The following is a 65,970-nucleotide window of genomic DNA, read 5'->3' as shown; positions in this document are numbered from 1 at the left end:
GAGATTAATGCCATCAGCTCACTCTTCAGCATTTACCACTGACTAACATAAAAATACAAATCAATTCACACTGTCACTCAGTGCATTCACAAACAGTAACAACAGTGCGTATTATAATATCCTAGAGGGGGGGGGTGGGGGGGGGGGGGGGGAGAGAGAGAGAAAGAAAGAGGAGGGAGAGAGGGAAAAAGAAAGAGAGAAACAAAAAAGTTAGAGAATGAGAGAGAGGAGAAGGAGGGGTAAAAGGGGGCGGGGTTTAATAGGGTAATGAAGTAGACAGAGGGGGTTTTGATTGACAGGTGGGGAGGTGAGGTCACTGAAAACTGTGTATAAAAGGTAATGTCAGAGTGGGTGACTTTGTAGAGTCGCTTGGAGAATCTTGCACTCACACTCTCACCAGAGAAACTCCTGAGGTAAAGTATCAGAGAGTGCATGTGTGTGTGTGCGTGTGTGTGTGTGAGATGCTATTGTTCTGACGTGGCTTGATTTCTTCTTTGAACCCAAATACAATGGAGCTGAGTTACACCTGACGATGCTATTAAACAGGTAAAATAATTAAATAGTAATAACATGTTAATAAATTACTTAAAATAAGTTATTACCTGTTTTTTTAACCCTTATTACTGCACCAGCCATCAGAGCTGTCTGCAAATTTTGTCTCCAGGAGCTTAGTGTGTGTGCGTGCGTGGTGTGTGTGTGTGCATGTGTGTGTGTGTGTTATACCTAAGTTTGCATGCTCCAGTGAAGTCCGGTGCGTACTCCTCTGGACCCTCAAGGTCGTTCACTTTCCTAGAAATCAGCTGCAGATCAGGTCACATGAAAATAGCCTGAAGCGCTCCTAAAGGTCTGTAGACCTTTTCCAGACATCGTCTCATGACTGTAGTGTGACTGTGAGACACAGTGCATTCACTGTACACAGCTTATATTACCCCTTGAAGGGGAGCTCCACCCAAATCTCCAAATCTCTGCAGTGGTCACTGGTCATTCCTTTTAAGTGCTTTGAAAAACAGACTCTTAGAAACTACTTAACTTTTTTTTTTTACATCAAAGTGATGCATGAAGTTAAATCTCCCTCATCCAGGTGTAAATCTTCTCAGTTCGAAAGTCATATCTGGATGTAGATGCTCCAACCTTTGATGTAAAACAATTAAGTAAATGACAGAGTCTTTTTTCCTGTGTGGTGAAGGGCTCTGTTCCAGAGCGACTCAGCAGACTCCGGTTTCTCTGCGGTGCTGATGATGGGAACCAGATGTCGGATTAACGGCAGGCGTTTTAACATCGTGTTTTATATGGAACGAATGTAAAGGAGAAATAGTGGCACATGTGGAAAATGTGGGCTTTCTCAGGGGACTCATTATTTCCTCTGCACGCCCTGCACGTACCTCTCCGCAGGTTAAAGGAGACATTTAAGACCACGGACGTCTGGTTCCATTCAGCACCATTCACTGAGAACCTTTCCAAACTTTCTGTTCATGGTTTTATTCGGATTATTTATTAAGTATTTAATCTTTATTTAATTGAGTCTTTTGACGGGTTTTTGTTGTGTTTATTAAACTGTTATTACACACTGGGATCTAGTTGATGCCCAGGTAAACATCAGCTGACTCACAGTGCATTAATATTAATGTAGCGTTGAAAGACAAGGCAGATCTCAAAGTGATATCCACACAAAAGTGTGTGTGTGTGTGTTTATCTATGTCGGCGCCACAGCTTGCAGATTTTGACCTGACCCGACCTGCATCTCCTTCCTGTGGAGTCATTTGTATCTGTGTACGTGTACATCCACACACAAACACACACACACACACACACACACACACACACTTATCCGTATCACATACAGTAAATATCTGGGGTAAACATAAAAGAGCACTGTACCATAGCTCTGTAGATTCTGTGGAGGAAGGGCACCGGAATTCCACCCGGACCCCTGCAGGAATCCCATACTGAGGTCAGGCAACTGTCGTAGGTCAGCGCTGCCCACTCCGCTTCACGTCCACGCCCCTCCTCAGGAGCACATTCCTTTGCTTTAGTAGGCGCTGATGGACAGGTGTCAACACACGGAGCTCCTGAGCTCAATGCCAGGCTTCGGCTGGAGCAGCGCGAGGCTCACAGCCCAACCATGCCTTCACTGGGGCGATGGAGCACCATCCCTCATCCCTTAACGTTCACGACCGGATAGAGTTGGTCACTGATCCAGAACCGATCACCTACCATCAGCCCGGCCGAGCGCCATCAAACTCTCACGGCAGTGTGCTTTTTAGGAGAATCTGGTTGGGGTTGATTGCTGTTGGTTTGTGTTAGTAACGTGTTCTCTCTCTCTCTCTCTTTCACTGTGTGTGTGTGTGTGTGCAGAAAATGTCTGACTTCGACCTGATTCTGAAGGTGTGGGGGAAAGTGGAGGCTGATTACACTGGATATGGATCAGCAGTCCTGGGAGGGTCAGTATACAAAATGTTGTAGCTAGAACATATTTCTACACGGCACTGGAACACATTACAGCACTGATACATATTTAAATATATATATAGTATAATATACTGTAGCTGTAACTGGTTTATATACGGCATATATCACATTTACTACACATGATATTACTAATCACACTCTATATTACAGTAGAGCACAGGCTTTATAATACTCTACCTCTCTCTTTCTTTCTCTCATTCTCTACCTGTCCCTCTGTCTCTCTCCCTCTCTCTCTCTCTGTCCTTCATTCTCTACCTGTCTCTCTCCATCTCTCCTCTCCCTCTCTCTCTCTCTCTCTCTCTCTCTCTATCTCTCTCTTTCTCTCTCCCTCACTCACTCATTCTCTACCCAACCCCCCAACCCCACCCACACACACACCCTCGTTGTAACAGGATGCTGATGCAGGTTTAGCTCATTGCTGGGACAATAGTTTCTTTCATTTTCCTTTTCTCTCTTGGTACTCTCTCTCTCTCTCTCTTTCTCTCTCTCTCTCTCTCGCTCTCTCTCCCGTGCTCTCTGAGGAGCTGTGACTGCTAGAAGGGCTTAGATGACAGTCTCGATAACAGGGCTTTTACGGCTGTAACTCACACTCTCTCTCTCTCTCTCCATTCAGCTCCCTGTATTCAGCTCAGAATAAAGACGGCCCTTTGTTCATTTACTGCCTCGTCTCTGATTTAACGTCGCAGCGATTTCATATCCTCGCAAATCCATCCTTCACATTTCATCTTCAACTCCGAGAGTGACGGATCAGTTCAGACGCTCTCGGGCCGATTAAAGCTGTTTTGACTAGGCGTACCCATATTTCTTCACTGTGAACTGTTGATGCATGAAATCTTATATATATATATATGTGTGTGTGTGTGTGTGTGTGTGTGCAGTCTCTTCCAGCAGCAGCCTGAGACAATGAAGTACTTCCCGAAGTTCTCTGGGATCCCAGCAAGTGAGGTGTGCTCCAACGCCGCCATTGCTGCCCACGGAGCCACTGTCCTGAGAAAGCTGGCAGAGCTGGTCAAGGCTAAGGGCAACCACGCAGGCATCCTCAAACCGCTGGCCACCACTCACGCCAACCAGCACAAGATCCCAATCAACAACTTCAAGGTACCCCTTTCTCTCTCTTTCTCTTTGTCATTTAGACTGAATCCACACGTACTGATCAGTAGAGTGTAGTTTGGGATATGTCCACTGGTGGCGCTGTTCCATTGGATCCACTCAGACTCTCTATCATTAACCAGAAGAAGAGCTGCAGAAACAGTACGGTTTACTGTTAGTGATAGATGTACACAAACAAAACACAGCTGTTTCTAATCTTTTGGAGCTTAGAGTGTGTCTTTCAGTTTTTGGTTGGTTTTAGTTGTTAGATTTGTTTTTTAAACCCGAGCTTGTTGTGGGACACACTATACAGAATGTACGGTATACACTGTGAGTTCAGACACTGCCACTAAACAGTGCACGATGCAGTGAATGGGACACAGCTACACAAAAAATACACAACTGTCACAGCGCCACCTACGGGACACCTACGGGACTGCTTCACGTGCTCTGGCTTAAATTCAGTGCAGTGCACAATGTAATCCTTTAGAGGTTCACACTGTAGGTAAAGATTTGACGTTAAAATTACAGCTTCGGTATCTCTGTGATGATTCACTGAGCTTTAAGAAGAAGAACAGAGCCTCTGTCATTACTACTCTGGGCTCAGCAGTGCAGAAACTGCACTATGGAAATTTTAGAGGAGGGTAGGGACCCCAAACCCCTCCCCTCCTTCAGTACAATTACACTCTGCAACTGTAGGAGGAGCCCAGGAGCAATAAATAAATAAAATAAAATAAATAATTAAAAACGAACCTAGTGTTGCTTTAGCCACTGATAAATAATTCTCTCTCTCTCTCTCTCTCTCTCTCTCTCTCTCTCTCTCTCTCTCTGCAGCTGATCAGCGAGGTCCTGGTGAAGGTTCTGCATGAGAAGGCTGGGCTCGATGCCAGCGGTCAGGAGGCACTGAGGAGAGTGCTGAACATCGTCATCGCCGACATCGACGGCTACTACAAGGAGCTGGGCTTCGCCGGTTAAACGACACCTCCGGCCCCCTCCAGGCCCCTTAAACCCACCGGGGCCGACGAGCGAGCATTTATATAGACAGTGGGAACACTCTATAATCTAAGTACTAACTTTATCACTGTTACTGTCCTTCGTCAGCGAGTGTCCCCGCTTAAGGTGGACTTGGCTGCGCTAGAGGTTTAACTGTGGATAAGCTATGCAGAATCTCCTTCCGCCTTAAAAAACGATCACAGCAGCAGTGACGATGCCGAAAGCTCACAGCAGTCAGGAGAGCCACTGTCCAGGCCTCAAGTGTGACCCGAGGTTTCATTTTCCCTCTTGTAATTTGTGTAAATGTGTTTTTTGTTTAATGAAGTCAAAGCACTGATCCTGTTAGGGTCTCAGGTTGGCCAAAATAACAGAAAAACACACTCTCACACAGTCGCACACAAACTCAGGCCACCTTCCCCAAGATTGAAAGGCTGAAATGAAGAGAATTGCCAGTGCCTTGCTCCACAGCAGCCTCCTGTAAAAACTGCTGTTCATCCTGATGACAATAAAAGATTTAAAAAGAAGAGAGATGTGGCGGTTTGTCTTTGAAGCTGAGTCCTGCTGATTCGCATGCAGCTCTGTCCATTTGATTAATTCATGGCCTTTAACCTGCTTTAGAGCGCTGATTGCTTTCTTTGATTGTCTCTGTCAAATAATCACAGATCTTTAATAAAAGGTTCTCTCTCCACTCAGACCTCCCGCCTCCCGTGTGTTCTTTATCAGCGCTCGTGATAAGACCGGATAAGAGAGTCATTTATTAACCTCTCACGGAGGAAAGCTGTAGTGATGCCGCGGAAGACAGGGGACTGTTACAGTAGCTTCCGAAGGGTTACGTATACACAAGAATAAAGAGGTTTTCATTGAAACACCATTGAAATAAAATGACATACACACGGGGCTTTCAGTGTGTTCGGGGTGAGGATGTAATCTCTTTATCCTGCTGGTTATTTCATAACATTTCTAGCAGTGTCACTTTCTGAGGGCTATATACAGAACCTCACCACGAAAACTAAACCCTTCTGAGCACGAGCAGTGTGTTGAGGAAACCTGGGCACAGTGCTGTGTGAGACTATGGATTTCAGGACTTCATTCCTCCACCCTTCAGCCCAGACTCAGCCCCGAGGGACTTTTACCTCAGAAATGTTCTGAAGTCACAGATAAATTATCGTTTTTTTCCTGTAAAAACACATTTTCTTTCAGAGAATTCAGTATTTAAATCAATCGTCTAAAAACCTTCTTAACTTTTAATGGACATTTTATTCAGAGTCATTTTGCAGCATTTCTATTGGTCCATTCATCATTAACCTCAAACACTGTGGAGGACAGCTGCAGTGTTCAAAAACGGAGATGCATGTTTTTCTTTGAACAGCGATGATACGTGTCTCTGTGTTTTACTTCGTACCTACACTGAGCCCACACTGTACCCAAACTGAACACCCCGTGTATATTAGTACGGATAAAAACAGGCAGAGGTAATGAGCTGTAGTAATGGCACACTTGACGGAAAGTCTGAGACTTTCAGTGCGTTAATCTGGCCTCACTGTCAGGATTCTGCCAGCTGCGTTCTGATTGGCTCTCTGCCTTCTTCATCACCTCATGTCAAAATAGCAGACTTCTGACCGGTCATTCTGTGTGTCAGTGTTTCATCTCCAGCAGCAGTATGGGGTTCTCGGACGTACCAGACTCTCCCTAAAGAGTCTCTCAATGCGAGATTTATTGCACAATAACAAGCTCCTTCTGTAAACCCAGTGTGTTAATGAATCACTTCTTCACTTTCCATAGTTTAGAAGAGAATTTAATTTAATTAAGTCAGTTTTGTCTTGATGAAATCGGTAAAGATTTAAGGAAAAACAAATCAATATTTATATATTAGGGAGAGAGAGAAACAACATATATATGTGTGTGTGTGCGTGTGTGTGTGTGTGTGTGTGTGTTTCAGATTTAATGTCCCTACTGAAAAAAAAGGTGGGGTTAAATCAAATATGTACAAATATTGACAAACCAATCCAAGACCAAATACTCTCTTGATCCAGTACACTGTCTGCCTGCTTATGAGAACATTTTAAAAGCTTCAAGGGATTACTCATTGTTACATAATACTTCATATACACCTGGTATATAGCCAGGTATTTACACGTGCTACTTTCATTAATAGTGGATCCATTTTTCCCAGTATTTTATGCTGAAGCATCTTTCCAAAATCAAGACTCATCCATGAATATACCAGCTTAATTCAATAGGTACTTTAACACATATAATGTTAATGTCCAAATGTTAAAGTCCAAAAGGTGCAGAGCAGTGAAGCCACTGTGAAAAGTGTTGGTGTCATTTCAATATTCATTCATTCATGAGTGAGTGAGTGAGTGAGTGAGTGAGTGAGTGAGCGTGTAAGTCTGCAGTTCCAGAAATGTCAGGACAGGGTGTTAATGAAAATAAAACAGAATGCCCTGATGTGTAAATAATTTAAACCCTGTATTTAATGACTCAGAAAACCACAGTCTGTGAACACTTCATTGCTGCAATCACAAATGCAAGTAAAGACAAAAAAAAACCCCTCAATAATGTGAATAAGGATCTAGCTATAAAGAGGATTCAGCAGTGACCTGAGGCCGTTAGACCCACCCAAGGTTGAGGCTCCTGCACTTACCCCCACTTAGCTATTCATAAATCTTTAGTGAGATCTTTGCAATACAGAAATGTTGGCATCTTCTCTGGCCCTGAGCTTGACAGAGGTCAAGAAAACTGTCCTATGGTCCCACAAATCAAAACTAAAAGTGTGTGGTGCATGCTCCAGGCTCAAGAGGAAAGTGACTATTCACACACAGGTCAAAAACAGCATCAATGGAGGTTTGAGGTGGCATTAGTGTACATGGCATGGGTGACTGTCACATCTATAAAAGTAATGTTAATGCTGAATGATATGTACAGGTTTTGGAGTAACATGCTGCCATCTAGACAATGTCTTTTTTAGTAAAAGCCTTGTTTAATTCAGTAAGACAAGGACAGTCCACATTCTGCATGGATTACAAACAGCTCCATAGTGAATCAGTTCATGTTCTACTCCAGTTCAATCCTGTCACCGACTGAAAATATTTGGTGCATTCTTAAATAAAAGGGCTATAATGGACACCCGAATTTCTGAGCAGCTGAAATCCTAAATCAAGCAAGAATCACAAAACATTTCAGTCTCCAAATTACAGCGACTGGTCTCCTCAGTTCCTACACGCCGTCGTTAAAAGATGAGGTGATGAAAAAAGTGGAACGCGAGCCAGTATCCAACAAACTAAAAATGGGCAAATACTTTTTTTTTTTAAAAACTTTGACCTCTCACAGTTTCAACATTTAAAAAATTGTATTTGTACAATTTTCAATTAAAAATAAGCTTTAAATGATTTCCACCTTGTTGCATTTTTAAAACATATTTTTTATGGTTTTAAAGCGTTCTGCACAGCCTCTTTTCTGTAAACTGGATTAGTAGCTGTATAGACTGCATGTAGGTTTTGTACAAGTGTGAATATAAGAAAGAATCATGTTCCTAAATCCTGTTTGCTGCTTTATTCTCTTGTGGAAAAACACCCTACTGCTTCTTTAATTACGTAATTACACAGGACACGTAGATTCTATTGAGAGCTGCACATTCTGAGAGATTAACGGTGTTGACCCATTTTTGCCTTTTATGATCACTGTGCTTTCACAGGCTGAGGAGGGCATTAATAATACGTGCGTGGACATGCGTTCCTGGAGGTTTACTAAGAAAATAAGAACCTTGACCTCTAAACAGTCCTGTTAAACAGAGTGATTTTTATCTTAGCGCTAATTGTTGAAGATCTTGTTGCGGGATTGATCTGGCTCCAGGACCGTTATAAATGTGAGCAGCACAATCACTAAAGACGTTCTGGGCTTTGACGGTATCTGCCGGGGAAAGGTGTTTAGAATTATGTTTATGCCACTCTCTGGTGCCACAGTAACGAGATAATCTGTTGAATAGTGTCCCAATAATTCATCACATTCACAAACATGCTCCCTATAATAGTGCACTATATAGTGGGCCCGAATTTGTAGGAAATAGTAAATAAGGCCCTCTTTGGGATGCATACAGACCCATGCAGACACAGAGAGAACACACCACAATCCTCACAGACAGTAAACAGTGGCGGGAGCTGACCCTTGGACCCCTGGAGATGTGTGGCATTGCCAATGTGGTGACCCAAATATTGCGTGTTCATCATCAAACTTTTGAATCATTTTGAAAAGACTTGAAAATGGATCCATTTCAATCATAATTCATTTTTCACAACACTCATTTTTCCAAACTCTCTTCATGCCTTAAAAGAACACTAAGTAACAGAGTTGTAGAGTGTAATTCTTTTTTACCAAAGTGTCCTGAAGTGTGAGGGAGAGGGTTTCATATTGTACCCTCCTGCAAAGGTTACATAGTGGAGTTTCTGCAGTACTGGGCCCAGAGTGGCAACAACAGAGGCTGTAGGTAAATGAGGTCTGTTCTGATTGGCCGTGCTGCAGTGTGTCTCTATGAAAAGGGTGAGGCTGAAGCGCTGCAGGCTGAAAGGGTGGAGATGTGTGAACGAACATGTTCTCAGGATATTGCAGAAGCCACAAACCTCAAAACAAAGTGTGTTTACAGCTTATTTTCCCCAATATGGACTTGAGAGTCATTAAGACTTTCAACAACATTGACAGACCACATCAAACTCAATTCTAGACCACAGTGAGGACGAGTGCCGTTAAAGTTAACCTGTGTCTTTCCGAAGTTTCCCAATTCTCAGCTGTTTGTCAAAAGCAAGAACCAAATCCTTTTTTGGATGTTCTTGAGAATTTCTTGAGTCACTTGGTGAGAGGTGAGTCAGGACGCAGGGTCTTTTAAGTTCTTGTTGTTGGCAAATCACCAACCGATACAGCCACATTATCTGGGGCGAATCAACAATAACATGCAGGTACTTCAACCTAGAGCTGGGCGATGTGACGAGCAGATCAATATCACGATGAACTGAAAATTTTACCTCGATTACGATTATTATTTTTTTTTTTTTTCTCAAAGTTCACTGACGAGGCATGTACTGTAAATACACTCCAGTGTTAAAGCTGGGATATTTGTTTCTAACGTTGCAGGAAGCTTGTAGGTTTCTTGTTTGAGACGTGCACTCTTCAAATTCAGTGTGTGATTATGTTTGGAGTAGGGCTGGACAATAATTCTGTAGCATTATTTATTGCAATAAAAATTTTTCAATAGTGACATGATTTTTAAACACATTTTCAATATTTCAATATATATTATTTACACCATCTGTCACTGACCAACGTTAATTTCAGGGCCCTGTTCTCAGTTCACTGCACTCAATTTAAAATTTTGTTTAAAAATATTAATATTGACAAAGCCAGTAGGGTTTTGTTTGATGGTGATGTCATGTTTCTTGTTTGTTCTTGGAAGTTTTTCAGTGGATTTTATATTGTTCATATCGATATTAGGATTATATTGCATCGACCAAAATTAAGAAATATATAGAGACATGAATTTTGGTCGATGCAATATAATCCTAATATCGATATGAACAGTATAAAATCCACTGAAAAACTTCCAAGAACAAACAAGAAACATGACATCACCATCAAACAAAGATTAATTTGATCAAATTGTATTTTCTCAGTGTTTATATTTGAATGTCTTCATGTTCAGTGTTGTCTTCACTAAAGTCCAAACACACCCAGCCCAGAGTTTTTCTTTCATACTAGCTGCAGGAGTCGCTCGGTCGGCCTCTGCGTTTAGGTTCTCCTCCATGTTGCTTCCATGTGGCAGACTAGAAAGGAAAGAATCATGTGACTACAGTGTGGTAGTGTGGTTATAAAGGAACAGTCCATGAACACACAGTGGGTACATTAACAAACTATAACCATATAATCAATACAAGCAAGAAGTCCTGAATGTTGAATTTGATTCATTTTTTATTAATTTGCTCGGCCTTACTTCAACAGTCCTCTGTGTTTGTGATCTCAATACTGGAATGTGGAAGAAACACAAAAATACCTCAGGTGTGATTTATAAACATTGCTCAACACCGGACCTCTGCATTTAACTCAAGGCGAACACGCATACTGGAGCCCCGGGGGGCAATTGGGGTTTATGTCCCTTGCCCAGGGCACTTCAGCTGTGGAACTGATGGATGATAGATGTCTGTTATTTCTCTCTCACTGCCCTAATTGTCCTTGCCACTCAAGGGGGTCGAACCCGTGACCTATCAGTCCCAAGAGCGCTTCTCGTACTGTTGGATGATGACGTCAAACAAGAAGAGGAGGAAGACGGTGCAGAGCACCGCGGCACTTGTCTCCTCTTCAGTCCAGCTGCACCCCCCACGCCCCACGCCCCTGTGATTGTGTTCATCTGTGTTTAGTTTGTAACACTTCCCGTTAATTATTGCCCCCTGAGTCTGGCTTCCCTTCCATATATTTACACTCTGAGTTAGGCGTTTGTTCTCAGTGGAGCATAGTTGTTGGTGGTCTGTGTTTATTTAGCTTTGATGTGGGGCTGAAACAAAGCTTTCTGAAGTTTTGAAGCGGATCAGCTAATCGCTTCAGAAAATTCTTCACCGTCTTAAATTGTTGAACACATTAGCGACATCTGCAGGTCTACATTTATTGTCAACATTTTTGGGGGTTTGTTAAAGTAGTATATCTCTCATGCCACTGATGTGTCTGCCTTAAACGGATGTCTCCCGTCCGGAACTGAACAATGCTCCACAGTATAGAGCAGTGTTGTCCACAGGTGTGAATGTTAGAGTCTGAGTGAATCTGAGTGACTGGATGAATGGGTAAAATTGTCAACCTGTGTGAGTGTGTGAAACAGGTGTGTGTGTCTGTGTGTGTGTGAAATTGTCCACAGGTGTGAGTGATCAGAAATCCAAAACAGCAAAATTAAGTCAATATTTCCCACCGATGGCGCAGCACTGGACCAATATCTCAGTTCATACTTTTCATGGTTTTAAGTGGTTAGAAATAATTAGAAATAATCAGGTCATTTATCAGTCTTTCCCATTATCACTTAGTTTGCATTTGCTAGTGAAAAATGCAAAATATTTAATCATAGATCTCATTCTCAAATGATTCAAATTCTTTAAATATTAATAACCTTATAGTTTTCATTGTGAAAAATAAATCATCAATGCATATATTTTTAAATATAATATAATAAAAAAAATTAAGACTGATGCAAATGTAAAAATATTTTTTAAAAATTACATTGATAAATCTGGTTTGCTGTTTTTTTTTTCAGGTTGAAAAACATTGTATTGCCCTTTTAATCATGTATTAACACAGGCTACTTATATTGTATTGTAGAGATTTGCACACTCTGAGAGATTAACGGTGTTGACCCATTTTTGCCCTTTTTGATGGCTGTGCTTTCACAGGCTGAAGAGGGCATTAATAGTACGTGCGTGGACGTGAGTTCCTGGAGGTTTACCAAGAAAATAAGAACCTTGACCTCTAAACAATCCTGCTAAACAGAGTGAAACGTAGCTTAACGCTACCTTAAATGAAAGCTAAAGTTACATATGACACCCTCAGGTCTTTATTTAAAAAACAAATAAAATGCATTTTATTGCACATGAGTTTTCACAGTGAATCTACCCATAACACACACACACGGAAACACAATATTTCACTGTGACCACACCGCAGTCCCCAGTCACTAGTTATTTACCAAAAAGTAAAACCTTGACCATTGACCCCTCTCTCTCTGGCCTTCTTTTGTTTCACTCTTTCCCTTCACTCATTCCTTTTCTTTTTTCCTTTCTTTTCCCTCTATTTTAAATTTCTAATCCTACCTCTTTTAAATTCTTTTTCCATTATTCTATTTTTTCTTTTACTTTTTTATCCCCCTCCTTCTCTCTTTCACTCACATTGCCTCCCTCCCTCCTTCTCTCTCTCTGTTTTCCTTCAGATATTTCATTCCTGTCATGCTCTTTTCCTCTGCCCTTATCATTGTTGCGGACGTGACTATATCCACAGCAGCCTTAAAGGGCCCTTACTCCGCCCCCTCCCAATCCCTCTCAAACCCACACCCTCCCACAAAACTTAACACCCCTTGCACCGTCTGACCTACTACCGCTGCTCTGGTCTCACTCCTGTTTCAGCAGGGTCCACAGTGTCCTCCATTCTTGTCTTGGTTCCAATGAATACCTGTGGGCCTCTAGGTGACCCTCACTCTGACCTTTGTCTGCGTTTTGCACAAATGGCTGTCCCTCAGCTCAGAAACTCTCTACCAATCACCGTAGCTCTGACCATTCACAGCTACTGGACTTCACCCTCACCAAGGTCAAAAATCACAACTAAATCAAATGTGGATGATCTGCCAAAGCATGCTCTCTAAGTGATGTGTCTTTAGTTTATGACTGGAGCTACGAGGCTAATTTAACTAACACTTCATGGACATAATTTACTCCAGTTACCGTTGTTATTATTAGGTGGGTGCTACCAACTCAGTTCTGACCTCTGCTGACCATTTGGTTGAAGTGTGTCCAGAATATACTGCATTCTCTTTGGAGCTTGAAGCTTTTGTAGAATTTCAGATTCTTCTGTTTGGTCCAGCTTGGCTCTGGATGTCCTCTTTGTCCAGAGATGTTTCCAAAATAAGAAGTCAATTTGGTTTAGCTGGACTTTGTGTAAGAGAAAAACTATGTTCAAAGATGTATTTGTTTTTTCTCCTAGCCACCCGTGATCTTCTTCAAAGTCTACACCAACACTAAAGGATGTCAATAAAATACTGAAGGTCAAAAAGCTTTAATAATTCATTAAGTAAATTAAAAATAGTAATAGTAATAGTAAAATTCAAGTAATATAAAAGTACTTGCACTTCCCTCAAACTTCAGACCACTGTTCAAAAAAATCCTGTGCACAACACACTCTCTACAGGAACATCACTCCTTATCACTTATACAGGCAACTGTAATTACTGGGATATAATAATGAACTCCACTATGGATTATGAAGTCACAACTAACTTGTCTACTGATCGTGACATCACAATGCACTCAAATATTTATTATGACATCACATTGAACTCAACTGTGAAATATGACATTACAGTAAACTCGGCTACCGATTGTGACCTCAAAGATCCTGACTCAGCTATATATTGTGACCTCACAATATACTTGAATATGTATTGAGATCATCAAATCTCAGATCATTTTCAATCTGCCAACTGTCAGAGTGATATTTCTCCTTCACTGTTTGCTAAAGGTTGTGTAAAAAAAAAAGAAAAGGATAATACTCCAGATACACTGGGGAATTTTGCCTGCATGCCATTCCTTAGCAGCACCGACAGGAGCTCTGAACATGTTCCTTTAAATGATAATGAGCCCTCTCACTGTTCACCCCGACACAAGTGCACAGCAGTAAGGGGCAAGGAGCAGATGCTCTGGTTTTTAGCTGTTTTGGCTTGGTTTTCTTTTTTCTCTGTTTTCGTTTTCTCAGTTTTTACTCAGTGCTCTTATTTCTAAAGTCTCTGCACTTGACATTGGAAGCACAGCAGAAACAGAATTACTTGTTTTATCCCATGTTAACAGACAGCTGAACACAGAAAACCCAGAACTGGGTTGCCTTGTTTCACAGGGAGTGGGTTGGTGGACTCATACTGCAAAAATGAACGCGCACATGTTCTGAACACAAGTGTTTTCCATCATTTCGTCAACTGTCCCAAAACTAGTTCCAAATGTAGGCCATGAATGGTCTAGTCCAATATTGAAACAAGCATTTTGAATCACTGAGTGTGTTGCGTATTTCAGGGGATATATTATCTAATCTATCTCTTGTTTGTGATTAATTCTGATAAATAATTTCATCTACATCTGCTCAGCATCTCCAATGTGCTGTTGACAGAAGTTACAAAGTCCTTTTGGCCTTAATGTCACAACTTCTGTAAACTCTGTCCCATCCAAGGGTAGACCCTGCAGCAAAGGTCACAAAAACTACCAGCATGATGACGACTGCCTGCCTTTCTTCAGGGTTGTAATGGATTAGTGGCTTTTTCCTGTTCAATTGAGCCTGCAGGCTGTTGCCATGCCCCAACACGTTGCTTAATATACCATATGCCTGACATCAACAGCACTTGAGATCTGAGCCTAAACTATTAATCATAGCAATTACAGAGCAGGCTTTCTCTTGTGTGATTCTCAGTTGGTTCAAAGCCAATAAAACATTCAACTACTTTTCTCCTCTTAGCTGAGGGGGTCTGGAAATAAAGGTTGGATGATGAGTGTGTGAAAATTCAGGAGTGGATTCTACCATAACCGAAAAATGCTCTGCATGCTGTAACTCCATAGTTGTGACAGCCTTAACCTCCTTACCCAGCTGCTGAAGTAGCTCCTTCGAATGTTGTAGAACAGATTACCATTACCATTACCATTTAAATTACATTTCAATATACAACAATATTCTACCCAAATACTCTAAAAAAATGTCCTTTTCCCATTTCAAGACAAATGTACAAATCAATCAATGATTATGACAAAAAATGCATACATAAATATAGTCCCTAATGACTTGTAGTTGCAGTTGACTTACTGCTTTACCTAACCAGCAATCTGATTGGTTCTTATTGCTGGAGGGCAGGAGTTATAAACTGAAAGCTGATTGGCTCTTTGTGCTGAAGGATGGGAATACCCATTCAGCGTTATGAGAATTTCAACCCGTAATCGTTCCCTTATTTTTAAGGTTTCTGGTTTTAACTTACACAACAGTCATCCCGAAAGGGTCCCGATCAAGCTTTTATCGGATCCCTTAGGCTATTTTTACTGGCCGCTTCTGGAGCCCTGCCCTATGTGTGTGTAACTCATTGGATTCACAGTGCTAATCAAAATGCACAGATCTGATTGGCTGAATAGCCTCACATGTGATATGCAGAAACACATGTGATTAGTCTGTGAGTTTCCTGGAGAGCTAAACCTGAACCGTAACGACTAGAAGAGTCACATCATTTAAAACAAACATTACCGTATTTTCCGCACTATAAGGCGCACCTAAAAAACTCAAATTATCTCAAAAGCCGACAGTGCGCCTTATAATCCGGTGCGCCTTATATATGGACCAATATTGAGCCAGGTCTCGCAACTACGGTAACCAGCCGCCTACTTCATTTTCTTCCGCGCTAATTGACCTATCTGACTGTTTTGTTGACATTCCCTTTAGCGCAGCTCCATCTAATTGATGCATAACGTAACCCCCAGCCTCCACTGTAGCGTCTATTGTATGCGCCTTATAATCCGGTGCGCCTTATATATGGACAAAGTTTTAAAATAGGTCATTCAATGAAGGTGCGCCTTATAATCTGGTGCGCCTTATAGTGCGGAAAATACGGTATGTTAAAATCTCAGCAGCTTTTAGTTTATAAGTTACTGGTCCAGGTCCGGATAGGACGGCACCTGTGCCTGGACTCGGACCTCGGGCCACATATTCCTGACCCCAGTTGTAGATAAAATATATGACATGCTACACCTGCCTTTCTGTCCAGGGTTATTTATGGGCTCCCATGGGAAAGGGTCTAAATGAGTGATTAAGTTCCAAAAGGCTGAGGAAGATTTCAATGTGCTTTGATTCTAGTATTTCGTCATCCCCGAAGCAGTGCCCACATGCCCAGTGCTCAAAGTCATTGAGACGTTCAGAGTTTCCGGTCGAATACAACCCTCCAGAATTTCGTTTCTTTTCATTGTGCACATGAACAGATCTTTTGTGAAGAAACGAGATTGTCCCTCCTATTCCCACATCACTTACTAACACTATAGAGCTCTTACTTCCATTGTGGAATGGGAATTCTCTTCACTCCGTAAGGATTTTAGAAACTTGATATTTTACTTTTTCCTCATAAAGTCGAAACAGTCACAAGGTCAAACCGTGCCGGCTGTGAGCAGCGGGACCTGTTATACTCAGGTTGCAAGCTGTAACAACTGCCACTGATGATACACCTCTCCACATTTATGTTACAAAAATAAATGTGTTGTTCATCACATTACGCCAAACTTCATGAGAGAATTGTCAGCAGAGCGTTCAAACTGAATGTTTCTCAGTATAAGATTGCAAAACTTTATCATTTTTCATACCTAATACTGAGAAATAATTTAGAAAATCTGAAGAAATAACAGTCCATGTATGATGTGGCTGAACATCAGTGTTGAATGAGTGTGACCTTCAAGCCCTCAGACAGCACTGCATGAGATACTATCATAATACAGTACAATATGTTACCACATGGGCTTATTAAAAAACTGTTGACACTTAACAGAGACCTACCATCAACAAATGCAACCTGAAACCCTATTATACACTGAGAAAGCAATCAGTTCTACGTAGAAATGCTAGAGTTCTCTAGGCCCAAGTTAATCTCTGATGGTACAAAAAGAGAAAAAATGTGTGCTTTGGTCAGAGCCCATGTTCCAGTTTATTATAAAAATTGAATGTCATGTTTTCAGTGCTAATGACATAAGTGACGATTCAGCGTCAGTTGCAAAAGCCGGCATCTGTCGTAATACGGGGCGGGGGGTGGGGGGCACAGCATGAATGACTTTTATATGTGGGAAATTTCCATTGTGTGGAGAATTTATAGCAACATACACTGTTGTTAAAATAACATATTATCCTGGGAAGTCCATGGTTGTTTCAGCAAGACAATGACAGGCCTCACTCTGTACCTGCTACAAGAGTGTGGCTTCATGTATTTGACTGTCCTGCCTATTAACCTGGGACTCGGGGCATTCATCCACATTATCCATGGGGTAATCCAGGCCTTGGGGATCAGGGGAGACTCACTGATGGGAGGAACTGGAGATGACTATTTACTGTGGAGAGAAGTTGGATATAAAAATATGTCCCTACTCTTTGTTTTGGCCTTGTTTGAACGTGAGTGTGGGATCATGCCAATCATTCGCTAATGAACAAAGGCTGACTCATCAAAGCAATATGGAATAAAAGCTGCAGTCTGCTGCGTCAACGCCAGACGCAATATTTACATCTAGATGAAAAACAACAAGCAAACACAGGTCATCTAATAGTTCAACGTGTGAATCGTTTGCTGAGTAGCCAGTGACGGACTAGATCCCGTCTCACGTCAAATCAGGGTCAATACTTAAGTGACTTTTTCAACTAAGACAGCCAGATGATGATAGACGTGTTCCTCAAAAAACTCGATGAAAGGTCACAACTGCTTATTTATTAAAGTCAAATACAAAATGAAGCATTGAAATCAGCGACATTCAAAACATCTCCTTCACTTCCCGCTCCAAAATTTGCTTAAACTGACAGGCTTCATTCAAACAAAACAAACAAACAAAATCCAGACATTCAGGCGTCTGTGCTGCTGTTGTAACACACCTTTCGGTTCCTATCGAACGGGTTGTGTGGTGTAAATGCTAACACTGGCGACATTGGCCATCTATTACCTGTTAGCTACACTAGCCACATAGCTCCTGTGCTATACTGATGACACAGATACAAGCCCCAAACAAGTTTTAGTTGACTGACCACATACAGAGATAATGTGTGAGGGGGAGGACAATGTAAATTAGATTGTTGGCTGAACTATCACTATAAGGTCTGTGGTGATAGTGAAGTGGAAAGGTGACTGTGTCCGTTGAACACATGCCCTCATATAAAACACTAATACACACACACACAAACACACACACGTACACGCTCAAGTGGCGCTGCAGACGTGACAACACTCACACACTCTTCATGAAGACGCCACCCCTCTCTCTCTCTCTCTCTCTCTCTCACTCACTCTCTCTCTCTCTCTCTCTCTCTCTCTCTCTCTCTCTCTCTCTCTCTCACTCACTCTCTCTCTCTCTCTCTCTCTCTCTCTCTCTCTCTCTCTCTCTCGCTTGTTCTCTCTCTCTCTCTGAAAACACTGACCTCTTTCCAAGGTCAGAACCCCAGGCCTGTCCGGGCTCTCAGTGTCCGAGTTCTACAGACATGCACCAAAGTCCACAGCTGTTAAAAGGTCCATTAGCCTGGATTACAGGGCTCATGAGTAAATGCCCAACTGGCAAGACACTTCACAGTGACCCAGGTCACTCTACAGTCTATTAATATTTTTATTACTGACTATTATTACTATTAATAATGTATACCTTTTTAAAAGAGCTTACAGCCAAATGACCTCATTGTTTCTACGCTCACTGTCCATTCTCTCAGCTCTCCTCTCCGTACAGGAGCGCTTTCTAGTTACTTAGTTACAGACTGGAATCTATCTCTCTTCCTCTGCATACATTATTAACCCAGTTTGACCCTGTTCTTCAATGGTCAGGACTCCCACCTCTCCACCACACAGCAGGTGTGATTTGGTTAGTGGATATTTTTGGTCCCTGGACTATTCTCAGCCCAACAGTGACCCTGAGGGATTCAACTACCAAGGGCAGTCAGTGGACAGTGAGGGTAGAATCAAGAAGGTGGTAAATGTACAACCACTGGTAATTGTACAAGTATTTCTACTCTTCCAAAAGGACTGTGTTCCAGGAACCAGATTTATCTAATGGAAAAGCAAAAAAGGAGAGTCGAGTTGAGCAGAGTAGGTCCAATACAGTGGAAAAAGCAACATTGGTGTCTGTGAGACACGGTAACAAATGGTTATTGATTTCCAATTTGAAGATGTAGTAGTGGACAGATTGTTATTTACAGACAGATGAAAAACTACGGGTGTAAACGGACCCTGTATAAAATATAGAATATATAAACAAACTAATATAGTGGGGTATTAACAGAAGAGTGGGAAATGGGCTTAAATAAAGAGGCCTCAGTGCTGGATCTCAGTGTAATTTATTCGTAGTCCGGGCATTATCTGGTAAAGAGTGGCCCCTATTAGAGCTGGTTCTCAGCAGTTCTTGTGGCCCTCAGTGGGTTCTTTGTCTTGAAACAAGGGGAATCTGGTTACTGAGGATTTCAGAACAGCTACTGTTCCCCAGTGCGAGTGATCTTTAGGCAAATGGTGTGTGTGTGTGTGTGTGTGTGTGTGTGTGTGTGTGTGTGTGTGTGTGTGAGAGAAAGAGGGAGTATAGGGAGGAGATAAAGAGATGAGGGAGTTGTGTGTATGTTTTTGTGCGTTGTTTAGGAGACAGGAACGTATGTGTGTGTGTGTGTGTGAGACAGAGAGTGTCCGTGTCTTGTCTTGTGTGTGTGTGTTTACTTCAGGGAATATGAGTGTCCAACATCATTGTCTCTTCTGTGTGAGGAAAAGGCAGGGCAGGAAAGCGGAGACATCGCACTCCCCCAGAGACACTGGAAATCGTGCAGAGATACACACACACACACACACACACACACAGAGGAAATGGGACCCCCACCCTCGAGACACTGAGAATGATGCACACACACACACACACACACACACACACACACACACACACACACACACACCCTGATGGTCAAAGACCCTCATAACTCTAAAACAATGCTAAAAATACATCAGCCACTCTAAATCAAGCGTGCTGATTTTCAACAGGATGAAACACTTTTTTTCCTCTTAGTCTTAGGTCTCTTAAAACACACTTTAAAAGCCCACCCACAATGGACTTAGATATATGTGTGTATGTGTGAGACCTGACTAGTAATGTGTATGTGGCTGAAAGCCACCAAATGCTCACAGAAAACCCCTCACAGAAGAGTCAAGAGGAAATTTAGTGCCCTTAATAACCTCACTATGCTTCAGGACACACTGTGTACAACACCAGCCGTTACATTTAAACCACGCGCCTAGTACGGTATCACTGCGCAGGTGGCGTAAACGGGGCTCTGATCCGTCGAGGCATGCTCTCTAGAAGGCCTGTGAAAAATGTCCTGAGGTATTCGGCACCGATACTTTAAGCCGAGCCTTTAAGTCGTGTAATCTGCGAGGTGGGGCCTCCCTGGACCAGACTTGTTTAATTACCAAATCCCACTGTTCTAGGAATGGAGCGGGTGGGGGGGGGGGGGTTTGATCCGGAGGCCAAGTCCACACCCTAAACCCTTAGTCATGTGCTCCAGCCAATCCTGAACATTGTTTGCGCTGTGGCGGGGAGCATTATCCTTCTGAATGGGCCACTGTTCTTGGGGCTCCGCATGATTCAGCAGAGCAGGCCACCTACTATTGATCCATGAGCCTTTTCAGAGGTGGACAGGGGTCAGCATGGGCCTGCGTGGCCCCAGATTGATCCCAGACTGAGCCCTCATTTACTGACTGATACAGCCCCTCTCTCCACAGGGGCCGCTACAAACAGATCGTCTACGACATGCCCTTCACCTGTCTGTGGTTTTAATCTTGTGGCTGTGATTTGTGTGTGTGTGTGTATGTGTGTGTGTGTGTGTGTGTGTGTGTGTATCTCATATCTACTCAACTGTAAGCTCAGTGTCACCTCCACCCTCATCCATAGCTGAAATTCCAGATGGAGCTTTTGATGAACTTAAACAACGTCTGCCTCCCATCCCCGTGATGAGTGTATTCACACACACACACACACACACACACACACACACACACACACACACACGCACACACACACACACACGCACACACACATATACACACACATACACACACACACACACACACACACACAGACTACCTGACTCTAGTTAGCAGTCAAGTGAAGATAGAGGAAATTTGCACACACACAGAAAGAGAAAGTGAGAGAGTGATGGAGAGTAATGAGGGAAGAGAGAAAGAGAGACAGAGAGAGAGACAGTGATGAAGAAAGAGACACAGAGAGAGAGACAGAGAGAGAGAGACAGAGAGAGAGCGCGAGAGAGAGAGAGAGAGACAGACAGAGAGAGATACAAAGACAGAGAGTGAGACAAACATGTACGTGCTTGTAGGAGCGTACACTGTAAACTTGCTCTGCCAATCTGTCAGCATCTGAAGCCTATGCTCTCTGCATTATTCAGTAAAAGACCCTGGGGGGAATCTAACACCTCTTATGAGTCCTGAGTCCCTCAGGCTTAATTCTGACAGGCAGAAGTGTGAAATGACAGTAATAATAATTCATCACATAAGTTTTAATTACTTACATAAGAGCGGTTTAAGAGCCTATGCAGGTACAGAGCACTTCAAAACAAGCTCAAGACTTTATTATCTCAGGTGGCACATCGCCATGTAACATGTGCTGATACAAACGCACTGTAACCAGAGGAACTATATGATTATTCTGCTTTAAGTCTCCAATTAAGCACTCTGCCGTTAAATAACGACATATGAGCATTTATGAGGTTTCCTGTGTGACAAAACCCTAAAGCTGTACGAGTATAATGCTCATAAGAAGAGGTGCGTGAGAACAGAAAATAAAAACATACACCCTCGCATTCCACATCTCACCCCCCCACATGAACTCAGAAACCCAAACACGATACAGACGCTCCGCCACAGACTCCACATCACCTGGAGCCCCCATCACACACCGCCTTGCCCTGATAACTCACCCAAACCACACATCTGAGGAGATAAACCTCAAACCCCATCAGCACAGGTACTTTCAGACAAACCCCCGCACACTCCGTCAAACTGCACTCAGGAGGTTCTCCAGCGGTCCTCTACAGAAAGCTGAACATCAGAGAGAAGATCTTAACAAGTTCTAAAGTGTCACCACTTCACATTTCACCAAGTCCCCATTCAGAACAACAAAAGACACAGCGTGACTCTCAGATGTTCTTTACCTGGAATGACCCCTGGTGCAGGTGCACTCAGAAAACAAGTCTTTGTTAATATTCAGCATCACACCTTTAAAGTAACTACAGTAAAATAAATACAATAACACAACATCCAAACAGTTCTGACGATTAATGAATGATTTTACAGTATTTAATCCAGAGTCTTTTATTATTGTCATTAACTTCCCACAGATGTGTTTAAAAAAATGCTGAAAACATTTCACACTTTAATACACTTTGGCAACTACACTGTAAGGATAGTGTAAACAATACATTTTCATTATTACTATAATGAATAAATTATTATTATTACCGTTTTTATTACAAATTAATACCCAGTAATATTTACTATAATACACACATTCATTCAGTCATTCATTCATTGTCTGTATCCCTTATCCAATTCAGGGTCGCGGTGGGTCCAGAGCCTACCCGGAATCACTGGGCGCAAGGTGGGAGCACACTCTGGAGGGGGCGCCAGTCCTTCACAGGGCAACAACCAATCACACATTATGAACAATGATTGTTAAACATTTTTTAAATGTACAACACAAAAACTAAAAACTGAAATAAATATTTTAAGAAAAAATAAATATTATAATCATACACAAGATAAGATGTAAAATATCCTATGCCAGTCCATTAGACTTCACATAGGGCCCACCCCACTCTCTTCCTATCGGCAGCCACCAAAATTCCTGTAGAATCCTTAACCTCAACACTAAGGTTGCTGTGGCCGTTTATGATCTGATCAGCATCCAGCGACCCTTATCATCTATGGTTAATCATTGAGCCCCGCCCATGAGTACCCAAACCAGCCACTGCATCACTAGCTCTTCACAGGGGTCATCAGGTAGGCGCCTCCTCTCATTGGTGTTTTGCTGAATTAAGCCCACAACACCTCCAGATGGCTCAACAGTGAAGTCTGGTGTCCAAGACCCACCCGCCTCCAAGCCAGCTTTACAGTCCTACCTTACCCTTTACCACCAACAAACGTACTGGCACTGTTAATGAATGCTCAGTGCCTCCAGTTCCATGTGATCTTTACATGCTACATCACCAACAATTACCACAGCACCACAGCTACAAATCCTCTAACATCTATCTCCACAGGTCTTACATGTAGCTACCTGTGTTCCATCACCTGAGCCACCAAGTCTGCATACTTCAGCATCTTCCTTTCGAATGCTTCATTAACTGCATCCTCAAATGAAACCATTAACTCTATGAAATAAATGATCTGTTTACTTTCAGAGTAGAGCACCATGTCCGGCCTCAGTGGAGTTAACCTACAGGAACCTACAGATTTATTTCTATATCCACCAGCAATTTTCAACATTGTGCTTCACCCCATCTACTAATATTTGTAGCCTGCACAATTTCTTGAAAACATTCCCCTTATGCACACAACTAACTATTTTATTACTACAGCTACTCGTCAACACATTAATCTCTAGCCGTTTGCTGTCCAACAAACATGCTAAAACCCTTAGCACCTGATTATGTCTCCATGTATACTGGTCCTGTGACAAACTAACTTTACAAGCTGACAGAATATGCTTCAGTGAGCCAACCCCTGTACCTAATCGACAACTAGGGTATTCACCTACCCACTGTCCAAGATTTGCTCCCAGCAAAATGTAATATGACTTGCCTCCATCTCCCACAACTCTTGCCAGGAAATCTTCCACTTCTCCAGATTCTCCCAGCGAAGGCACTGGCCTTGTTTTGCCTTTGACGTTGCTGTTGCACACCGTACCTCTTCCTCGTGCTTGCAAATAAAACTAGTCATCATTTGCCTTCTCTCTGGTGATGTGGCCTTACTAAAAGCTTTCGAAGAATCAACTGACCCAAGACCTGCTCTTTCGCATTGTACTTGGCCATTCACATCCCTTAGATCTAATTAGTTCCTGGCTACCTGCACTGCCACTTGTGGGTTCCACTTCCTGCCTGCTTTTGTAACTGGCCCTGCTGCTTTAACCACTGCATCCTTCGATCCTGACAAAATCTTCTCACGACTCACCTTTGCACATGTATATTCCTCAAATAAACTTGCAAGTGGTAGCTCCAGTACTCCACTCCCATAACATGCCATCTTACTTAAACACTGCAGCACCCCTAGCCACATCTATATGGCCTTGTTCATAACCCTTTCCATCCTCTCTACTTCTGTGATCGAAACATCATAAACTGTCAATGGCCAGCTAATACGAGGCAGTAAGCCAAACTGCAGACACCACAATTTCAGCTTCCCTGGAAAACATGATCTATCAATGCTATTAACAGCCTTCAGATTTTAGTCCAACAGCTTGTACTGTATTGTTTAGCACTGCACTGTACCATCTACCTAAGCTCTTCACTGGTCTCTCCAGTACTGTAGGAATAATTTCTCCTTCCACGAAAACATTTCCTTGCACAATCGTCAATCGACAGACCTCTAGATTTGTTGGTTTAACTTTCAGCCTAGCCAACCTTAGATTATCATTTAATTTCTCCAGCAACTGCCATGTGCAAGGCAGTGTAGTCATTAATGTCGTCATGTCATCCATGTAAGCCCTAATTCGGGGTAGCCAAGTACTGTCATGCAACATTTCCTTGCCTACAACCCACTTAGAGGCCCTAATTACTAACTCCATTGCCATTGTAAATGCTAATGTTGAAATCGTACATCCAGCCATTATACTTATTTCTAATCACTGCCATGATCTAAAAATTCCCCTGTACAAAAGCAAAACTGAATATCCTCAAAGTATGCTTTAGCAAGCCTAGTAAACGTATCTGGCACCTGGAAGAATTCAAAAGCTTTCCACATAAGTTTATGTGGCACTGAGCCAAATGCATTAGTTAAATATAGGAAAACAACATGTAAATCCCTACCCTCTTTCTTAGCTGTCTGAATCTGATGCCAGATCATGCTGCTATGTTCCAAACATCCTGCAAAACCAGAAACCCTGGCTTTATAATAAAAAAAATATATAATAATAATAATAATAATAATAATAATAATCCAGGAAAGGTATTTATTTATTTAATTATTAATCTATTTATTTATTTATTTTTTTTGCATTTTGAACACATGGCTGAAAGGGTTAATAATTAATAATTACAGTGATCCCTTGTTTTTCGCGGGGGAAGCGTTCCAAGACCACCCGCGAAAAACAAATTTGCGCAAAGTAGAGGAAAGATAATTTTTTATGTATTTAATGAGTATCTGGACTTTTAAAACCCTCCGTGTGCTGTTAACAACCCACCCTTTGCATTAAACAGTCATTCTATAATGTTTTTCAGCTGGAACTACATGTGATATCCTACCAGTTTCTTTAATAGAGTAATTCCTAAGCTGTGATTTAGCGTAAGTAAATTTCACTCGGATGTAGACATGAACAATACAAGTACTCTACGTAAGAAATACTTGATATTCTTGATATTAATGATATATTTTTTCACCTACCGGCCTGGTCTAATACATGTAAATAATAATTAAAAAAATACTTTTAATTTATATTTAGCGGCTTAAACCCCCTTGAAAAAACCTGCGAAGTAGCGAATCCATGAAAGATGAACCGGGAAGTACCGAGAGATTACTGTACTCATAGCTTTTATCAGAACTTAAGCTATTCCCAATGCTGTACTTTAAATAACTATCATGAACTTTCAGAAGTTATATAACTGTGCTGTTGTGTTGCTGATGTTGTTTATAATCTTGCTGTTGATGTTGTTGTGGTTGCTGACATTCAGGTTGTTGATGAGTGGTTGTTGATGTTGTTGGTGGTGTAGAACAGTTGGAGCATTCTGAGAAATAAAGGTTTTCTTGAACTTTAATAACGGCTGAAATTTAAAAAGCACATGTAAGTGGATTTGCAGACAGTAGTATCACAGTGAACACATCCAGGGTCTGTTATCATCTAAAAACAGTAACCCTAGTCTCTCTCTCTGTGTGTGTGTGTGTGTGTGTGTATCTATGTCCAAAAGGAAATCTGGAAAAACGCTTGGCCCTGCACACACATGGTCACAGATAAAGAGTTCACACACAGAGGTCACACGAACAAGAGAGAGAAAGAGAGGGGGGGGGGGGAGAAAAGGAGATATATATAGAGAAAGCAATATATATATATATATATATATATATATATATCCAGAGAGAGACAAAGAGAGAGAGAGTGAGAAAGAAGAAGAGGGAGAGAGATAGACAGAGAGGAGTGAGAGAGATAGACAGAGAGGAGTGAGAGAGTGAGAGAGATAGACAGAGAGAGGAGTGAGAGAGTGAGAGAGAGAGAGAGAGAGAGAGAAAGAGAGAGAGAGGTGGATAATATTTCTTTTAAGAGTCCAATACACCTCACTTCAGGTAAGCTGCCAACAGGTAAATTGTTGCACTGGAAACAAGAAAGTCAGGTTACTCGAGGCCAAACTGACCAGTGAACCAGGCGGAGCTTCAGGAGACGAGTCTTAACACCGCGTGTCCGGTCTGAGCGACATTTCTTTGAACCGTGTGTGTTTACTGTAAATCAATATAATTAACCCAGAGACCCCGTACTCCCTCAGAAATCACCTGGAGAGCAGAGAGTTACTGTAATAACCGTATAACACTAAAATAAACAGAAATTAACAAATACTGAGAGAGCTTCTTAAATCCAGTTGATATAATATTCCTCATCTTCAGATTGAGGTATGAATATTGTCATTTTGTCATATTGAGTTTACAGATTTCTATATATTTTTACTGCGATGAAGTCAATTTTAATGAAATGGTTCTAGTGACAAAATGGCTTTCATCAAGAATTATTTCTTAAAACATGCAGTATTACACACACACACATTAATTTTCACTATTACTTGCACATCCAAATTTAATTTGTACACTCTTTATCACAGAACACACCAAGGATAGGGCACCAGTCCATGACAGGGCATCACACACTCACCCAGTCATTCTCACGCTCACCCAGACAGGGCCGTCACCAGAGATGAATGATTAGGGGTTAAGCTGTAACCAGGGGGTCTGGGGTAATTGCCTCATAGCAGCAAAATTCTTTGACAAGGTACAGATTAAGCAAAGCCACAAGGAGCTGCTGCCTTTACAAAAGAATTTGAATATCTACAGGTAGAAAAACAAAATTGAGCTGTGAACAATTATTAACTGGCTCTACACAACTCGACACAACATGGAGCGGCTCGCTTAAAGCTTGACGCTTTTCTATTGTGTGGCGCTGAGCCATGTTTAGTTCAAAAAACAAGCAAATAAACAACGAGTAAACAGCACCTCACTTTACTGTCACTGTTGTTGTGTGCAGAAAAGCCAGCGATTTCTGTTAGAGACGGGGTTTTACAACGTCACCAGCTCCATTTCGCGGGGGGAGCCCTGCCAGTGGAAAAGCGTCAAGCTTTAAGCGAGCCGGGCCGAGCAGAGTTGGACCCATGCGCTGGAAAAGCACCATTATTATTACTCAGCACAGTTGGAACCCCAAGCGAGCTAGGACTGAAAACCAATCAGATACCAGATTTGCCCAACGGAAAAGCAAAAGTCGAGTAGAGTCAAATAGGTTCCATGCAGTGGAAAAGCGCCATTAGAGGGGGGTTACAGCCCATGCACCCAGTCACCCACCACCGCACTCTTCACAGTCAGTGACCCGAGGCCAGGCTTAAACCCACAACAGGATCCTGGAGCTGTGTGACAGCGACATATCTGCAATGCCACCATGACTCCCTACAGCCACATTTATCATTATTATTAATTATTAATCATTATTATTATTAAAGCCTAATTACAGTCTATTTTTGCTAATATAAAAAACAAGCGTGGCTTCAAACATGGAAATCTAATGTAGAAAGCTGAACTTGAAAAGCTGTCTGGACTCAGCAGACTGTGGTCATTCTTTCTGCAGCTGGTTCTACCCCCGTGGGTCTCAAAGCTGGGCAATAATCAAGAGCATCAATGAGACCAAGCACAGACCCCAACATGGGGGCCTTCACTGGCGGACAGTTTAACAGCTGGACCTCACTGGGCTTTACCCATTCCCTGCTTTAATCAGGGACGGAGTGCATCGTCACACACATGCTCCAGACTTGGACGGGTTAATGAAAACAGAAACTGAAAATACCCCAAATGAATGAAAAGAGCATTAATTTCCTGGAAATTAGATTCAGGATGATGAAGTTAATTCAGTGACTCACAGGAGGGAAACAGAACGAAAGAAACTGTGCCAAGTCCATTCTCTCTCTTTCTCACACACACACACCCATTCATTTATGACATGGCTCATTCAAAGAAATACCATAAATAACGTTTTAAGCGCAGCAGCACATACCTGAAGTCAGACTCATTCTCTGAGCAAGAGCTCCCCCTGCTGGGCACCAGACTTCCACTCACTGTTTATTTTATGGGTTTAGAGCGGGAACAAGTCACTAAGAGAGTTTTCCAGGTTCATATTAAATCTAGACTAACATTCAATCGTGGCCTTTATATCCAAGACTAGGCTTAATCCAGACTAAAATTGTAAAAACCAGAGGAAAAAGAACCACAGATATGTTCTTATTCATTCCTTCAGTCATCTTCTGGAACCTTTTTATTGTTGTGGTGGGCCTTGAAGCACTGTGCAAGAACATACTCATCCAGTCACTCTCTCACACACACCCTTTCACACATTTGGACACTTAAACAGCTAACCTCCCCACCATTGTGTGTTTTTGGACTGTAGGAGTATACCTTCACAGACACAGGGAGAACACACTCCTCACAGACAGTGACTCAAGGCAAAGATTGAACCCACAACACCAGGACCCCCGAAGCAGTGTGAGTGACCCCATCGTGTCCCCTGATACACCAGTTAATTACACAAATATGAACCAGAAGGACCTGCACGTGATGAGGGATTATTGAAACTGTGAATTTAATGTGGCCTTCATCCCTTAGTCCTGACCTTAACTTAATCAAGCCTTAGAGGCAAATATCAGTCTGAAACACAGGAGACTTCATGAAGGCTTTAATGAACAGATACAGAGGGACCTTACGTCCACAGGGAACAGGGAGGTGCCCACACAGGACACAGAGGAATGAGCAGTATCCACAGAACAAGGACACGGGGTTTTTGACAGGAATCACTCAGTAACACCATTTTAACCCACTAACCGTGGGTGTGTGTGTGAATGAGACAGTGAAATACAAGCCAGAGCCACGTTCAACATATAAATATATAGTCAATAACCATGAAAATATGTGCTACTTGATGCCATGATTTGTCTTCCTTCAGGAGAGAGTTTGCTTGCGGGGTCTTGAGTGGTGGCATGGACTGTGTGCCCCCATCTTCCTATCAATGCTTCAGCCATGGTTCATTAGAGAGCACAACTGCCTCCAAAAACTGGGTGGGTAGGACAGCCCCAACTCTGCCTTATCTCTCTTGGTATTGGCTGGCATGTGTGACTATCGGCTGATGTGACAGAGCTGTGCAGTTTGCGTTCTACTCCAGTGGGCTAAGCTGTTCAGCGTTGTGTTTGGAAAGAAATAGTGGCTTGACTTCAGCTGTCTCGGAGGAAGAGTGTTCAGCTCCACACTCTCGAGGCTGGTGACACTGCACTCAGGTGGAGACTCACTGAAGACGACCAATTTAGGAGAAAAATCAGCAAAATATGGATAAACAAAAATAAAAAAAGGAAACAATGTGGGAATTAGTTAAATTTCGCCTTTACGTCTTTAAAGCAAGACTTGGTAAGATTTGGTATTTTTGCTTAGGGGCTCCCCCTACAGTTGCAGAGTGTAGTTCACTTTTACAGGTGGGGGTTTACTAACTTCCTTCAAAAGTTACATAATGCACTGTCTGCTGTGCTGAGCCCAGGGTAGCAACAACAGAAGCTATACTCTCTATATTACAGCTCAGTGGAGCATCACAATCATTTTGAAGCTAAAAGGTAAAAATACTACCTAGTGCTCCTTTAAATAAGCATCTGGAGTTATAAGGCTTAAACGAATGATGATAGAGTGCAAGGCGCATGGTGTCAACTGCTGCAGTTAAACCTCCATGTGAGATACTTGTGACACAGAAACCTCAGACACCAAGACAGTGAGTGATTAGGGCAGTCCACGCTAACGAACATCTGCAAGGACTAAAATAGGAAATATATACATTTAAATACAAAAGGAAAATAAACCAGTGGTCAAAGTCAGTCCTGCTCAAAGTCAGAGGGCACAGAGCAGCGAGTCAGTGTTGACAGGTAGAGAGCAGTGGTTGCCACGGGAGACACACCCGCCGACACTTTGAGGATGTTGAGGAGCCTCATTGCTGCCATCGTAACACCATCCTCCGTCTGTATGAGTAGGAGACAGATGCAGAAGAACTGTTATTAAAAGGAGAGGTTTAACCTTGTGTGGAAGTATAAAAAGGGAAGATGTTTGTCGCTGGTGAGTATGATGTCATCTGAATAATGCTCTCCACCCACTATTTTCCTTTTCACTGTAAGCAACATCTAGAATTAGTGACTGAAGCAAGGCTTGGGGCACACAGGTTTTCCCCATTTATCGTCAGAGGCTGGTGTATCTCATACTTTAAAAGGAAGGGGCTGTTTGACAGACACATGGAAAAACGTCTTTACTTATTGCCTTTAAATGTAATTTAAAGTTGTGCTTGAACAAAATGTCTACAAGTGTGGACGCTATACGCACATACAGCAAACATCCAGCTGGACTTCCATATGCACCACTATGGATAAGTCAAAGTGTCAGAAAAGGAATAAAGTGGCGAGTGTGGTGAACTATATCGGTGAACTGTAGTGTTAAACAGTGTGAGATACAGTTCATTTTGTCTCCTGTGTTCAGTGTTGTGCTGTATGTGTTTTATTTATCACATACTGTGTATAATGTTTATTCTGTACCTTGCGTTCTGCGCAGATCAAAGGGCAGTGGTGAGACGCAGCGAGTTTCCTCACACTCAGCAAATGATCCTGAGCTACAGTTCCACAACGAGCTGACAGAAACACACACACACACACACCTGAATTGAGATTCATACCCTGAGCAAGAGTGGCCCCTGCTGGTCACCAGAAGTATATTCACAGTTTATATTACAGGGTCCTGACAATTTCTAACCTTGCTAAACTTACATAGTGCTTCTAACTCCAACAGAACAGACGTCACATTCATAAAGAGCCAAAATGACGTGTATTCAGTAAGAGATGAAGGGATCCAAACAAAATATGATAAAGTTATTTACCATCAGTAACCATGAAGCAGGTCTTCCCCAGGAAGTAATCTGCCCCCAAGTGTTTCAGAGAGTTTTGCATTGCCTGAAGACTAAGAACACAAGCAAATATCAGCAAAGGCACATATTTAGGGGCCAATATAATACCGTCCGTGCTAATATAAACGTGCAAATGTCCTTCTGTTTTGTGCCTGAATCAAAAGCCATTTCGTGAATGGGCTGGCGTTAATTTGTTGCAAGACTGAAGATCTTTTCAAATAAGCTTTAACCAGCTTAGTAATCATATCTGAAAAATTCAAATGACGAAATCAAAATGTTATGCAGGACTGAGCCAAATGCTTTAGCTACATCTAGAAAAAAAAAGACATGTAGATCCTTGCCCTCGTTCTTCACTGTCTGAATCTGATGCCAGATCATGCTGCTATGCTCCAAACAGCCTGTACAGCCAGAAACTCCTTTTTTTTTATTATTATTGATGTATTGATTAATTTATTCGCTTTTGAATATACAGGCAGTCTCTGAGCTGTCACACCAAAGACTCACAAATAAAAACGTATGTGCAAAGTGGTCTGTTTAGGACCATTAGTCTCCATATCTGGACTGCATGGAGTCTGTAGAGTTTGGACAATCCTTACATTCAACATCAAACGCTTATTTCAAAGGTGTGAGGAAATATGAGCCCTTTGACCCCACCTGTTTCATACCACTGAGGAAGAAGGCTAATCAGAGGGAAGCAAATGGACAGTGAAGTGGATACCTGTGCTCAGACAGCAGGTTGACTATGAACACCACCAGATCAATGCGAGGGCGAGTCTCACTGTTTTTCACAGGGAGAGGGAGCTTTTGAGCCAGGCGCCTGGAAGGAAGCATAAGGGAGCATCATAAAGCAACATTTTGATGATTATCAGTAAATATCTATGTTCTAGATTTAAATCATTAGCTGAGGGAGAAACATTAAACATTTGCAGATGGACAGAGAAGCCTAATTCCACCCTTAAATATTTAATAGTTTTTTTTTTTAAGAAAACAACTTTAATACAAGCAGAATTTATGATGAAATGCCTGCTTTGGTCAAAACACCACAAGGAGCCAACCCCACAGCAGCGTTCACCCCATGTCTAAACGAACCTGTTCAGAACGGCTGGTTTCTTTAAATGAAAACAAGCTGCTTGGTGTTCACCCTGACCCTGAGCGCACAGCAGCGAGGAGCAAGGAGCAGAATCTCTATTATTTTGGCCGTTTTTGCTAAGTTATCTTTCTTCTCCATTCTCACGTTTCGTTTTTTACTCAGTGCTCTTATTTCTCTGCACTCGTTGTGCATGTTTTCTGCATTTAACCTCATCTTTGTGCTCTCGCGTAATCATGGATCCAGCGCTGTGATTGGACAAACTCAGATGAGGGGGGCGGGGCACTTCTAAAGTCTCTGCACTTACCGTTAGAAGCGGAGCACAATCAATCAGAACGGCTCATTTTCCCCTGTTTTCTGACTTACGCAGATCACAAAAAAAATCCCTGGGTGGTCTTGTTTCACAGCGTGGGATGCTGGGCTCCAAACCCACACATTAAATGGGAACATACACTGAACAAGTCAAAGAAATGTGTTGCTTTAAAAGAAAGATGCACTCACACATTGATGTTGATGTCCTTCTCCAGCTGCACCATGACTTCAGCCAACCTGCACTGGAACTGCTCCTCGTTTTCAACCAGCTGTTAATAAACACACACAGGTCACAGCGATGAGGGACCGCTTGCCGACAGGAGGGCTCAGCTACATCATGTGGCCAAAAGTTTGTGGACACCCTGCATGTTGCTGCAGTTTATCAGGCAGACACACAAATTACCCACAGTATTTTTGAGGAAGGTAGGCTTGGGACAAAAGTTTGTTTGTGTGTGTGGAGGTGCGTGCATGTTTACTTCCCCTAGTGCCAAAGTGTGTGTATTCACTGCCCAATCACTAGTGTGTTTGTGTATTTTTGTGTTTACTGATGCTAATCAGCACTGCTCCTAATCACTGGTGTTTATATTTGTGTTTTCTGCTCCTCGTCACTAGTGTGTGCTTTCACTGCCCCCAATAACCTGGGTGTTCATGTGTGTTTTTATTGACACTAAACACTAGTGTGTATATTTGTGTCTACTGACCATACTTACTAGTGTGCACGTTCACTGCCTGTCACTAGTCTGTGCATGTTCACATGTGAAGTCCAGATTTTAACGTACTTGTGCACACTACATTTTTTAAGAGACTGCTGACTTCCTCACTGTTCACCAGGCTTATTGATTGCTCAACCCCCCAATAATAAAAAGAGGGTCCTTGAGCAAGACCCCTAACCCCATAGCCCCCTGCCTCTGTAACAAAGTTACACTGTAAATGGAGACCCCTAATAAAGAGGGAATTGAGATTATTTAAACTGCACCCACTGTAAACACACTGTTAGTTCTGGTATGGGTATCACCTCCATATGAAAGCTATCACTAATTATTTTTCAATGGCAGCTCTTGGCTTTAGAACAGTAGAACGGTGTTCCCTAGAGTGAGGGAGCATATTTCAGCACCTCCGGGGCGAGCTGGAGTAATGTTAGTGATCCAGAGCTAGCATCAGAACCTGGCCTCACTGATATAAATGTGGTTGGGTGCTATCGAATCCTCACAGCGCTGTTCCAGTATCCATAGTACAGCCTTCCCTGGAGATGTAAACACCGCCGTTAGCTCAGGGCTAACCGCCGTTAGCTCGGCCCGTTCGGCGGATACTCACGAGGACGGTGGCCGTGTTCAGGTCGGGGACTTTGCGGTATGGAGACAGCAGCGCCATTATGTGATTTAACAGCTCGGTTCTGATCCAGACCCACTCAGAGCTCCTTTGCTCCGCGTCAGCTCCGTTCCCGCCGCTCCTTTTTAAACATGGAGAAGTCACCGGCCCGGAGCTGCCCCCTGGCGCCCACAACGGGCAACCACGGCTTAGGCCCAAAGGGCAACTCCACCCGTATTTCAACCAAGAATAACGTCGCGGGAATATATTTATTCGTTTTCTAAAACCTCTACATGCTGTTGGTGAGTCCAGAGCCTACCCAGAATCACTGGGCACAAGGCCCATCACACATTCACCCACTCACACAAACCTGGGGACAGTTCCCCACACTCACCAACACCTGCTGACAATTCAGATTAAATTTAATTCAGATTTAGTCCAGACAATGAATAATCAAACCACATTTTTGCTTTGCGAGCATTCACGGACCAACCATTCGAAAACAAACAAGCACCAACGACATTGTAAGCACTGAATTTCAAACTGGTTTATTAAATCTCATAGTATTTGACAGGAAGGGTCAGAGCTCATCAGAGAGCCTTCGAACACAGCAAAATAAAAAGCAAACAGGAAAATAATAAGTTCTGGAAAGTTCTGCACACAACATGGTAACAAGAAGAAACGTCTGGCTGGCGTCGAAACCCGTGTAAAACACGCCTGGGAGAAGTGGTGTCATCTCTTTTGCGTTCACAGTAAAGTCTTGTTCGAGTTCGTGTACATAGCAGGAATTCAATAAACTCAAGTTCGCAGCATTCAAACTAAAACGAATCAGATGTGTGCTGTGAAACTGGTTCCCAGCAGTAACCGAGCACAGGGGCATGGGGAAGTCTCAGAGGGAGAAGGCTGTGACTTCTTCAACACTCTGGTTTGGCATGTGTTTCGTCTTTCAAAGAGGGTTAATGAGCTCTCGGTAATTCATGTTCCTGCGTAGTTAAGAGCTGAAGATATTCATTAAGTTGTGGAGGGTGGTTCAGTGTGAATTGTTCACTGTGGTGGTAAATGGAACCAAAAGTCCGGGGAGTTGAACATCTCTAAAAGCTCCTCACAGAACATCACCATTGGAAACGGCTTTGAATAGTCCCTGATGAATCAAATGTTGTTTTTAACCAGTTAAAAAAAAAAGTTTGGCCTCAAACAAGTTTAAATACATTCATAGTGGAAGGATACATGAAGGGCATCATAAGGCAAAGTAGTCCCTATAAACCTCAGACGACCTGTGTATTTTCAGTGGTGGCTGTAGAATGTAAATAAAACGCAGGACTAGAGGTGTAGACAAGAGTGACGTCTGGTTTAATTCACATCCACTCTGAAGAAATATCAGTCTGCAGGTTTCTCAACCACCAATCACTTCTAATCCAGCCATTCTGAACGACGGCGTTTACATCTTAACAAAGGATTTACGCAGCCATTTTGCAAGGTCAAATAACCCCTCCTTTAATTTCACTAAATCAACAGTGGTGAAGGTGGATGGTGTTTGTCACAGAAAAATATGGATTTTTCAAAATTCATCAGCTCACTCACTAACCCAGGGGTCCAGCTTCACAGCAGCATCATTGACAGTGATCAATTATCATCAACGATCAATAACAATAATAACAAAAAAAAAAAGAGGAAAAAAAATGCTCCACTCGTCTTTTTTGAAAGAAAATACACAGCTTCAGCCGCATCTCGGCCTTTTCAAGAGGTGTCTCGCTCCTCTCAAAACTCGTTGTAACGAAGTGAAACAGTGCAGATGTCCCGACTCCTTTGGTTGGCTTCCTCCGAGTTCTGAAAGCAAAACCTGCTCCAAAAATTGTTTTACTGAGGCACCATTTCACTAAATGATTCTATCTTTACTATCTCTCTCTCTCTCATACACACACACACACACATTCTCTCCAACCTTGTCCAAGCTTCCTTTCTACATTCATCACTCTTGCACTGATTCATGACCCACTGGATAGGCAAAATGGAGACGTGAAAATTACATCCTCCTTTAAATAAGATCCCAATGTCTATCAGCTGTTTAAAAGCCCCCGCTGCTGTGGAAAGATAACTATGCATCTGGAAAACATTGAAGAGTTAAGTGCTGATTATTTCATGGATTTTAACGTGGATGACGTGACAGAGACCTCACATCCCTGACGAGTAAAGGCTTTTTGTCCACTGCCTGAATCACTAGGAGATTATGGTCCAAGCTCAAACTGAAAGCGTCTGACTGGACGGGCTCTTTCCTTCACTGTAAACATTGGAACCACAGAGTTGTTGAGGTGCCACACTTCTCCAAAACACTAAACCATGGGCCTGGGCCTAAACCTGGACTGGATCTTCAGTGGCGAATCACTACTGGCAGTAAGTTCAGCACTAGGTTAACAGTAGAAATCACAGAAATCTGATTATATGTGATTGCCTGAAGTCTATAGGCCAGTTTCCAAGAGCTGGACTATGCCTTGAGATGGACTTTAGATGTTTTCTGTAGTGAAACACCACTGGCACTGCATTTGAACCTACAACTAGACTTAAAGGTGCACTTGTCAGTTTCAGCAGAGTGCTCGTCTGTTATTGTAGTTCACCTCCCTGGCCACCAGAAAGTGTGCATCCTGAATTCAGATCTCTACTTTAGTCAAGGTGCCCTTTCAGAGGCCGAGCAGGTGAACTACAACCACAAAGACAGCCACTCAGACCTGGAGTGCAGTTTTCCTAACTGGTTTTCGCAAGCATAGAATACTCATTTTAACCACTGCAGTTTAAGTGTACGAGTTCCAACATGAAAACGAATCACCTACTGCACCTTTAATGTGTGATTAGAAACTGGCAGTATTTCATTAATGACATCACATGTTTGTCAGAGGCTATCCTTACAAGATTTGTATGGGTCATACATTTTGTAAATTCCTGACTGTTTATTGGCTTATGCATGCTCCACCCAAAAATGTGTGTTCATAGCAACTGTTGTCAGGTTGGACAAGCTTTATAGATCATAAGCAAAGAGCTGATTCAAACTGAAGGGAAACCCTTGCACATATTGTAGGTTGTAGAGCAAAAGATACCTCAATTATTATTATTTTAATTATTAATGTTACACTATATTGATATTGTTTGTGTGGAAGGTCACACGGTTAGAAGAGATTAGAGATACCCAAGTGCTGAAATACTAATTTTCATATCAAACTCATATCCCAATCTGAAAGCTCTACTATTATAACTACAGTCTATATTGTGACCTATAGCTTTTTAAATGACGGCTTCTTTAAGCGTTAGACCAAACAGAGGATCACTGGGCTGCTCAACACCCGCCACTGAATAAAAATCTGTCGCCTTAAAGTGCTCAGAATTTAAGCCATAAGTCCTTGGACTTCTTAGTCTGAAATTAAATTGCAAATTAAATAGCAATCCCAATATTGGTCTGAAAAATTGCAATTACATATTGTCCCCCAAATGTTCAGCCATATTTTTAGATAAATCAGGGACTTTTATTATGGTATAGCGTATAATACATTGCCATTGTTTCCACACTGCCTCGTTTATATTAGCTACTCCACAACACTGCAGCTCCGCAGAGAAGCACTTTAAGCTTTACCAAGCAACAATCAGCAAACTGTCTCTGTTGTGTTTAATCAGTGCTGTGTAGTTTGTCCAACCTAGGAACAGTTACTACTGAAATATACATTTGTGGGCGGAGCCTGGTGGACTGACTGTTCATTGGCAGTTTGTGCTGTTGTGTTTTTTAAGCCCATCCAGTCACTGATCAATCAGAAATGAAGAACACGGATAGGAAGCTACGTCAAAGTAAAGCAACCACACACACACACACACTCTCTCTCTCACACACACTGTCCCTCTCTGTCTGCTCTATATCTCTCCTGACTCTCTCTCCTCTGAGCTGGAGCGGTTCTCTCTCTCCAGTGAGACGGATCTCTCTCGTCCTCTCAGTTTCCCCGTCTCTGGGGATGACGTCGGCGACCGCCCTCGCTCTCCCAACTCTCTCTCGCCCATCTCTCTCTCCACATCCCTCCGTCCATTGTCCCTCCACCTGTCATCTCCTCCATAATCCCTCCATCGCTCCGGAGACGTAGAGCGCTCCCTTTCTCTGGTGTGTGAGGACCTGAGAGAGAGAGAGAGAGAGAGATGTAGAATGAGAGGAAGAGGAAATAATAGATGAAATAAAATAAAATAGATGTGAAGAAAGGTAGAGGAAAAGAGATACAGGGGGGACCAGTTTCAAACAGGAGGGAGACAAAGTATGAAAAGCCAAAAGAGTGAACGGGAAAGAGAGGAGAGGAAAAAGAGGACAAGACAGAGGAAAAGAGACGCTATTATACACACGAAAAACATGTTATACTAGATACATGCAATAAACAGGATAACTAGGGACCCATTTTAAACCTTTGCCTCTGCACACTGCCCTCTTTATACCATCGTTTTTATTTTTTGTGCTGTTTAATACTCTGTATTCCTGTGGTTTGTTTGTCTTTTGATGTTCTTCGTATTATCATTGTAGTGCTTTGAGTTATTGAAAAGTGCTCTATAAATAAATACATTATTATTATTATTATTATTCCTGAGTTTGAACCGTGATGAACATGGTGTGGAGTTTCACCTTTTCTTCTTTCTCCTGTGAGAGTGTGAGCGTGAGCGGTGTCGCTCTTTGTGCCTGTGCTTTCTCTCTCTGTCTCGATCTCGAGAGCGAGACGAGTGGTGCCGCCGAGAGCGATGAGAGGAGCTCCCTCCATCTCTGAGAGAGAGAGAAAGAGAGAGAGAGAGAGAGAGAGAGAGAGAGAGAGAATGACGCTGACTGCAGTAAATTGATATCATTGAAAGCACCAGAGCCGCCACTTCATCACACACTCACCTGTATCTGTCTCCACTTCGAGATCTCGATCTGTCAAAACAAAAACAGAATCAGAGATATGACAAAATCCAGTCAATTCTGAACTGGACGCCTCCCTACCACAGACTATTACACTGAGACATGGGCTGCAACCCAAACTGTTCCCCATTTACTGTGGACTGCACTAGGGAACTATTCCACAACTGCTCCCTATAAATGCTGCACAGGTCTGGACAGAGTCTAAACTGCTCCCCTACTCTCCGAACATGTTCATGAATAATTACACTGTTAATATTACCTGCATTAAAATTTTATGTAAATAAAATACATCATTCGGGGGCTGTTAGTGAAGAGACACACTCAGGGGACAGGAACTCACCTTCGGCGGTCTCTCTCTCTTTCTCGTTCCCTTTCCCTTTCTCGCTCCCTCTCTCTTTCTCTCTCCCGTTCACGTTCTCGTTCCCTCTCTCTTTCTATCTCCCACTCCCTCTCTCTCGCCGCTCTCTCCTCTCGTTCTCTCTCCTCCCTCCGTTTCATTCTCATCCGTTCCTGCTTGTCTGCCACTGCTTTCTGAGAGTGAGACAAAGACAGAGAGAGAGAGAAATAAGGGAGAGAGAGAGAGAGAGAGAGAGAAATTATTAGCAATTTGAAAATTTGCGAGAATGACATTGAAACCCATGACAGAACAAAACCTGAGGAGAAAAAAAACTGTTCAGTAAACAGTTCTGATGAAACGTCTCTTATGGTCTTAGGTTAAAACAACACAATGATAAAACCCCACAACAGCGTTCTCCCCGTTTAAACAGCCCTGTTCAGAGCGGCCGGTTTCAGCACCTGTTCTTTTAAACAATGAGCCGCACGCTGTTCACTCCGACCCCAAGCACACAGCAGTGAGGAGTGAGGAGCAGAAGCTCTGGTTTTTAGCCGTTTTTGCTCGGTTCTGTTTCTCAGTTTTTACTCTGTGCTCTTATTTCTCCGCGCTCGTTGTGTCTGTGTTTAACCTCAAATTTGCGCTCTCACGTGAACAAGGGTTCAGCGCTGTGATTGGACAGACTCAGACGAGGGGGCGGGGCAATTCTAAAGTCTCTGTACTTTTGACTTCAGAAGCGGAGCAGAATCAGAACGGCTCGTTTTATCCCACATTTTTTGACTTAGGCACATCACAGGAAACTGACTGGGTGGTCTTGTTTCCCAGTACGTGTGTCGGTGGGCTCCAGAGCCTCACACGATCACATGATCATGGACACCTTGTATCTGTCTACAGCTCAAATATTTGCATCAAATCAGCTCAAATCAGTTTCCACATGATGCACAAATACATAAATAAACGCATTTTCAGACAGTAATTACTAGTAACTGTAAACGAACTCTGCAGCTCTGAAGTGGAGCCACAGCGGATGGGCTTTCCCTGCAGTGTGAAAGTGCGTCCTCTGTCCTCACCCTCAGTTTCTCCAGTTTCTCACGGATCTCAATGAAGCCCAAGTGCAGTTTCCCACCAAAATGGTCGGCGAGCCTGCGATCATTGTCATGGAGACCAAGGTAGGCAGAGCAAACCTCACACACCCTCAACTTCTGCTGCTGGAAACTGGAGGCTGGCATAGAGTTCCTGTATATGTCCTACACAAACACATGATGCAGAAATGTGTAAATAGCCATGTTGCAGAGGTAATTCAGTGCCCTCTCAGTAAAAGCAGGACTCTGCACTGACCTCTGCTTCTTTTTTGAGTGCTCTCGTTTTCTCCACCTTCTCCAGGACCTGCTGAGCCTCCTCCACGTTTCCCTCTCCTCCCAGCTGCTCTGCTCGAGCCAGCAGCTTCCCAATCTCCTCATTCAGCTCATGAACACGCTCCGCCTGGAAACACACCACACTGGATTACCGTACAAGCACTGGTGAAGATCTCAGCACAGCCAATCACACTCTGACTCTGATCTAGGGGATGGGCCCAAGGCGTAGTGAGTGTAGCAAGGTCTAGTTTGAGCTTCTGTTTTATTCTATCCTGGTTTGTTGGGTCAAACCACTGACTCTGGAGCTGAGGCTTTTTATTCTAAACCAAAATACGCCTGCCTGAGAAGTGTACTTACATGTTAAAACACTTATCACAGACATCTCTGACTTCCTGTCAGCTGTGGCAAACTGCCTCCACGAGCCCCAATAAACCAGGTGCCTGAAACCTCTGTTTAAACCTCACATAACAGACATCCTTTCAGTCCTGAAATAGAGCTGCAGGGGAAACCAAAGACATGAGGGATTGCCCTGCATGCACTTTTATGAAAATAAGACTTCTTTCTCTCTTTCCATAATAGTTTCTTTCTGTAGCCTGCGTATACAGCCATGTCATGTCAAGGCTGAGATAATTTGGCAAACACTTCAAGAACCTTTCTCTACACACGATATGTTTCTGTTTTCTGAAGATTGTGAAAATTCTAAGCAGTATTTTTTAGGTGTCATTGTAAAATATTTTTAAACAGTTATTAAAATAAAATTAGGATGTTAGTTTACTATAATCGCTCTCTCAACCTGTGGTTCAGTGTTCCTCAGAAAATTAAATAGAGTTTTAGAACTATGTTCTAGAATACAGCAATAATCTAGAAATAAGTTATTTCATGAAGCACGGTTCTAGAAAAAAAGCAATCTTAGACCTAATTAATGTTCTAGAACTGAGCAGTGTTCTAAATAGAATGAGGTGGATAACCTGTTTACCTTGGCAGCAACCTCTGCACTGATCTCCTCCTGTGTCTCGGCCAGTCGTTTCTTGGCCAGTTCGGTTCTGCGGTCACAATCTGCAATGAAAGACTGCAAGTGCTCTGCAGCCTGATGAGACACAGACACAGATAAAATGTATACATTCAGCATTTTGATTTAATCAAAGCATATTAAGTTTCACCACTTATATTTTTCTCTCAAACAAAACCTGACACGCTCTCAGAAATGGTGAAAATATTGATCTGAAGTTTTGTTCATATTCAATAAACCTGGATTAACCCCCCCCCTCTCTTTAAGAACACGAAAAAGGAAGAAAATTTTAGGAAGCTTTTCCCAAAGTGTCCAAAACATGACAAGCCTCTGTAATGAGGAAATAGTTCTGTCAGTACAATAACAATTCTGAATTTCAACACCCAGTCCTAGTATTAACAAAGTAACAGTGTTTGGTAATTCAGTCGATGAGGGCAACGTTTCTAACCTGTTTCCATTCTCCTGAGAATTAGGGTACATTATGTTCAGGACTTCATACTCACATCCAGTTCGAAGAAGTATTCCTGATGTTTGGAGGCAATTTCATAGTCTGCCCTCAGTGCGAGATCATGAACCTTCAAACACTCGCCCAGGTCCATACGCTGGAAAACACACACACATACTTTTTTCAGAGATCTCCCTGGACAAAATGAAACCTGGAAAGATTTCAACACAAAACCCCCACTGGAGCGTAGGTGGGACCAGACACGCTCTAGAGATCACGTTATACATTTGGATGATGGATTGTTGCAGAGTGAAGCTGTTATGAGATTACACTTGTTTAAGATCTGCCACAAACTCCATTCATCCAGATGGAGGACAGTTATAAAACAAACCAGCTGAAATGTCATGATTAAAATTAATGGAACAATTTATCCCCTGTGTGAGCTGACACTAACGCTAATTTATATGTAAAGTTACGTGTACTCTGACTGTACCAGACACAGAGAGAGAGAGAGAGAGAGAGACATTGTCTGTCTTCCCTCAGAGGTACAGAGACAAAAAAGAGGAAAGTGAGAGGGAGAGACAAAAAAGGAAGGGAGATTGGGGAAGGGATGGGAAAACGAGAGAGAGAGAGAGAGAGAGAGAGAGAGAGAGAGAGAGAGAGAGAAAGAGAGAGAGAGAGAGAGAGAGAGAGAGAGAGTTGTAGGAGAAACACAAGATTTAAAAGCAGGGACAGACAGAGAGGAGAAAGGAGGGAGATATGGACATAAGCAAATAAATGTAGAGAGTGTGTGTGTTTGAATATAGCTCCTCGCTCACCGTTCCTGACAGTATGTCGTGAGGGCAGGATTCCAGTAGATGACTTTTACACACACTTTCATCTGTGAATTTGATCCTCTGGCGCATAGTGTCTCCTGCACCAACACACAACAGAAAAAATAACTCAGAGTTCACTGTGCTGCTCCACACTTTATGAAGAGTCATAAATTCCAAGTTTATGTAAAAGTAGATATTTACCTGAAAATTACACTGTTTTACAATGTTCAATTCAGGGGTGGGAACTACACTAATGTTCACTACAGTAATCTTAGTTACACTATTGTTTACTATATTGATGTTCACTATATTGACGTTAACTACATTAAATGTTCATTTCATGGATGTTACCAACACAAAGGCTCACTAGAGTGATGTAAAATAAACTAAGGTTTAATATATTTATGTTAACGTGACTAATGCTTACTATAGTGACATTGCATACACCAATGTTCACTACAGTGATGTGAACTACACCCGTGCTCACTACTGTGATCTTAATTACATGAATGTTCACTACAGTGATGTTAACTACACAAATATTCATTACAGTGATGTTAACTATGCTAACGTTCACTACTGTGTTATTAACTACACTAACGTTCACCAGTGTTAACAGCACTCATTACCTTGTTACAGTAACATGTTTATTACACCAACGTGTTGTTAACTACACTAACGTTCACCAGTGTTCTTAAATTATTCAAAATTCAGTACAATGATGTTAACTATACCAACGTTCACTACTGTGTTTATTAACTACACTAACGTTCACCACCATGTTAACCACACTAATATTCACCACAGTGATGTTAACTACACTAACGTTCACCACGTTAACCACAGTGATGTTAACTACACTAATGCTCATTACAGTGATGTTAACTACACTAACATTCACCACAGTGTTAACTACTCTAATATTCAGTACAATAATGTTAACTATACAAATGTTCACTACTGTGTTATTAACTATACTAACGTTCACCACCACGTTAACAGCACTCACTACCGTGTTGTTAACCACAGTAACATCCATCAGTGTTCTTAAATACACTAATATTCATTACAATGATGTAACATTCACCAGTGTTGTTAACTATATTAATGCTCACTAGATTGGTGTTAACTACACTAATTCTCACTACACGTTTGTTCACCAGTGTAAACTACACTAATGCTCACTACAGTGATGTTAACTACACTAATGCTCACTACAGTGATGTTAACTACACTAATGCTCACTACAGTGATGTAATATGAACAGGCATGTTAACTATAGTAGGAAACTCTCAGCACTCAGAGCCGGTCTGAGATCAAGCTAAAGCTACAGCAGCCAGTTCTCTTTATCAAGCATGGGTTAGCATGACAGCTAGGCTAGGCTAAGCTAAAGCTAAGCCTACTTATTCTACTTTCCATTTCCTCGTCAGGAGTGAAATAATGCCCGGTGGAATTGAAATAAACCCGCGGAAGGGTCTCACCGTCTCGGCCGGTTCCCATCAGCTGGTCCAGCATGGCTCTCATCTGCGCCTGGGCCGACATCTCCTGCTCGTATGTGTTTATTCGGGCTTGTGTTTAGATGTTTGTGTCTCGGACACATGCGGTGTTAGAGCCGCGTTTCAGCCGCAGGCCTCGGTCTCTGCTCCGCTCCGAGTCAACTTTGCTCAACATTCACTCGGAAAATGGCGGACGCCTAACGTTTCCCAAACACGGCGTCTGTTTGCAGGGTTCGGGCCTTGTGTTTAGTTTTAAACCCTCCAGAAAACGCCGAGAGGGTCAGTTCTTGTAGTTTAAGCTCTCTTTCGGTCCCTTCCTTCCTTCCCTCCCTCTCTCTCTTTCTCTTTCCCCGTCCCTCCCTCTCGGCTAAAGCTAATGCTAACGCCCGGGATTTGAAAGCCGTGACGGGGTTGTGTTGTTATTTTTCTGGTTGTGTTTTGTTGTGCTTCTCCGGTCGCGGTGACTCTCCCTCCGCTATTCACTCCATCTCTCCGCTCCTCTGTTCTTCCACTCTACCTTTCCAGGCCTGTTTCAGAACACGTATCTGTCTATCGCTCTCGTCCGCGCTCGGCTCCAGGACGCAGCGCAGATAGGAGGACAGCGCTGATTGGTCGGATCGGCGAGTGACGTCACAGCTTCGCCATACTTTCCCCACAGTGTCTCTTCATAGACTACACAGGTGTTCTCTGTAGTTCTACAATTACAGACTGTAGTTCATCTATTGGTATTGCTAAGAAATGCCCCCCATACACTATTCTCTACTGTTTAGTGCACTATTATAGTGGACTGAATTCAGGAGGGTAATGAATGATTTTAGAAACATCCACATATGGGACTTTCTAAACTCAGTGTACAATGGGTATCCGCTATCCACTAGTGTACATCGGTTGTACACGACTTATTGAGGTGCATATGTGGGATTGTTTGAGTGTCTTAAAAATTGTCCACTATGTTTTTTGTCACCAATACAAAATGACTGAACCACAAAATTATACACTCAACATCATACATACTATACACTCAAGAGGAGCCCAGTTTTGGACAAAAAAACAGGTACGATTTAGGAGGCATCATTCTCAGCGCTGCAGTAACACAGACGTGGCGGTGGTGTGTGTGTGTGTTGCACTACACGGGTAGATCAGACACAGCAGGTGCTGCTAGAGGTTGAAACACTGCCCACATATTCCTTGTTGATCAAACCAATTGTTAGTCAATTCCTATATAAATGCAGGATTATATCTATTCAACCTGGAGCATCTTACATTAAATTAATTTTATATTAACATACAGTAAATTAAAAAAAACATTTGAACACATTCTGTATTATAGAATATATAATATTACAAAGTTTACATGTTTTAAAGTAAATATAAATATTTTTTAAAACTATTACGTACAAGTTTAATATGACCGGCAGCAGCAAACTAATAAAACTGAATGAAATAATAAGCAGTGCGCAGTGGGTGCAGCCCTCAACACAAAAATAACGACTCCAGGACTGCATTGTTTCCCTCTTCTTTATTGTACTGATGTGAAAGAGACATTTCTTAGTTCATGTAGCTGTATACAGTATTATAATCTTATACATATGTATAAAAAAATCCAGTCTTTTTTTTCTCTCTGATATTTTCACGTTGTACAAAACAGAACCTAGCTGTAATTAGCAGTCATAATAAACAAGAATGAACACACACACACATGGGGAGGTCTTCTCAAACTGACACTGCCATCCACGAAGCATCCTTCCCATTGGAAAAAAAAATATCAACAAGACACACTCTCATTGGTTCAAAGCACAAACTGCTGTATTTTGGCTGACCATGCCCATTGTACCACATTGCTAATGGAGATGGCAGGAATACAGTGTCATGCCAATATGAGGAACACCAAGTCTAAGGGAAGTCTCTATGGGAAAAGTGACAAGGATAAAGAATAATGAAAAGGATGCCACACCTCCCCTCCATCCCACCTTCCCCTTGATTTCAGGGCAGTACTGTAAAAGTGAATTATTCTGCAACTGTAGGATTAGACCAGGAGCAAACATACCAATAAAAATATATAAAAAACTGCTGCTTTAAAGAGAAAACTAGCTTCCATCTTCCATTAGCCATGTTAGTCCTGTAGTATTTCTTTAGGATCTGTGGCTGCCTGTACACAGCATTGTGGCATATTAGCATATGACAAATTATTAGGAGTTTCATTCAAACTACTGTTAACCAGTCCAGATTTTTATTAAGTTATCAATCCCAATCCAAATTCTGTTTAAATACATGGTGCCAATGTCTGTTAATTTAACAATGACCCTAATGTGATTTTATTGGACTGCTAGTGTTAGATAGATTGTATTATTGCAAGTGTATGTGCAACAAGCAATATTACATTAGCTTTTTTCCCCTCAGAAAGTTCACAAACTATCACAAGCCCATCAACTTGTAGGGATACAATCGGACTCAGATAGACTAAATTATGCTAAATAGTGTTAACAAAGCTGGATATGTAGCATCATTGTTTACACAAACTGCCCAAAAAATTTTTGCACAGAGGAAAGTGGCTTAGACCTGGAATCCCTTATTTTGAAGGGTCACAGTCTACAGAACAACTACAAATGTCCTAAGAGGTCCGGACATAGACATGGAGGCAGCATAATTACACAAGAAGCATCCCGTTATCAATATGCCTATATTTCAATATAAAGGCTTATTTCTAGCTTGAACACTCCTCAGCTGACATTTCCAGGCTCCACCTACAAATGCACTTATCCGCTTGTTAAGTCATGACGTAGTGACCTTGTGAAACGTCAAACCCTGGTCCAAACAGCTGCTCAGCATGGCCTAATTCAGTAATTTTGCTCATAGATTTAATGACTTTTAAGACCTTCTAGCGCGTTTTTTTTTTTACAAACAACTAGCACCAAATTTAGATAATCGATAGCACAACTCATTAAAACACCGGGACTAACCATGAGCGGGAGACACATCTCTCTCTGTGGCTCCTGTTCTTCCTGAGACGGAACAACGGGAGACAAGTTTCTCTCTCCGCAGTCCTACGGCTCCCAGAGACAAAGCAGCAGCAGCAGCTCTCTCTCCCCACGTCTCCTCTGCTCCCAGAGACAGTGCAGCACAGTCAGTCCACACGGCAGATCACAAAGATCAGAATGAGCTGCGAATGTGCAAACAGTGCTGCCAAAGACACATTTGCTTCTGTTTATGTTTAACATATTCCTTTAATGAACCCCCTGAACCAAGATAGAATTGATTGATATATTCAGCTTTATTCAGACCGTAAACACATGTCTTATAAATGTATGGCCAAAGGGATGATTGGACCCGGAAATGACAAAACGTCACACGTGTCATCACACTTAACATTTGGACTAGTAAAAACAGTTGCTTTGTTGGACTAGCTTTACAGAACATATACACGATTCTTATTTGAGTTCAATGTAGACTATCTAGTTTAAAATGTTATACTAATGAAACTGACTGTGTTGTTGCAGCAAAAAAAAAAGAACCTATACAGGTTGGAATGCTGTTAGCTACAGTGCTAATGTTAGCATGCTAATGTTATACCAATCTTAAATGTAAACACTACAATTCTTTTGCTCATGTTTACATCAGTAGATACAAAGTAGCATATTTTATAGGTGTAGCTATTCTAATCTAGTTCTTTTTTTCCCAATTCTAATCTAAGATGTCTTTGATTAGTTACATGAGCTACGCTATGCTTCTTGGTGTGGCGAGATGCATTATGAATGAAGAAGGCCTTCCCATGAAAGCTTTTAAAACAAGTTTCATCACCAAGAACCACAATTCAGAGATATACAGTACACATACATATTTATATATATTTATATATATATAATAAAAAACAAGTCACAGCCAAAGAAGAGTGAACATGATGATAAACTCAAAAAAACCTTGTACTTTTTTTTTTTTTTTTTTTTTTTTTTTAAGAAAATGAATCATAAAGCTAGTGAACACACAGATGGCCACAAAGTTTGCTACATTTCTGTGTACAGTGACTGACACTCTCGGGTCATTATTTTTTCCCCCTCTACAAAATAAGAGAATTCCTACAAATCTTAAAAATAAAATCACGACAGAGATGTTGCTAGCACCTGATTTCCCAAAAGCTTCATGTCACTGTAAGAACACTGTGATAGCAATTAAAAGTCAATTTTATTTTATTTATTTTTAAAAATAATTTCTACAATCATTTTAAAAGGTGATTTGAACACTTTTGGGAAACAAAGTCCTGTATTTTGAATATAAAATATATTTGACATATGCAGTTCATAACAATGATTTTATTCTCTCTTTTTTTTCTCTTCTTTTTTGGTGCTACATGTTTGTTCTTAGCTGAAATCATAAAGTAAGCAAAATCCCATTACAAGTTCTGCCCCCAAAAAGCCTCTTTCCATACTGATCTAACACAAAGCTTTACATTAAAGATAAGTAAGAGAGGAAAAAAGTGTGAAAAAAAGGATAGAAGAGGGAAATTCTTCTATTTTGGAGATTATGGTGCCCCATGCTGCTATGACAGTGACACCATGAAGAGTGTTGGGTCAAAATGGTATGGGGGCTTGGTCACAGCCAGGATATATTATGTGGTTATTAGGGCGTAGTTAGTGGGCATGGATAAAGGGTTGTGGATTAGTGGCTATGGTTAGTAGGTGTTTTTGCTGGTTGTGTAAGGCAGTGAGGAGAACTGGCCTCAATACATTCAAATCCAGACTCAAATTCAATCTTACAGAGATGTACTGGACTGTGCTAGCATCTCACAGCGCTAATCTCAGCTGTTATCATGATAGCACCAGTCAAACACCACAGCACAGCTAACAAAGGAGGAAAAGTATTTTTCCCAGTTAGAACAGAGTCCTATATTTATAATATTCAAGTCTGGTGTTGTTCACAGTTAGCTTCATTTTTCTGATAGTGAATGCTGTTGACACCATTAGCTGTAAATGAGCAAAAGCTACTTTTGCTAGTGCAATTTAGCATGCTGCCTTATTCACCAAATTGAATAGACTCTTTCACTGTTAACCTATGGGCAAAAATAACCTCTAACTATTGTGCCAATTAAAATATTCCTGTTAGCCTTACTAACAATATTGGCTTTCATTCACCGTTAATGCTGTTGATTCAGCATTAATGAGAGCTACTAATGCTGATGTAATGTTTATAGGGAAATAGCTTTCATCCTCCATTAGCCATGTTAGCATAGTAATATTGATTTAGGATCTGCTGTTGTCTGTACACTGCATCGAGGCATATTAGCATATGAAAAGCTATCAGCGATGTTTCATGCAGTCTATTGTTTACCAGTCCAGATTTGTATTCAGTTATTAATTCCAATCCACTACAAACCATGTAATTCCTAACTTTGTTATATCAGTAAAGTGAAAATGTGTGTGGGTTTGTGTGTGTCTGTATGTGCCTGTGAGCAAGGTGCAAAATGACATGGGACTACACGCCACAAATGTGGTATAAAAAGCCAAAAATCAGCGAGATGTTTTAAGAACAGGATTTTGGGTGATCTACTGAGGTATAGTGTAGTCAAGCTCCTTAGCACCGTTTACTCAGGCTATTGACAATAACACTATCCATTTACCCTTTTAATATTTACCTCCAACACTGTATTTGATAATCTGTTTTCATTTTCATCACTTTACTTCAGGTCATTTTACATAAGTTTACATGGTACCTACATAGGTCTTAGATGACAGCAGACATCAAACTACATAAACATCTATAGGAACATCACCTTTCCTGTGTTAGTCAGATTTGGCCTATAAAAATGTTATGATCTGATGCTGGGATGTAGGCTAATGATGGCTATGTAGGCTAATGTAGCACCTGTATCCCTGTGGATAATGACCTACAGTAAAGTGTTGCAAAGTTATGATATTGAGGAGGATTCATACACTAAATAGAACCTCAAAAGTGTAATCGAAATTCTGCAACAATAGATTTTCAATTGGGATTTCCATGCTCCACCCACAGATGAGTTCTTTCATAGCTACTTTTGCTAGGTTGGACAAGCTGTACAAAACACAGGCAGAAATCATAATCAGATTCTATCTTTACAGAAAATATTCACTATTACAATGGTTCTTTAATTACCACAATGGTTATAACAATCAAAATAATAGCCCTGCTTTTCAGTTCTGGTCGTAAATTGCCCTACTTTGCCTCGACATTTTCCATCGGGGGAATCCCTGGGGCCATCTTAAAGGGCATTGCATTTCTGCATCACCTGAAGTGAAGTGTTTCAACTGAGCCATTGGAGGGCAGAGGGAATGGGTTAACACTGATGTTCACTTCAGAAGCAGAACTTGCCCAGAATGCACTGCAGCATGATGCATTTTCCATAGCAATACGAGATAAAATATATTTTAAAATATGGTTAGGTTATACCATATAAACATTAAAAAAAATACTTAATATTCCTTTCTTGTGATTACACTTTGAAAACTTCACCTTTATATTATGGTGTAGACAGTTTGTAACAAGTGTAATGTGCAAATTAATAAAGAAATATGTAAAGTGTGACACTGTTTGTGTTAGTTCTTGGGGGCGAGTGAGTTCAGATAAAAAAAACCCCACTCCTCGTTGCCCCTCCTATTCTTATATTGCGAGTGGCCTCATGTGACGTAGGTGTTATGAATTTCAGAGTGATCAGTGGACGTGGGCGTAGACAGATAAAAACAAAAACTGAAACACAGCTCCATGGTCCTTTTCTGATCTTACTTCTCTATGAAGAGAAGTGTGTATGGTACCATAAACTTTTGATTAAAAAAATGGTGCTGTATAAGCTCATTTTATATAAGCTCAATATATTACTGTATTTTTGCTAAGAGTAACAGTGTTTAAAACAAAAGTTATTCATATCAGACGGCTACAATTTTTTTTTTATTGCTACATGACCATGAGGGTCAAGTTTAAAAATGTGCTACAAAGCTGCATGTTGTAGCTAGTCAGGTTAAAACAACAGTGAAGTTGCCATGCTAACATTTGCATGACTGCATAACAAATGTAGAACACATTATTAGTGGATTAATTCATAAAGGATTCAACTTGTTACGAGTAGGAATATTTACATTAGCTGTGAAAGACCATGTTTGTGGGCGGAACTTGGGTTGGTTGCCTAGCGACAAAGCTGTTTACAGTGCTCCTCTCGAGGTAAATTCTAACCTATACCTATATTCATTACTTATTAACTTGATAATGTAGCATTATTTGTGTGGGAGAAGAGCTATATTTGTCCCAACATCCTTCTGCTCTCAGAGGAGTGTGCAGTAGCACTTTGGTTGGCACTTAATTTGGTATTCAAGCTATATTTCAGGGCTGTTAGTCTTTAATATTGTATTTCAGCACTGTATACTGAAGGACGGACATCGAAAAAGAAAAGATAAATGTTAACATAACATTTAGATTTGTTTCTCTCCAATGAGCTCCTTTAAGAGTCTGCACTCATGGCGAGGGATTTGTGTCATGAGGGTTACTGTAAAGCAACTCAAAGCTAGTTTTGTACAGATGTACATTATCCTCGATAGCCCTTATTCTCAGCTAAAATCAAATACAGTTATGCTAATCCGCCATCATAGCCACTAATTAGTCTATGTTTGAAAGACGCACACTCACCTGAACGTGAACTGATGTCAATTAGAATTAACTTTTGAAGTCATTAATGATTTTAACATAACTGTTCAGCAGAATTTGAAACATAATCTGATCGCAGCTAAAGCATTAAGCTTTTTCTACTAATATAAACCTTTCATTAAGACTGGAACTGAGAGAGAGAGAGAGAGCGCAAGGGCATGAGAAGGGGAAAGTGAAAAATCTTAATCCCTAATCATGCGTTTGTTTTACCTGGGGAAGTGCTATATTTTAAGTGATTACCTCCAAGATCAGCTTTTCGAATCCAGCAGGACTCTTTATTGTGTTAAGTGTTTACATATTTAGTGTTTGGACAGGTTTAAATTCCAGTGAGGTCCTTGGCAAAACTCATCCTGCTTGAATAAGGCTTTAAAGGGCAAGCTCACCAAATTTTCAAAATGATTGCATAATTAAAAACGTTAAGGTGTATACCAGTCATTGAGATTGGTTTGATAAAACACTTCCAGAGAAAATTACGCACTCAGAATTGTTCACAGTGATGATGGATGGAACCAGACGTCTGTAAAGCAGTCTGAGCCTGCGAGTTTCTCCTCAGTGAATCATTTTATATCAAACGACTCTGAATGACTTTTTGTAAATCCCAGCCACTGGGTTCTTCCAGAAAGTTTTTAAAACAGGGTGGAATTCCCCTTTGAAAGAAGACCCAGTGTTGCGAGGGCTAGGAACGCAATAAACAGAGTGGAAAAGAAGAGGGCGGTGTTGCTGTTCAATCGTCCCTGGGTTTATGTAATATACAATTGTGAGAATGTGTGTGTGTGTTTTATTTATTTATTTATTTGTTTGTTTTTGTATTTTTTACAAAAGCTGTAATTTCCACCACTGTGAGTTGATAGGAGAGAAAGAGACAGACATTTAGAAAGTGGTAATTCTGGTGCAGTAACTCAGTCTGGCCTGTGGGGGGCATTAGAGGGCAGTGAGGCGGCCAGTAAGTGCAGCCTGCAGCTCAGAGGGAAGAAACACACCCAGCTCAGTGATAATACCTCCAGTTATCAACTGATGAGGGGTCACATCAAAGGCAGGATTCCATACCTCTATACCTGCATAGACAGAGAGAGAGAGAGAGAGAGAGAGAGAGAGAAAGAGATTGCAGTTGATGTTACAGTGTAGAGTAGCCGCCATATTGGGGAATTTCTCATTACTCAAGCACAAAACTCAAATAAAAACTGTGATATCTAAATAGTTTTATTGTTTTTGTCAACAATTTTGTCCTGATTTAGATGCTAAAAGTAAAGAAGTATGCGCCCCTGACCCATTTCTACATGTCACGTTTGTAAACAGAGCTTTGTTCGTTTTGTGTCAGTCGTCCGTCAGTAGGAAAGCTCGGGCTGCCCAAAGCTATATATATATATATAAAAAAAAAATACTCCCAAAGTACACCCTATGTACTCCCAAAGTCCTCCATATTGCATGAAACGTGAACCTTATATCTTACTAGGTGTGGGTGATATGGCCCTAAAATAATATCACAATATTTCAGGGTATATTAATATATTATATATACACAATATTTCAGGCTATATGAAAAAACACTTAAAAATACTTTTATTAATTTCAAGAACACACTATTGCAACAAAATAACTGTTACATTAATATGAATTATATTCAATTAATAATATGTTTATTTTCTTATTTAAATTATTATATTTAACATTATATTTTCATACAGATCTAACCATTTCAAACATTCAGAAGGAACAACAAATAAATGCATAAGCATTTGCTTTTTTTGTAAAAAAAAACAACAGTAACTTCCCAAGGTTCTGTCATGATAAAATATATATAGAATATTGATATTTTATTTCCAAACCACCTCCACACGACTGAAGTCACTCTTCTTTTGGAGAAAATTCTTTGATTCTTTGAAGCAAATCAACACTGCGCCTGTTGCTGTGCCTAAATGACTCACGTAATGAATGTATGCCGTATTACGAGTAACTGCATGATATCATTACATAAACAAGTCCGAATATCATGATAATCACGATACTGATTTTTTTTTTATCATTTGAAAAACATTTGCGATATTATTGCACACAATACGATATGGCACAGCCCTATATCTTACTAAATATTATTTTCAACATTCAGCGCAGTTCGTAACCCTACCCCGAGTGCAGATACTTATTTTATGACCAACTGTGCCCTACAGAGTGTATAGGAGACATCTGAGATTCAGCCTCAGCTTTGCTACAACATGGAAACACTATTCACTGATCAGTCACACTTTCGGGCAATGAGAAGGACTTCATTAAACTTCAAAATAGGGGAAAAAGAATGAGACAAAAAAATGTGACATGCTTCTGTAGTGTCAGGGATGTGTTTTCCTTCCTACTGTAAATTTATCATCTTGGAGATGGGTTTTCTCTGACATCTACATTACCCATCCTCCACAGTGGTTTAATATTATCACATCTTCAACCAGCTCCTTGGATTAGACCTTGTATTAAGATAAAAACAGAGCCTCATAATACCAGACAACCGAGAGGGAGTCTGTCTGACTGGTCTGATATCAGCTCTGTGTTTAAAACTCTGCATGAAATGCTGCAGTCAGGGAGAGAGTAGCTGCTCTGGCATCAGCTCTTAAATCTCCCCCAGAGAAACGTCTTCAGTCCCAGATACCACAGTTATTAAAACTACACACTTAATTAAACTGTGAACACACACACACTCCCTCTCATTCTCTCAGTCTTGATTAATTAAAAACAGCACTGTACAGTTTCAATTTCGCATGTCACAACAGACGCCGTCTTTAACACTCTCTCTCTCACACACACACACACTCATTCTGTCATGAACTACTTCACACATGCATTTCACACCAGGGCTGCAGTGACTTCCCTACACACTTCATGGCATATACACTACATGTCCAAATCTTTGTGGACACCCTCTCATTAACATGGCTTAATGAGGATTTGATGGCATTCCACCACATAAACCTTAGTAAAGTTCAGTGATTTTGGAACGATTAGCACAAACTCCCTGCAACTCATCCCACATGTATTGGAAGCTCCATCTCTCCAGAGAACCCAGTTCTTCTGCTCCACAACCCAAAACTAGGGCTTTAAACCTCTCTGTCGCATGCTTGGCACTGGGAACAGTGGTCTTAATTTGGCTCCAGACTTCCACACATGAACTGCCAGACTCACCTGGTGCAGCCACTGGGACTCCATTGATGCTGGTCAGCTCCTCGGCCGGTCGCTCCTCAATCACAATGTCCCGCCCACTCTCCAAACTCAGGTCACATGACGTACTGGGAGCTGCCACGTAGAACGGTATCCCATGATGTTTTGCAGCGATGGCCAGCTGGTACGTGCCCACTTTGTTTGCCGTGTCGCCATTAGCAACAACCCGGTCTGCGCCGACAACAACAGCTACAAACACACAAAATGTCGGTTAAACCTTAGGGCTGTGTGTGTGTTTGTGTATGTGTGTGTGGGTGGATGGGATGCAAGTCTGAGTAAGTGCCCTGAGATATTATAAACTTTCAGTAGTAATGTGAAGGTAAACATATTTTACAGGCTTAAGTTATCTGGCTAACTGAGAAATCATGCTTTGTGAAGCACCCCCACCAAGTCCAAAATTTCTCATATCAAAGATTTTCTAAACTAATTAATGTTGCTTTTTAGGCACCTCGGATAATATTTATACAATTTGCTTGAAATCTTTGTTAAAATAATGCCTCCCTCTCCCAACTGAACTTTCAATTGCAGAATCAGTATTCCGCATTCCTCAACTGATACTGACACGGAAGTTATGTTTAATTACATTGTCACACATTGTTCAAGAAAAGGCATTTCCAGAGGCTAAAGCAGCTAATTGTGTTAACTACTTTGCACAATTGAGTCATTATTATTAATCCTCTGTGTAGGAGGCACTTCCCGGACACGTGTTCTTGCTTGTGTTGCTGTGTGCTAAGTTGCTCAGCGAGCAACACAAAATAAGCAATCAAAAGCTGGGGCTGTTTGTCCTGTTTCCAGTGCCCCAAATCTCTAAGCCCTGAAGAAGGAAACAGACTGAATCAAGACTACACTGGACTACATTGGGGAGAAAGGTAAGTCATTATTATTTTTTTAATTATGTTTTTAGGAAATGGATGTTACCCACCAGGTAAGATGAATTTCAGAGTTTGAACTCACCGGTGATGCCCTTCTCTCTCATGGCAAGAGCAGCCATGCTGTCAGTGATGAGTGTAGCAGGAAACCCCTCCGCCACGGCTTCATACGCCGTGAGTCTGGCTCCCTGATTATACGGCCTTGTCTCCGTACAATACATGCGCTTCAGACGCCCCAGAGCATGGAGAGACCGCACCACACCTGAAAACAGACACACACACACAGGTTAATACACAGTGGCAGAAAATCAAATAAACGTTCACTCATTTGTTGTTTATGGAATAAGCATCTGAATCAGGGCACTGACCAGATTCATTCTTCAAATGATACAGTATCCAGGATGCAGAAAATATAACGCCCAAAGAAAAACATGTATTTTTGTGGTTGTTTAGTTTGCTACATCGTTTGAACTCAGCTCTTCTTCACACTGTGTGAAAGTTTCTTAATGAATGGACCAATAGAAATGCTCCAAAATTACTTGGAATTAAATTTTTACATCACTTCCATTTAAAGATTTTTTTAAAGGGCTTTTTCTTTCTCCTGTAAAGTTACTCTTTTGGAGAAGCATGTATTTTCTGGACTCTGACATTATGTTGATTCATGAAGTTTCATGCATCAAAGATGTTTCATTAAGACCCAGAACATGTCCTCTTTAAAAGATGAAGATAAAGGTGATATTTTTTCTTAATTTGATAAGGGGTGTACAAATAATTGCTACTGGAACTTTTGCTACTAGATCTCTGCATGCATGACAAGACTGATCAGAGTCTGGGTGCTGCTGTGTTGTCTATCCCTGTATAAAAGAAGCTTCATACTGCCACAAAATACTGTTGGGCAAACTATGAAATTTTCTGAGCAGGTGCACGCATTCACACCCTGTAAAAACACCTGGTACTGGTTTCTTTTCTAAAGTAAAATGCTACTCATTTCACACGTACTAACTAAAGTGACAGGTGGAACATCTTCGGCTTTGCTAGGTTATGTTCTTTGTGCAACATCAGTGATGAGAAAGAAGTGTAGTAACAAACATGACTAGGATTAAAAAAAAAAAAGAAAAACAAACAAACAAAAAAAAAAACAGCCAAGCGCACACCGTTTCAAAATCTCTAATTTGCAGTCTCACCTAGCGCAGTTCCATATCCGGCAGTGGCGAGGCTGCCGGTGTTGCAGTGTGTGAGGATGGTGACCGAGTCTCTGGGCACTCCTGACAGGATGTGCTGGGCGCCATAGTTGCCAATTTTCTTGTTGTCATTTACGTCCCGTTCCAACATTTCCTCGATCCAGTTAATCACGCTGCAGAGGGGTGGGGCCAAGACACAACGAGGGACGTTATCTCAGGGAAAACACACTTTAGTGGCAAAGTAAAAAAAAAAAAAATACAGGGAAATGTATCAAATATAACATTTATGGTTTAATTATCTGTTCTATCTCAGTTCCTATATCTCAGAGGTGTAAACAAAATGTATAGGAACAAAGAGAGTGAATGCCAGACTCCCAATCAATTAAATACAAAGGAAATGTAAATTCTGGAAAAACTGATTTACAGTGTATTGTATTGGTCAGGATTTTAATGTGGTGTTCCACAAGGCTCTGCTGTGGGGTCCTTGCTGTACACAATTTCTCACACTCACCCAGTCATTCGTACACTCACACCTGTGTACAATTTCTCGCACTCACCCAGTCATTCACACCAGTGGACAATTTCTCACACTCACCCAGTCATTCACACTGTCTAAATAAATAGTTGTTTTAATTAATATTGTCGCATTTTTAGGGACACTGCTAAAGAAATCAACCCAGTCCTCCTCAGTACCTTTCTCTGAGCTGGTCCCCACTCTTCTCCATGCTCTCATTCTCAGTAAACTCCATCAGTTCACGAGCTGCTCGGCCCATGTTTACAGCGGTAGGCCGGGCAGAAGTCAGGTGACACAGGGACTCTCTGATGAATCCTACCGGGTCTTCGCCCCCAGCACCCCCTCGCAGCTCCACTGCCAAACTTAGACAACCCACGATCGCTATGGCAGGAGCTCCACGGACCTGTTGAGTCAGAGGTCAGTGGGCAAACTCATTATCAGGGATGGTATTATGTGTGTTTTTATGTGATGTTGCACACATTTAGTGCTGTTATGAAACCAGCTGAAATGTAATATTTCTTCAGTATCGAGAGGGGAGTTTAGCTATTGCACCAGTATGGCCTTTAAACAACAGGGCAATAAAAAAACTAATATATATTAGTTTTACCTTTATTTAAAAATTTCACAAAAGCAGCACAGAGTTTCAACTAAAGAATATACACAAGCACATAATCACATAAATCACATAAACATTTTACATATAATGTCTACACAAAGATAATCTGGACTTAGTTGACTACAACACATCCTTAAAACCATTCAGTGGTACAGCATTTTTAATCTGTCTGTTTTGTTATTTTTCCAAGTAAAAATGAAGAAAACCTAAAAGCTCTCTTTCCTAATTTGGTCCTAACTTTGAGAATGAAAAAAATCACAACACATCAAGAGAACGAAGACTGATTTCCACATTTATATTAAAAAAAGAAAACAAGTAAAAAGTTTACCTAGAATGGCTTTATAAATAAAAACATACCAATGACTGAGACATGCACCTAGAGCTCCAGTCATTGTCTAATACAGAATAAACTTTGGTGTGTAAAGGACTATAGAGGCTACTGTGAATGTTACATGTCACATGTAAACATCCCCTTAAAACATAGGGATTCATTCATTGTGTAAATATAATGACATCATAGTCTATTCCATGTTTACTATTGCCATGACGTTAACTCCATCTGTGAATTTGTGATATCATGCAGTTATAAAGGTTGTGTTTATGATGTCATTCTTCTGATTACCATTGTAACATCACACAGTTATAATGTCACTTAAAATAAAGATCAAAGACAAAAAGAAGGAAGAGGAAATTTGAACTAAACAAAAGTTCATATCACTGACTCTTTAAAAGTCAGGGACATTTATTATGTCATAATGATGTCACATGCTGGAATAGCTGTAGTTCAATAATGGAATGGACTTCAATTTTAGCCGTGACATCATGCAGCAAGGATAACATGGCTGCGGCTGAAGGCTATTTCATTATGAATCTACACCTATTCCATCTCATGACATCATCCTGGCATAATAAAAGTCTCTGACTTGGACTTTAAACTTGACATGATTTAATTAGAACAGAATCTTAGATTTCTTTTTTAACTGAAGGGAAGATATCTGAGTGAAGGTGAGAGCTGAGAGAAGAGCAGACAGGAGATGTAACAGAAGAGAGCGAGGGAGGGAGGGAAGGAGGGAGCTGGCTGCATCAATAATGCATGGAGCAGGTTTGCTGTAACAGCATGCAACGTGCACATCACCAAGAGAAAAGAAGCATCCACCATCATCCCGCCACGTGGCCTCGGCTCACACTCGGATTATAGACGTAATGGTACGACACCTCGGCTTTCAGCGTGTTTTCATAAAATCAACATCTGTCCAACAACGCCAGCTGTTTCTGTTTCTCACAGATGACCACTCCGTTGCAGGGCGCTTCAGTGCAAACAGGATTCCCTACATTTAAGATTAAGGCTCCACACATTCACTGAATCACTGGGGCGAATCCATTCAGAAATATAATCCTGACCATACTCCCAGGATGTGATCATATTCCTGGGATTTTGACCAGATTCATTCCTGGGCTTTGATCACAATCCCGGTATTTGACCACGTTCCTGGGGTTTGACCAGACTTTCAGGATTTCACTAAATTCCTGTAAATTGATCGCATTCTTGGGCTTTGACCAGATACGTGCAATTTGGCCAAAGTCCTGGGAGTTCGCCACATCCTTGGACTTTGACCACATTCCCAGGAATTAACCACATTCCTGAGATTTGACCACAATCTTGGAATTGGACTGCATTCCTAGAATTTGACCACATCCATTCCAGACATATGACTTCATTCCCCAGATTTGACCATATTCCTGGGATGTGGGGTCAGCAGATCTCATTTTCCGGCACAATTCCAAATGACTTTTTTCTTAAATGAAGAGGACAAACAGGGCTGCCCCTTCAGATCAGTAATAAGTATGCAATAATAATAATAAAAATAGGGTAATATTGTAATATGATAATAACATGTAAACAAAAGATCAGTTTCCTAGTTGTTTGTAAATATTAATTTAGTAGCTGTGGCCAGGTGTGTGATATCTCCCATTTTGGAGCTGTAATTACACACACACACACACACTTCTTTTGTGTTATTCCTCAGTGACTGTGTTTCACAAGTTTAACATCAGCTCCTGAGGGGCATTAGTGTAATATGAGGTTGGTGCAGGGGTAAAGCTACTGCCTTCTACACAGGGGACTAGGGTTTGACTCCCTGTTCGTGCAAAGTACAGATGGTTGTACTGGCAGGTAAGTGATCGACCCGGGGGTCCTGAATGGATCTGGGATTAGATCAGAGGGGTAAAGACTGGATTACACACTCCACACCACAGGATAATCTCAGATCACACTGTAATATCGCTCTGACAGAGAGAGGCCAGGCTTTAGCAAGTACACAGCCCACCTCACGCTCTCACCAGCGCGGTGTGTGTAGCTGATTGTATCCAGGCAAAATCACGATGTTTTTTAATGGCAAAATTTCAGTGTCATTTAAATTACCCTCTGTTTGATTTCTACAAACATTCACTGACCAATCACATTTTACTCTGGTGTTGTCATATCAACAACCAGCTAATTGGCTCATAGTAACTTTCTCAGCGGCCAGTATGCGCTGACCTGCCTCAACACACCAGCCTACCACACGGCCAAATGTTTGGGGTCACCCTTATACCCGATTCTGACTTTCTGTTAGTCTCGTCTGACTCCTTCCTCACTGCGGGTATGAGACTGACGTCGACAGTGTTGTGTGGAAGGCTGAAGTGAAGAGGTACACGATGGAAAATGTAAAGTTTACTACCGGGAAAGGTTTTAAATGCTGTAATTTATTTGTTAAATTCTGCTTCATCCTCAGAGCCAAAGATAAAATATGAAAATACCAATAAAATAAAAAATATCTGATGGTTTACTTTAGCACATTACGGCACACTGTTTTTAGTAAATATTCATTTGGTCCGGATTAGTGTTATGTCTAGCACTGATGATAGCTACACTGTAAAATGACTTCATCACCACCATCACCAACATTACCACAGTCTAGATGTGTAATAAATGTGTAATGCAACATTTAAATGGAGTGTATGACTTACAGCCTGCTCACCTTCCATCAGAAATGTGTTATCGATAGACTGAACGATCAATAGATAGATACATAGATAACCAAATGCCGTTAGCATCCACCAGACCTGTATACTAGCATTGTACAAAGAAGAGTACAAGAGCAGGAATGCGCTCATTGCAGAACTTCTGTTGAAAGAAACTCCACCCCCAGCCGTGGACTTTAAGGTGTTTATAGTTTGTGAACAGTTCACAGGATTATACAGTCATGCTTTAAACAAGACAGAGGGTAATATCCAAGTACGAGGCTGGGGTCTGCAATGTCGGGGTCAGAATGTTTAGCCTTCAGGTCGTCTGGATCAATTACATTATTGTTTATCCCAGCAACAGTCTCGGCTCTCTTCGCTGAGTCTCAGTGTGGTTTCCTCACACTTTTCTCATGTTCCTCTGGTTTAACTCTATCACGACTGCACGGGGGCAGCCTTGGCCTAATGGTTAGAGACCGGGCTTGGTACCGGAAGGTTGCCCTTGAACAAGGCACCGAACCCCCCAAATGGTCCCTGGACGCCAGGGATGGCAGCCCGCCGCTCTGGGTATGGGTTCACAGCCCCTAGTGCACAAGTGTGTGTGTGTGTGTGTTCACAGCCACAGATGTGTTAAATGCTGAAGGCAAATTTTGTTGCACGTTGTACAATGACAAATTATTCAAACACATTTCATTTTCATTTTTCAAAACGATGTACATTCTTCACTGTTCTCTCTGTGACAGAACCTGGAAATTGGCACCTTGATGACCTCATGGGGAAAAAAATATAACACCTGGTCAAGACTGTGACCCAGAAACCTGGTGTCATTTTCTGTGTTCATAATTTAGGAATTTTTCACATTTTCAATTTAAAATCTTCAAATTGCATTCATTGTTTAGCAGCCTTTATAACAAGGTTCTCCGTTCATGTGTCGGTGCTAGATCATTCCTGCATTACTAGATCACTCTTGCATTCATGCATTCTCTTCTTTCTTGGAACCGGGAAGCATCCGATAAGTGTCACTTTTTCTTATTCTGTAGGTCACGTGACTTCTCAGCGCCAATCACGTGCAAGAACGAAAACAGACGATAACCGACGAACAAAGAAGGCTAATTGGAACGGGACAGTGACGTCATCGCAACCCCTCCGCGCTAGTCCCCGCGTTAATTCATTAAAGAAGAGCGGGTAGGTGAGGGCTGCGTCTGAACCGGGTGGAGGGAGGGGGATCTTATAAAAGACCCCCTCGCTCTCGGGGTCCAGGCCTTTATTCACACGTCACACAATAACCCGTGACAGTATCAGCGCCCACCGAGGCCGGTTCATGTTTATGCAAATGAGCCGCACCGACGGCACGAAGGAACAAAGCGCGAGCCCCGCGCGCACACAAAGGAACGTCTGCGCGAGGCCTCGCGCTGGGCTTCTCGGGTGTGTGTGTGTATGTGTGTGTTTGTGTGCGCGAGCCGTACCTTCATGGTCCGGATGGCCTCGTACGCGTCCTGCACAGAGCGGATCTCCTCGTGCACGCTCTGTTGCGGCAGCAGCAGCTGGTTAAGGATCTGTAGAGAACCGGTCCGGTACCGGATCGCCTCCAGCGCCATCTCCCCCGTGCGCCCTCGCCGCCTTTTACCTCTGGAGAAAGGATTGTAAGAGTAAACAACGGTAACACCGACCACCCCCCTGAGGGTCCGGAGCAGCGCGCGCTGAGGGAGAGGGGGCGCTTTAAAGAGACGCACACAGCGCGAGCACACACACACACTTATATATACAACACACACACACTCTTATATACAAGACACGGAACCACGTGCTCTCTCCGGCAGGAAACTCAGAGCCTTGGCCACGCCCCCTCTCCCTCCCAGCTTGCTGAGCTGAGATCAGTGCACTTGATTCTCTTTATGTGGTGGGATCACTTTAAAAGCTTATCAGCGTTCAGACTCATTTCAAGTCAGGGCAGTTCAGATCAGGACCCTGTAAAGTTTACAGTCCCTCAGCCAGTCTGGTTCTGGTCAGTGCTGGTCACCCAGTGTGGTTCTGCTGCGTGACCAGAGCACCGTGTCCACTGCGGCAGCTGGTGAACAATAACCTCAGTGGGGCTGTGTGTAACAGTGTCAGTTTCATCAGCCATCACAGTACAGTTTAGCACACACTGCAGGACACACACACCCTGTGAAAATCAGTCATTCTTAATATAAAATGGAGAAAAACAGACGATAAACTGCAGCTGTAATGTGCTCAAATAGTAGGTACATTTCATTGTATGAATCATACATAGTGCTGGCAATTAATCAAAACTGACATTCAGAACTTCAAAAGAGAATCTTTTCCATAACAATAATATAGATTTTCAATATTTTTTCTTTTGTGTTCATCCATTTTTTGTTAACTATTTTAATGTCCCCCACTGTTTTTATGAACTGTCCCTTTAAAACCACACTAGTGCACTGTAGTCACAGTATTTTGCCCCATCCAATCTGCCACAAGTAAGCAACATGGAGGAGAACATAAACAAAGAAGCAGACCGAGCAACTCCAGCAACTCACACCAAAGAAAAAGGCTGTGTCAGTGGTTTGGATGTGTTTTGACTTTAGAGAAGATGACACTGAACATAAACAAGTGAAATGTAAACACTGACAAAAACAGTTTCAACACCATAGTTTATCCCAACTGTCTGTTAACAACAGAAGCACAAACACAAAATTCAATCCTTAAAAACTGAATGTACAAGCTCCCAGCAACATTTAAAACAGAAATTCCAGTTTTAATACTTGAGCATATTTACAGCACAAGCCTCATCAATGAACTACGTTTATATATATATATATAAATTAATTGTGAAATTGATTTGAGGTAATATCGCCCACCATATAACCATACATTGCAGTTCAGAAGCATAAATAAACCAGCAGAAACACTATTAAGACAATATTAGGAGTTTCTAGAGTGCTGTATATTGGTGGATCATATTGTAGTGTATATACAACTACAGGGTGGCGCAGCAGGTAGTGTCGCAGTCACACAGCTCCAGGGACCTGGAGGATGTGTGTTCGATCCCCACTCTGGGTGATTGTCTGTGAGACGTGTGGTGTATTCTCCCCGTGTCCACGTGGGTTTCCGGTTTCCTCCCACAGTCCAAAAACACATGTTGGTAGGTGGATTGGCGACTCAAAAGTGTCCGTTAATGTGTGTGTGTGTCTGTGTTGCCCTGTGAAGGACTGGCGCCCCCTCCAGGGTGTATTCCCGCCTTGTGCCCAATGATTCCAGGTAGGATCTGGACCCACCGCGACCCTGAACTGGATAAGTGGTTACAGATAATGAATGAATATAAAAATACAACTGTGTGTGTGTGTGAGAGAGAGAGAAAGAGAGAGTAAGTAAGTATCTGGACCAAAGTTTATTGACACATAACTTTTCACACAAATTTTTGGTGGATTCTGGAGGAGAGAGAGATCTTGTTGAATGTGGATGCTGCAGGAATCCTGTGTTCTGATTAATCAACAATAACCATCAGTTCTCTACTTCACTGTGAACTAAATCTAATTGGGGCAGGAAGAAGCACCCTAGAGGGGCCCATTTCAAAGTTGCTGATTGGCTAAATTTACGTCACTATTTGTGTCTTCCATTCATCCGCAAACAACCCATAACAGAATCACTCCGTTTTAACACCTTAGACATCTGTTCTGTATGGTGCACTTCCTGACCTTCCTCCAAAAAAAGGGTGTATTGGTTTTTTTTTTGTCAGCATTTCATAGCAGGACCAATTTTAGTAACTGCAGAATCACTATGCAAAGTGTATTATTGGTAACGGTGGGCTATATTATTGATTCCCAGGCTCACAAGTTCTAATGGGGAGAGCGAAGGTCACCTTTTCCCATTTCCTCTCATCAAATCTTGTACTCAGTGAGAAAATATCTCCTAAAACTAGTACATATAAAACTACAAGGAGAGACAACTAGTGCTGTTTTTTTTTAGGACTGAATATATTAGCAAATGAATGGGGCCTCAGTCCATACAAAATTGAGTTTAGCATATTCTGACTCCACCTCCATCTTTGATGCAATAGCCCGAATTCTGTGATGTCACAATGGGGCTAATTTGTCCACACCAATTTAATTTTATGAACCCTAAATGCTCCTAACAGTGAACTGGCCCATGCTACATTCATATTAAGATCATTAGATACTCAGGTTAATGTTATTAGCTTTCTGACTAAGTGTATTAGTAGTTGTTTAAGCTACCTTAAGTAATGGGGAGAGAGAGAGAGAGAGAGAGAGAGAGAGAGAGAGAGAGAGAGAGAGAGAGATCTCAATGGCCAACAAAACACACTCACACAAAGCACAAAATGCTGACATCTGCACTTTAATGAGTGATCATAATTGGCCCAAAATAAGTGCCACTCTGCT

The 65,970-nt window shown here is 41.6% G+C and overlaps 4 protein-coding genes across 9 annotated transcripts; 1 reads left to right on the top strand and 3 right to left on the bottom strand.

The window, feature by feature from the left end:
- The first annotated feature begins 323 nt into the window (after window positions 1–323).
- mb (myoglobin) lies at window positions 324–5,246 on the top strand. The gene is made up of 4 exons (XM_066660726.1): window positions 324–413; window positions 2,356–2,441; window positions 3,348–3,567; window positions 4,393–5,246. The coding sequence occupies exons 2-4, from the start codon at window positions 2,359–2,361 to the stop codon at window positions 4,531–4,533; spliced, it is 444 nt and encodes a 147-aa protein (XP_066516823.1). The 5' UTR covers window positions 324–413; window positions 2,356–2,358; the 3' UTR covers window positions 4,534–5,246.
- A 23,861-nt stretch (window positions 5,247–29,107) lies between these two features.
- pane1 (proliferation associated nuclear element) lies at window positions 29,108–34,674 on the bottom strand. Of its 5 annotated transcripts, none has more exons than XM_066660722.1 (6): window positions 34,556–34,674; window positions 33,043–33,122; window positions 32,173–32,271; window positions 31,428–31,507; window positions 31,090–31,181; window positions 29,108–30,525 (listed from the first exon to the last, which is right to left on the bottom strand). In XM_066660722.1, the coding sequence occupies exons 2-6, from the start codon at window positions 33,075–33,077 to the stop codon at window positions 30,382–30,384; spliced, it is 450 nt and encodes a 149-aa protein (XP_066516819.1). In that variant the 5' UTR covers window positions 33,078–33,122; window positions 34,556–34,674; the 3' UTR covers window positions 29,108–30,381. The 5 variants fall into 5 exon arrangements, with proteins under 5 accessions (XP_066516819.1, XP_066516815.1, XP_066516816.1 ...); XM_066660718.1 differs by lacking the exon at window positions 34,556–34,674 and adding an exon at window positions 34,168–34,488; XM_066660719.1 differs by lacking the exon at window positions 34,556–34,674 and adding an exon at window positions 34,064–34,192.
- Window positions 34,675–34,691: 17 nt separating this feature from the next.
- zgc:158803 (LUC7 domain-containing protein) lies at window positions 34,692–45,109 on the bottom strand. The gene is made up of 10 exons (XM_066660716.1): window positions 44,507–45,109; window positions 43,029–43,123; window positions 42,269–42,367; window positions 41,733–41,843; window positions 40,740–40,883; window positions 40,472–40,648; window positions 39,411–39,601; window positions 39,053–39,082; window positions 38,801–38,935; window positions 34,692–38,305 (listed from the first exon to the last, which is right to left on the bottom strand). The coding sequence occupies exons 1-10, from the start codon at window positions 44,565–44,567 to the stop codon at window positions 38,053–38,055; spliced, it is 1,296 nt and encodes a 431-aa protein (XP_066516813.1). The 5' UTR covers window positions 44,568–45,109; the 3' UTR covers window positions 34,692–38,052.
- A 924-nt stretch (window positions 45,110–46,033) lies between these two features.
- On the bottom strand, window positions 46,034–63,329 carry mri1 (methylthioribose-1-phosphate isomerase 1). Of its 2 annotated transcripts, XM_066660715.1 has the most exons (7): window positions 63,037–63,329; window positions 58,131–58,354; window positions 57,441–57,610; window positions 56,342–56,518; window positions 55,352–55,576; window positions 53,182–53,238; window positions 46,034–50,563 (listed from the first exon to the last, which is right to left on the bottom strand). In XM_066660715.1, exons 1-7 carry the CDS (start codon window positions 63,166–63,168, stop codon window positions 50,550–50,552), a joined length of 999 nt encoding a protein of 332 aa, XP_066516812.1. In that variant the 5' UTR covers window positions 63,169–63,329; the 3' UTR covers window positions 46,034–50,549. The 2 variants fall into 2 exon arrangements, with proteins under 2 accessions (XP_066516812.1, XP_066516811.1); XM_066660714.1 differs by having other exon boundaries at window positions 46,034–53,238.
- Window positions 63,330–65,970: the final 2,641 nt, after the last annotated feature.

The sequence above is a fragment of the Hoplias malabaricus genome, chromosome 2 (assembly GCF_029633855.1).
Source record: "Hoplias malabaricus isolate fHopMal1 chromosome 2, fHopMal1.hap1, whole genome shotgun sequence".
In the NCBI taxonomy this organism is placed as follows: Eukaryota; Metazoa; Chordata; class Actinopteri; order Characiformes; family Erythrinidae; genus Hoplias; species Hoplias malabaricus.
The sequence above is the reverse complement of the archived record's forward strand: the minus strand, read 5'-3'. Positions and strand labels throughout refer to the sequence as shown.

What these genes read in the sequence shown, in the direction of transcription:
- mb (XM_066660726.1), top strand. Translation starts at nt 2,359, where the DNA reads ATGTCTGACTTCGACCTGATTCTGAAGGTGTGGGGGAAAGTGGAGGCT. An exon ending in GGATCAGCAGTCCTGGGAGG is followed by an intron (nt 2,442 to 3,347) that starts GTCAGTATACAA and finishes GTGTGTGTGCAG; the next exon opens with TCTCTTCCAGCAGCAGCCTG. An exon ending in TCCCAATCAACAACTTCAAG is followed by an intron (nt 3,568 to 4,392) that starts GTACCCCTTTCT and finishes CTCTCTCTGCAG; the next exon opens with CTGATCAGCGAGGTCCTGGT.
- zgc:158803 (XM_066660716.1), bottom strand. Translation starts at nt 44,567, where the DNA reads ATGTCGGCCCAGGCGCAGATGAGAGCCATGCTGGACCAGCTGATGGGA. An exon ending in GATGGGAACCGGCCGAGACG is followed by an intron (nt 43,124 to 44,506) that starts GTGAGACCCTTC and finishes GTGTTGGTGCAG; the next exon opens with GAGACACTATGCGCCAGAGG. An exon ending in CACTCAAAAAAGAAGCAGAG is followed by an intron (nt 40,649 to 40,739) that starts GTCAGTGCAGAG and finishes GTGTTTGTGTAG; the next exon opens with GACATATACAGGAACTCTAT.
- mri1 (XM_066660714.1), bottom strand. Translation starts at nt 63,168, where the DNA reads ATGGCGCTGGAGGCGATCCGGTACCGGACCGGTTCTCTACAGATCCTT. An exon ending in GGGGACCAGCTCAGAGAAAG is followed by an intron (nt 57,611 to 58,130) that starts GTACTGAGGAGG and finishes ACCCCTCTGCAG; the next exon opens with CGTGATTAACTGGATCGAGG. An exon ending in AGTCCCAGTGGCTGCACCAG is followed by an intron (nt 53,239 to 55,351) that starts GTGAGTCTGGCA and finishes CTGTCTATGCAG; the next exon opens with GTATAGAGGTATGGAATCCT.
- pane1 (XM_066660718.1), bottom strand. Translation starts at nt 34,224, where the DNA reads ATGGCGCTGCTGTCTCCATACCGCAAAGTCCCCGACCTGAACACGGCC. An exon ending in TGAACACGGCCACCGTCCTC is followed by an intron (nt 33,123 to 34,167) that starts GTGAGTATCCGC and finishes GTTTATTAACAG; the next exon opens with CTGGTTGAAAACGAGGAGCA. An exon ending in AAGGACATCAACATCAATGT is followed by an intron (nt 32,272 to 33,042) that starts GTGAGTGCATCT and finishes GCTTCCTTCCAG; the next exon opens with GCGCCTGGCTCAAAAGCTCC.